We start from the raw sequence: 72,089 nt of genomic DNA, 5'->3' as shown, positions 1-72,089 counted from the left end.
TAACCGCCGGAGGTGTCTTTAGGGACCGTCGCCTGCATAGTCACGCATTTACACTCCATAGGTTTGACGTAATTGTCTGACAAGTATGGAGGACACCCCTTTTAAACACGGCAAAACTTTGCAGTATGTTCTGCTCCGCTTCCGTCCTAATCCTTGCACCGCTACACCCCCACACCCCATTTTTTAAGGCTGCTGCGCTCGATTGTCGCTTTAACCTTCTGACAGCCAACTGTATGTCTTTCAAATAAGCTCCTATTTCATCCTTTACAGAAGCATATTGCGGCTGATTGGGGATGAACACCCCTCCTGTTTGTATAACGCTCTCTGACACAACAGCCGGTGCAACACCATTCTGTAAAGGAGGGTCCTGGGGGATGATAGAAGCGGGGTCCCAGTGCGAACACCCAGGAACGCTCGGTGCTGGGTTCTCACTATCGCAAACTACCCAATCCTGATCAGCCCCAGCGTCCAACTCCATACTGTTATCAGCATATATTGGTGGGGGTGATGAGGTGGTTACATTGGATACGGGGCTGGTTGGATCGTACGCCCCAGGGACGTTGCTCGGGGACCTAATGCATGGCGAGTGTAATTGACTGTCGCTAGAATTGAGGGTCCTATCGGTTAAGGACTTGTTGGGTGCGTGAGCGGTTGAAGGTGCAACAGTTGTGAGCATATCCTTATCATGGGTGTTAGACGGCCCCTCGTGTGCTATGTCTACAGCACCTGTCAGAGTCTTGTGGCAGTCGCTGCCACTGGTATAAGGGTCTTCTAGGGGTTGAATATTTTCACTGATGGAGGCCCTATGTCCTGCAGGAATGATTATAGAAGGCCCTATCCCTGTTTCTACTTGCGGCCAGGGGTCCCCTTGCTGCTTCTTGAGATATTTTCTAGAGAGGCGATTTACTTTAGGGGCTGGTGGTGGCACGGGTACTCCTGCAACAGGTGCCACATCCGCGGGGCCCTTAGAGATTATGGGGGCCGAAGGCTCATTCCACGGCTTGACAAATTTTTTTAATGATAGGTCTTACGGATTTGTTTGTGGTTCAGGGTACCCTTGTTTCTTGTTGAGATCTAAAGGGTTTGCCGGGGCCTCAGGGACAATCTGTTTCTTGTTGAGATCTAAAGGGTCTGCCTGTGACTCTGGGCCAATCTGTTTCTTGTTGAGATCTAAAGGGTCTGCCTGTGACTCTGGGCCAATCTGTTTCTTGTTGAGTTCTAAAGGTGTTGCTTGGGAAACAGGACCCGCCGGTTTCTTGTTGAGTTCTAAAGGTGTTGCTTGGGAAACAGGACCCGCCGGTTTCTTCACCTCGAGGGGAAAAGATGCTGTTTGGGGACCAGTGTTCAACTGTTTCTTCTTCTTAAGGGGGGATTTGCTTGTGCTGAGAATCCCTTTTGAGACCTTGAGAGTGTTCATCCTGTTAACTGGGGTATTGATTTGACATGTCACGGCTACGCCTGTTCGCTGCTGGATGTGATCGTAATAAGAGCATAAAGTGTCTTGGCGTGCACTCCTACTCACACCTTTAGATGCTTGCCCCGTATTCTGGACGGTCTTTGTGATGTCCCTTAAAGGTGCTGTAGTCCTCTTAACCGTACACGTTTCTTCTCCAGACCTCTTGTGTGCCGCTTCTAGAATATAAACATAAAAATATATATTAGAAAAAATAGGGTCCCACAGACACAACACCCCCACACCTAGTTTCTACGCACCCTTTATACACCAGGCACTACATGTCGATGACCCTTTCTGCTTGTGAGTTCTTCCCTTTTTTTTTTTTTGTGAAAAAACACACCTGCTAGAGGCCTTTTCCCCGCTGTTTTCTTTGTCGCCGGGCCCTTTTTAGACGGTGAAGCTTACCTCACTAGAGGCCTTTCTTTTGACCATGAATCTGTAGGCTCTTGCACAGTCCTGCTGCCCTGGCACGACATTGATGGACCTGTAAAGAAAAAAATAATTACCTTTGAAGTATAAACTAGATCTTAGCAATTCCTTCTGAGGCGCCCTCCTACAGTTCCCACGCTGTGGTTTTTTTTGTGGTTTTTTTTTGGGGGGGGGGGGGTGGACTAGTCCCACCATGTCTTAGGCAGTTTAAAGAACCATGGCATTTTTTTATTTTTTTTTATTTATTTTATTTATTTACCGGTAGGAATTGCGTTATCCTGTAAATCGACCGCCGGGTCTTGACCATCCAGGTACAACTCCAGATCCGTCACATGTTGGTATAATACGTCATCATCAACTATAGATTCATACACATATGGGAATACCATTAAATAAAAATAGTTTGAGACACGATTGTGAAAAAATTACAAAGAGCTATACAACTCTAAAATGCACCTACCCTTCATTGTGGTAAGTAGGTCATCGATGTTGAATGATAATACAGGGAGGTCTTGTGTCTGGATTAAATACAAAAAAAATAATAAAAAAAACATATTACACAGTGACACACATCCTTACACAGGACATGCGTAACCACAGGCCCACCACTTGTACAGGTTGTTATCTGCAGACATTTTATTTATTTTTCCCCCTAGAAACACTGATCCTAAACAACATGGTTTTATAAATAAATAACACCTCAATACCAGGGGCAGCAGTCGCTTTAGAGGGGCATGGTTAAATGTTAAAAAAGCCCCGCTCCCTTAAACCACCAACAACCCCTAAAATGAAAGGGTTCATGTGTAACGCAAATGATTCTTTTGTAAAATGCTCTAAAACGCTCCCTGGTAATGTTCACGCTATATAAAATTACATTAAAATAAACAACGGTCCCTGGCTGTGCTCCAAAACATTAGGACATTGTTGGCGCTATATAAGCATGGTGCCTTTGAGATTATGTTTGACCAGCATCTTTTGTTGTTTTATATGCCCCTCTGTAGGTCATTTGCTTCTGTAACAAGTACATTGGTAACATTCACCTCCTGTAACGTAACTGTTCCTATTGTGGAGCGCTCTGACACTGCTGGGGTAAAGTCAGGGTTATATAAAAATGTATAAATACATTTAACAAAAGAAAGCCGCAAGGACGCTTGTAATCCTGTCCCTGCAGCTGAAAATACGTTTTTTTTATATGTTTATTGTGGGACCCCTTGGCTGCCCCAACCCCCAACTACTCCTCCTGGACGGTGTGCACAAGGTGTACACTGGTAATCCGACCTCCCCACTCCTGTTTCTAAAGCCTATAATCACAGCTCTTGTGTAATGTAACTGACCCTTTTGTAAAGCATTCTGATATCTTGGGGTAATGTTCGCGCTATATAAAATTGCCCCCTTTTTAAAATATAAAGAAACCCACAGGGACTCTGCTAAAACGGTCCCTATGGGCTTTAAATAAGTTTTTTAATATTTATTGCTGCCCACTGGTTGCTCCAGCCCCGCAACAAAACGCGGAAACCCTGCAGCCAGGAGCTTCTTCCTCGTGGCTGGTAGGACCCTCCCATTCCGTGATGTCAGGGGTGTCCGCGATTACATCACGGAACGGGAGGGTCCTACCAGCCACGAGGAAGAAGCTCCATGCTTGCCTGACGCCGCCACTGGGACCCTCGTGGACGCCTTTTATTTTAAAAAGGCAGCCACGCTCCGGAGTCGACAGCGGAACACCACGGACTCTGGGGACCTGTATTTTTTATAAATAACCTGGGGCAGCAAGCCCCCCACCGTTATCGCCCAAGCCCCTTGAGGCCACCACGGACTCCGGGGCCCGTATTTTTATAAAATAACGTGGGCACCGAGCCCCCACCATCAGGCCCGAGCCACGGAGCCCCTCGAGGCCACCACGGACTCCGGGGCCCGTATTTTTATAAAATAACGTGGGCACCGAGCCACCACGGACTCTGGGGCCCGTATTTTTATAAAATAACGTGGGCACCGAGCCCCCACCATTACCGCTAGAGCACCGTTGGTGCACAACATGTTCTGGGACTCTTAATTTATAATTACCGGGGCCCCAGCGATTCCGCACCAATACAGAACAAGCCCCAAGACCCTGCACAGGCCCCAAAGAGCAGCGCTCACCCCTGGGACTTGCGCCAAAGACAGATGGCCTGAGCCATCCCTGGGCCTGAAGCAGGAGTTCACAGCCAGCATAAGCATATGGTGAGTACAAAACAGTATTATTTTATTTTTATTTTGCTTTGTAAATTGTTTAATATGTTTTACATGTTCTGTATTCACTTTTAAATGCCCCCCCCTACCCTGCTCTACACTGTATTTAAAGTCATGAGCAGCCCATCAAAAAACTATCATAGCTATTCACATTACATATATGAAGCCTTGCAACTTTTAAAAAATAACATGCCAGCCATATTTCACCTTCACATTATACAACTTAAGCCGCATACCATCACTACATTAAGGTTTGATTAAAGCAGTGTGAATGCATTTCCTACATTGCGCTAGACCCTTTTAAAAGTACAACAGTATTTCATTTAAGGGCATTCCCCTTGCGCATTGCGCCGTTTAAAATGACAACCCCTGCATTACGCATTATTTAAAACAACGTGAACACATTTTCTACACGGCGCTAGACACCCTTTTAAAAGTACAACAGTATTTAATTTAAGGGCATTCCCCCTGCGCATTGCGCCATTTAAAATGACAACCCCTGCATTAAGCATTATTTAAAACAACGTGAACACATTTTCTACACGGCGCTAGACACCCTTTTAAAAGTACAACAGTATTTAATTTAAGGACATTCCCCTTGCGCATTGCGCCGTTTAAAATGACAACCCCTGCATTACGCATTATTTAAAACAACGTGAACACATTTTCTACACGGCGCTAGACACCCTTTTAAAAGTACAACAGTATTTAATTTAAGGGCATTCTGTTGTATCCTTCCTATTACACATTCCCCTTGCGCATTGCGCCATTTCAAATGACAACCCCTGCATTAAGCATTATTTAAAACAACGTGAACACATTTTCTACACGGCGCTAGAAACCCTTTTAAAAGTAAAACAGTATTTAATTTAAGGGCATTCCCCTTGCGCATTGCGCCGTTTAAAATGACAACCCCTGCATTAAGCATTATTTAAAACAACGTGAACACATTTTCTACACGGCGCTAGACACCCTTTTAAAAGTACAACAGTATTTAATTTAAGGGCATTCCCCTTGCGCATTGCGCCGTTTAAAATGACAACCCCTGCATTAAGCATTATTTAAAACAACGTGAACACATTTTCTACACGGCGCTAGACACCCTTTTTTTTTTTAATTTTAAAAGTACAATCCTAATCCCCCCTTAAATACATTTCAACATATTACATTAAATAAATCCTTAAGACATCAACACTGTACAAGTACTCCTATTTTACCTCATTAAGAGTAGAGCATGCCGCATCAATCTGAGAAAATGCCATTCTGTCCTTTAAATCCTTGTGTTAGGCAGGTGCAGCAGCAAAACAAGCCCAGGGCTCTGTTCCAAAAGGGTCTTTTAAATGTCTGTATCTCCTGTACTCTAAAGTCTGCTTTTATACTTGTCCTTGAATGCTAATTAGAAGAGTGTAACACATTATGAATGGCTGGGAGGGCTTACACACAGGTAAAGGGGTCTTGGGCGAATACATTTTCAGACATCTGCAGTGACGGTTTGGGATCCCTGATAGCATTTTGACATCTGCTAATCCTGTTTGAACAGTGGCGTAAGGAGCTAGGCCCCGGAAATGTTTGTAAACCATGCTGTGTGACTGATAAAATTATAGCAGGCCCTGTGTTTTCTCCGCCCTGTGTTATCAGATTATCCTGCTCTGCTCAAGACTGCTGGGGGTAGTTTGCGGTCATCAGTTCTTTAAAGACACATTCCAACAGTCCTAAAACCACATTTAAACTTTAAGGACACACATTCTCCAGGGCAGGAACTGACACACATTCCTCGGGTCCCCAAAACTTTTTTTTTTTAAACTTTAAGGACACACATTCTTCAGGTCCTAAAACTTCATTCAAATTTTAAGGACACACATTCTTCAGGGTAGGAACTGACACACATTCCACAGGTCCTAAAACTTCATTCAATCTTTAAGGACGCACATTCTTCAGGTCCTAAAACTTCATTCAAACTTTAAGGACGCACATTCCACAGGTAACCGGGCTGTCACTTTTAAGGACAGCGAAGTGATGAGCAAAGGTATCCCGGTATACTACTGCTGGTTTTACTAATCCACTTACCTAGCCTAATAAAATACAGATCTGTTCTTTGCAGCAGGCATATTAACCCTCTATTACTTTATGAGGAGTCAAAATTGCCACTGACTAGACAAAACTCTATCTCTTTCTCTCTAGCAAGAACATTAATCACAAGAGTTGTTTTGACATTTTTATTGCTGCCCGAAAGCTGGATGCACCAAGAACTCTGCAGCAGGTGTTTTTAAATTGTAAGAAGCTGCTAAGCACAGCGCCCCTCCTGAGTACTGCCCCTCTCCAGGTCAGCACCAAGTGTGGCTGCACCACTCGCACTGCCCTAAAGCGGGCCCTGCTCACCACTTCCACGCTCAATTGATATTTGCATATTTTCCCCTAAAAGCTAGAAGAACTTTTAAAAATGAAGAAGTAGTGGAAAATTGAAATAAACACATCTAAGGAAGACAAAGTGATTTTCCAGGGTGAACAAAGGTGAGTGCTTCTGTTCTTGTTTTCGAAACTTAGACTCTTACTTGACATTAAACTAAAGTTTGTTGTCTGTACATACAGTTTCTCCTAGGGTGCAAAGTCTTTTCCATTTTTGGGGGGATGCCAGAGCTCAAGAACACAATGTTATAAATGTGCTTAGATTCACAGCAGTGTATTTAGGGACAGAACTATTGCTGGAGAAAGGTTCCTTTCTCCATGGTGAACACTGCAAAGGACCCAAGAACGCAAAGCGCCGGCTAGTGCATATTTGAATGTAGGGGCAAAAATGCTGCAATTTGAATTTTTCAGATGGCATTATGTTTTTAATAACTATATGCAGTGTTATATTAGAATGCTGCCTATCCATGAGGTCATGCAGCCCTTGGGATTCTAACCTTATTTTATAGTTTCATTCTAAAGGGCAAAGTGAGATGTCTACACATAAAGAAGTCTGAACTCTCAGAGAGAAATATAAGGCACAGAGTGGAAGATGAAATTAGAGCTAAGAGCGCATCCATCAGAGCAAGAAAATGAGAGAAGGGAAACGTGGTTGAGAAGTGTAACAATATGTGGGGGAACAAATGAGCCAGAGAAAAAATGAGGTGACAAAAGGAAGAGAGCATAAGGGGGGAAGAATGGGCGAAAGAGGAAAAACAGAACATAAAACAGAAGCGGATCAAAATAATGAGAAGGAGATAAATGGAAAGAAAGAGAGTAAGTGAAGCAGAGAGAGAAAGAGAGACGAAGGGTGAGAGAACTAAGAAGAGAAGATGAAGACTTTGAGAGAGGGAGAAAGTGAGAGAGTAGATATAGCGAGATCAAAAGAGAAGGCATGTTTTGTGATCTGTTGTTCATGAATTTTAATCTCAACTAGGCCAAGTCATAGTTTCATAATTTTGAGGTTGGTAAATTTGTACAGTAATGCCTTCGAGACTGTAAAATACAGAACAGAGAAACACTTTATTATAAGAGGTGCCTTGATGTGAAGAGGGTTATCAGAGAGTTTGCAGACCAAAGGAGAGTGAAATAAGTTTACAGTGTTTGAGAGTAACTGCGAAAATATAAGACAACAAATCTGAGAAACCTTAAAGCACCCCGAGATGGGAATATATAAACAGAGAGGAAAGAGCACAAATGTGTGCATGTGAGACAGAATTAGAGCTATGGAAAATGTATTAATTTGCACTTAGGAAAAAAACACTCTGGCGTATGAAAGAATATAAGATCAAAAGGTGAAAGAAAGCCCCAAAGAGAAAGTATAATAGGAGCCTGAGAAATCCAGAGAGTCACATAAAGAGTGAAAGAGATCCACAAGAGCAAACGAGGCCCCCTTGAGAACAAGGGAGAAAGGCAGCTAAGTCACAAGAGAGAGAGCGTATGAATTTTTTTTTTTGTAAGGATCACTGAAAAATAATACGTTCTATTTCTGTTGATCATCATCAACATATGTTGTGCAGAGAAATTAAAGAAGCCAGAGATGGTAGATTGTGTTGTGTGGACGGGTGTCAGGGGATAGATAAAGAGAGGATGAGCAAGAGAGAAAGGTAATGTTAGACAACCTAGGAGAGAGTGAAAGAAATCCCTTCAAATAGATCGAGAGATGGGGCGAAGAGGGATTAAGTAGTGCCTCAGGGAGCAAGAGAATGGGCCCCAAGGAGACAGAAATGGTGAAAGAAATAAGCCCAGAGGGAGGTGATAAAAATTGTTGAAAGAAAGAGCTCCATAAATGTTGGGTAAAAAGATCCCAAATAGGAAAATGGGCTGAAGAGACCGGGAACCCAAAAAGAGAGTGAAAAGGTAAAAGAGAGAGCCAGTGAAAGACAAAGGGCAAAGGTAGAAGGCTTCTGAAAAACTTTAAGACTTTGCAAAAGAGAGAGAAATAATGCGGAAGGAGAAATCCACTGAAACAATGGGTAAAGGAGACACACAGGAAGAAAATTAGATAAAGGAAACACCGAAGGGAGAGGACAACAGAATTCCCTGTACGTGAGTTGGTTGTCAGTGTTCAGAGCATGTGTGATGTGCTGGATTGCGAGCACAGTGTTTGAAACTCTCTAGTTAAGTGTAAATAGCTCACACTGGTCTGATCATCCACTGCCCTATCCCCCAACAGTGCTTCCTTCTCAGACTGCTTAGCGGGATCGAGGTTCTTTCATTAAGGCTCATGGATGACTTCTGCATATTCCATTATTAAAATCCAACTCTGTGTGAGGGATTAAACTTCCCAAGCTGATAACTCTTAATACCTTGATTATTTGACATTTAAGGCTCACCTTTACCATGACACAAATCAACCTGAATGTACTTTTCTTCAATCTTGGTGCAGTTAAAATATCCATGTTTAATAAAATATCTAAGTATTTGGTGGCATGTCCTATTCTGCTTGATATAACTAGGTCTTGGCTTTTTCCCAAAAACGTTTTAATTAGCTTTATTCTCCTTGTAAATAGTGCTTCTTATTGACGTTCACCACTTTGAATTTTACTTGTGTTGATGGACTATATTAACAATGTTAAAATTTAAATATTTTGCAAACCCATTGATCTTTTATGGTTCAGATCTTTTTGTCAATTTATCCAGGAACAAATACTCTTACCTAAATCACAGGCCGATGAGGTAGAACAGTGGGACATTACAGTGGGAGAACAGAAGAAGGAGGCACAAGGTAGTTGGATAATTTAATGTGTGTGGCAAGGTGCAGTGTCTGTTTTCTCTGTGTCGTCACCCAATACATTGAGCAGCTGTGGTGGTGGGCACCTCGGGAGCCAGGACAAATACCACTGGGGGACTGGCACCATCTGGACTCTCTAGAGACACCAGTGAAGACTCTGGAGTAAACAAATACAATCTTTGAGGCTAGGGGTTCTGGTAGAGTATGAGGAAGAAGAAGGGCAATAAGAGCTCAAGAAGAGAGATCCAGGCAGCAGGTCTGTACGGGATTGATAAACAGCATAGTGGAATGCACTGGAAGCATGAATCAAGGGACACAGTGAGAAAGTACGCAGGAAAGAAATCACAAGGGGCTATAAGGACAAGTCTGCTAGAAAGCTGATAAGGAAGAGAGGGTAGGGTATAAAAGAGGAAAAGAGAAAAGAGAGGTCGGATTGGAGAGGGTGAGGAAATGGACGAAGGAAATAAAAAGCAGATAGCATAAAAAGAGCAGGAAAAGGGAGAGAAATACTACACAGGAGATCGAAAAAGCATAGTGGAATGATTTTGACGGGATGGGAGAGAAAAGGTTGGAGATTAAAGTAACAGAACAGAAAGAAAAAGGCTGGTATGAGAATGAAGAAAAGATAGGATGCTCAGAAATAATAGAAAGGAAGAGACAGAAAGCAAGGAAGTGTGAAAGAAAACGAGCAGTGTATGCACTTTTGGCAAAACTGAACAAATGAGTGGGTCCGATGTATATCATGACAGGAGTCTGCATCAGGAAATCCACCTAAAATAGGGCAAGCTTTCCCGGCATACTGATGGCAGGGACCCTGTAGTGGATAGACCACCACCTATGCTAGACTGCCAGCAAACTAAGCCCAACTCTTAACCCCACCATCCAGGGTTACTTATAACGGCTGTATTGGTAACAGTGGCGTAACAAAAGTCCCGGAGCCCCTGCAGTATGGCGGGTCACTAGCCTGAGAGCTCTTGACTGGCGCGGAGAATAGGGGGGGGCCTCCTCCATGTACTTTGCATGGGGTCCCCTCAAGTTTTGTTATGCCACTGCTACCGAACTAATGCTGCAAATGAGATGAAGACCCGGCTCCCTCCTTCTACGTCGCCAGTTACTCTTTAAAGCGTGGTAGGGATGAGAGGGGAAGGGCTGCTGTGTGCCTTGGCCCACAGCCTTGCCTTTATCTTTGCCGTCTAATCTAAATTTGTGGGATAGTTAGATGTGCGGGCGAGTGAGAGGTTGTGAATTAAGGCACTGCAATGTTGACAGCAGCTGGCTTACAGTTACACCAAATTTTTATATCATAAAATTATTCGCATCGCACCCTTTATGGAATGCTGCGAATACCTAATACAAAGAAAATGCAGGTACTAATTGCCTTACATCGAACTCTGTGGCATTGGTGTGAAGTAGAATGAGAGAGAACATGTTTACTTGTCTAAGTTACTTGAGCCCTTTGGAGCAGCCAATACCCTCTGCAGACTACTTCAAACATGAGCAGAGGTCACTAACACTTAACTATTCTATCAAAGAACACTTTATTACATATGCCAAGCAAAGAAGTTTTAAAGGGACATGTCCAAACGTGTATACTTTCATAATCCATACCCTGGGTTCCTGCTTTGCTCATGGGATGGCCGATCGCTTCCTCACTGAGCCTGCACGCTGGTTGAGGTTGCCGGAGCTGTGCACTTTCAAGAAGCTATTTTTTTTAAAACAAACAACAGTGGCATCTTAAAATGATCCTCAATATTTTCCCATCCCAGTAAAAAACACATGCACATGTTTTTAGTTCCCGCTGAGCCAGCGCATGCGGTGCTCTGCGAGATATTTAGTATTGGGGTTTTCAAAGTGCTGCCACAGACTTTTGGTGGCCTAGCACTTGCGTTCACGCGAGCATGCACACGCGCAGCCGCCATCTGCCTCCCTTCCAGCGCGATCACTTTCACTTTTTCGTGCTGCTGCGTGTTTTTTATTTTTATTTTTTACATTACTACAAGCTTCCCGCGTCATGCAACCAATGCTTGTTTATTTCGCTTCGGACAATACCCCGGCGGCGGTACCCAGCGGTGCCTGTCCGGCCAGCGGCCACAGCTGCAGCCTTGTTTACAGCAGCGGGTGGGCCCCGGGGGCGGGGTGTGCCCTGAGGCAGGGTGGGGCGCTTCCTCTCCCTCCCACTGCGGCCAAGGGGGCCGTGTCTCTCTCGGAGCGCTTTTCCTTCTTGGCTCTAACGTGTTCTGCCTGGGTTTACTGCATTCTTACACATCTCAGGGTATTAATGCTGGCAGCTGAAAGCTACAACTGGTTAAAGTCGGGGTGTCCAACACACGTCTAGCAGGGCCGCATCTGTACCAGGCTTTCGGGATAACCAGGAAGTCCATTATTTCCTTTCACGTTCATTGTATTTAAGTGTGCACATTCTTAAATCCGGCATGGACTTGGCCCACTTGAGCCTAAGTTGGGCATCCCTGAGCTAAGGGCATCAAATGTGTATAGGACCACTTGGCAGCAATGGTTGTTCAGCCTGCTTCTAATTGGTTCAAGTGGAAATCTGTGCCCAAGCAGTTGAAGAGATTTTCCCAAGAACACAAAATGTGTTCAAGTGGGGAAGCCAGGATGTAAACATATTACACAAGTGTTCAGCACGAGTGCAATGCTTGAAAATGAGCAGCACTCCCGGGCTCTCTCTTGCTCGCTCTCTCTCTCTCTCTCTCTCTCCTCTCACTTTCTCTCTCTCTCTTTCTCTCTGTCTCTTCCGCTCTTTTTCTCTCTCTCGCTCTCTCCCTCCCCCTCTCTCGCTCTCTCTCCCCATTTAATAATTCTAATATATTTTTACAAGATGGTCACCTCCTCCGGGGTCACCAGCTCGGTCTAAGGCGTCACAGCGCATCAGAGAAAAGGGCAACAAGTGAATCTTGGTCCTCATTAACCCTGGGTGTAGTTCGCGAAGTAGCACTACGCGAAGCTACGCAAAGTGCACTTCGCACTACGCGAGCTACGCATAGCACTTCGTGAACTGCGTAGTACCCTGTTCGCACTTTGCCAGATGTCGTTTTCAATGATTGCACAGTGCGGACAAGCAACCGGCACTGTGCAATCATTGAAAACGGCATCTTGCACAGTGTGAGCTGTAGTTTTCTGCCGCTCGAGTAGATTTTTACTCGAGCGGCAGCTTTCTCAACGCGGACTGGTAGTTTCTCATCGCGAGCGGTCGCGAGCATACGCGACCACTCGCAATGAGAAACCTGACCTCCTCGCGTTGAGACTCTCGCCGGGAGGTTTATTTTCCACGCTCGCGATCGCCAACTTAATGTTGCTGATCGCGAACGAGGAAAAATCTCGCCGGGATGTCATTTTGCTTGCTCGCGGTCGCCAACTTGACATTGAGGACCGCGAGCAAGCAAAAAATGACCGCTGCACTACGCAACACTACGCTACGCGTCTTCGCACTGTGCTACGTGCAATTCGCGTAGTGCGAAGTAGCGCAAACTACGCGAGCGTAGCGTAGTGCTTTGCCCAGGCTTAGTCCTCATCTGCTTTCAATAAATGCTTAGCTTTGCATCGCAATATCTGCCACTGCTCTTGGATAACTTTGCAGTAAACGGGCTCCAGAGTACTGTTTACAAACTATAAATAAACATCTCGAGCTGCCCCTGCAGCTGCTGTCTGCATCCTTTATTACCTTCCGTTTCCGTGCCTACGTAGTGCACTTTTTTGTGACTTATCCGACAGAAAACACAAATGGAATGTTCTATTTACCCAGGAAAATACAGGTGTGTAGCTGCGGTCTTAGATGTCTTACATTAACAAAAGGTCTACGTTATCTGTGAACTGAATATATTTGCAGACATATCTAAAATCATTGCTTGAGATTTCTACAACGCTCTTATTGTATGTATACATGCATCTTCTTATTGTATGTATAATAAACAAAATCGTGCTGGGATTACGGTTCATTGTATTGTCTTTTTTTAGGTCACAGCCCGTCGCTACTAACAATTTACTTAATCTCCCCATGCAGTGCCGCCCCCCCACCCCATCCAGCCCGTCGCTGCTTGTTTCAACAATGGTGACTATTTAGTTTGCGAAAGGGGGCATATGCTGTCTCCTCCCCTTCTGTGTTCTCCACTCTATGCTGGTATTGCTAGCCTAGTACGTGATTGGACTACAGGAAATAATCACTAGATAAAAGGTACTGTACTCAGCTTTACAATTTATTGGCACGGCCGGCGAGTTTTCGTCTGGTATATGCGGGGCTGGTGATAATTACTTCATGGTTCGCTGACTGCCTGTTCTCCTTCCAACAATTGGCTTCCTATATAGCCACATGCCCCCTGACAGCAGATTTATATTCTTCAAGTGGGGGTGTTTGGCAGCGGAATTCAAAATTTGCGAACATACGTGACAAGAATTTTCAATTCTATTAAGGACACGGAGGCGAGGATTATGCTTCTCATTTCTTTACTGAAGAAATCTCAGCAGCCAATCAGATAACAGTAAAATAAAATAAAAACTATAATACCCATGAACACACACTGGGTATCATATGACAACCATAGAGAATCCCCTATAAAAAGTCCATAAGAGAATACCATATTCTCTTTCTTTGGTAAGCATAACAGTTAATGCGAGGAAACCAGTCCAACATTTGAGAAGAACGTGGAAAGAAAAACAGTCAGAGAACTGAAAACAGCAGTCCTACGGGCTGGTAACAGAAGACTTGATGCGTGCATCTTCAGAAAACTGGAACCTGCAAATATCCATAGGATAGTCCATGGAGAAAGATCAACGAGCATCATTTGGGATCAGAACCTGAAAAGAAATATAGAGTTGTAATACACCATTCCCTCATGGAATAAAATACAGTAAAAAGGGAGGGAAAGAACAAGGAAAATACATACAGTATAAGATATATATATGCAGTTAAGGCAGATAATGTAAACAACCATATGTAATACAGAATTGGGTGGGATAATCCTCACCTCCATGTCCTTAATAGAATTGAAAATTCTTGTCACGTATGTTCGCAAATTTTGAATTCTATGTCAGCACCGGAGGCTCCGATTATGCTTGTTTAAAGCTGCGCCACCACTACAGATGCAATATCCACAATCGGTTTATAATAAAAAAGTCTTAAACACAGAATCAGAAGACCAATCAGCTGCATTCATAATGTCTATAACTAACCCCCATAAGAAAAAGCCTTGGAAGCCATAGCTCCACGAGCTGAATGTGCACCAAATTTTGTATCATCTATTTCTGCCTCACCCATGAGCCATCTCACCCATCGTGATAATGTCGCCAGGGTCACTGGGCAAAAAGGTTTTTGCAGAGCAATCAACAACTGACCCTCATATCCTTTCGAAATTCAGCAGTACTTACCTCATAATCCTTAATACATTGCACCACACAAAGTTTAGGATTATTAGGAAAACTCGGATAAGATATAGAGGCAGTATTACACTTAGTGCGTCTGGAGAGAGCAAAAGTGACACCTTCTAGTGAAAATCTACGACCTGCGAGATCTAGAGCACGGATATCAGAAACGCGTTTACAAGAAACCAAACATAATAACATAGTCAATTTTGCAGAAAGTTGTTTGCGTGACAGATATTTATTGGAGGGCCAAGCCTCCAAGAATCGTAAAACTGTAGATACATCCCATAATTCAAAGTATTTAGGTCAAGGAGGTTTTACCAACCTGATACCCCTGAGGAGCTTGCAGACTAAGGGATGCTTACCAGCAGGGTTGTTATTGACCGTTATATGGCCTGCAGAAATGGCTTATCGAAAGTTAATAACCGTTCTATAGGCAAGACCGGAAGAAGAAATGGATGCAAGAAAATTCACAATCAAAGAGACATCCGCTGTACCTGGATCCACCTCCCGTTGAGCGCACCAACTACACCATTGTTTCCAGGCTGTGGAATAACATTTGTGTGTGTTGGGAGACCAAGCTTCGCTGATAAATCTGGTAGCGTCTCGCGAAAGGCCTGGGATTTTCTAGCGATCCCCAAAACCCGCCAGACAACTTGAAGGAGTTAACCCAATTCTATCAATCGATGCGGGTTGTGGAGAGGGTCCAGCAATAGATTCCAACGGTAGAGAAGAAGGTGCGGCAATGCACAAAACATCTCCAGAAGAACCAGGAACCAAGCCTGAGCCCTCCAAAGAGGAGTGATCAGAATCAATTCTGACTGATAATGCTTTGTGCGTGCCAGGACCCTGGGAATCATCACAAACGGAGGAAAGGCATAACACAGATGTGACAGCCAGTCCTGCAGAAATGCGACCGTGGCCAGAGCTTCCGGATCCGGACGCCAACTGAAAAACATTGGAAGTTGCCTGTTGAGTCGAGAGGCAAAGAGATCGATCTGACATGGACCCCAAAGCCGAATTAGAGACCTTAATACATGAGGATGAAGCCTCCAATCTATAAAATCTCTGAGATGACGAGAATTCCAATTGGCAATCAGATTGTTGCACCCTGGAAGGTACTCTGCAATCACTGTGATTTTCCTCTGAAGGCAAAAGTGCCAGAAATCTTTGGCGATTTCCGCTAAAATCTTGGACTTCGCCCCCCCCCAATTTGTTCACATACCGTACCGCTGACACATTGTCCATGTGGAGAAGGATGCAACAATTTGTCTTGCGTGGTGAAAGACAACAAATCGCAAAGGACCCTGCCAGGAGTTCCAGACAATTGATATGGAGAGACAATTCGCCCGGAGACCACCGGCCCCCTGTAGTTACCTGACCGCACCATGCTCCTCAACCCCACCGACTGGCATCGGACTCTATCAACAATTCTGGGGCCACTCCAAACAGGGCTCGACCATTCCAAGACTCCATGTGCTCTAACCACCACAACATCTCCCACTTCGCCTCCTCCGAAAGAGGAATCTGATCTGAATATTTGAGGCCTTTCTGGAGATGGCGGATATTTTGAGTCGCTGAAGTGCTCAGTAGTAGAGAGAACCTGGGAATATCGCTTGGATCGAGAAAGCTAGCAGGCCGACTATCCGGGCTACAGATCTCAATGATACAATCTGTTTCTGCAAAATCAATCTCAATTCCCTCTTGATAGATCTGATCTTCTGATTGGGCAAAAGGAGCTGACAACTGAGGGAATTGATCAGAAAGCCCAGGAACTCTATCGATTGAGACGGGACGAAAACTGACTTCTGTGGATTCACTAGAAATCCGAGAGACTGTAAAAGATCTATTGACCACTCCAAATGAGTCATTAACAGATGAGGGCAACAAGCCATGATGAGAATGTCGTCCAAATAAATTATTAGGCGAACACCCCAGGCTCTCAGAGACTCCACGACAGGCCTCAGAGGTTTCGTGAAGCACCAAGGTGCAGACGAGAGGCTGAAAGGGAGAACCTTGTACTCGAACCAGACTCCCTGCCATTGGAATTGCAGAAACAGACTATGAGGACCGTAGATGGGAACTGACAGATATGCATCCTTCAAATCTAGACAGACCATCCAGTCCCCTTCCTGAAGAAGGTCTCGAAGAAGATGAATGCCCTCCATCTTGAAGTGCCGATAAACGACCCAGCCATTGAAGTCCTTGAGGTTGAGAACTAGTCTGGACTCACCCCCTTTCTTTTGAACCAGAAAGATGTTGCTGGTGAAGCCCTGAGGATGACGAGTGGTCCGAATTATGGCCCCTTTTTGCAGAAGAGAATCTATTTCAGTGGAAATGACAGCCTGACCCAGAAGGGAAAAAACTAGTGGCGATGGAAGCAGAGTCTGAATGGGGGAACTGAAGAACTCTATCTTGTAACCCTTCACAGTGTCTAACACCCATGCATCGCTCGAGATCAGTTGCCAACTGGGGAGAAAAAATTGGATAATGCCCCCCAACAAAACGTCTGAAACTGTGATCAAGCGCACCCGAAGCTGAGGAATCTTGTTGTCCTCCTTGATTTCCACCATAACGTCCTTTCCTGAACCTGTTGCTTGCTCTATGAGTGGGATAGAAGGAGGATGTGTAGCTATAACCGGTGTCCTGAGAACCTCCAGGATGGGACTGAGAGCCACGCTGGGCACCCTGGTTAAAACCGCGGCCGAACGATCGTCCCCTATATCGTCCGGCCCATCCAAAAACCGGGCGAAAAGCCCATCTAAGGGAGGACTGAGCTTTATCAAGACCACTGAAAGTGGCGACAAATTTGGTCAGTTCTTTAAGAAAAGGTTGACCAAACAGCAAACCCTGAGCCAATGGCCCAGATTCAAACGAAGACAATTCCGCTAACTTCAGGTCCAACTTCAAGAGAATAGATCTCCTGCATTCACAAGACATGGCACAATTGGCATTACCCAATTGACAAATGGCTCTCTGAGCCCACCCAATCAAATCATCTGGGTCAATGGCGGAGGCAGACTCTTTAGCCCGAAAACCCAGGTCCAAAATTTTGGTGAGGGGACCAAGCAAGTCCAACAACTTGTCCTGACAAGAACGCCATGCTCTATCAATCCCCTTATTGGGGTCTTTAGCGTACTTCTTGAGATAAGTCATCATGGAAGGATCTACTTCGGGCGTTTCCGCCAGCTTTTGAGCGAAATCTGGCTGAGGACATTCAGAACGCTGGCGCGTTCTCACATCTTTGTCAAAAGGTTGACGAATATGGGACTGTACATAATCAGCTACCTCTGAGGAAGAGAGCCAGGAAGACGAATTTGAGTGCTAAATTATTGTAGAAACAAAGGTAAGGAGTTGAGGCTGCCTAGGTGCATCAACAAAATGTTCTTTACAAGACTTCTTAGCAGGAGGAGGAGAAGCTTCCTGGTCCGAAGACGTGCCAGAGGAAGTGTCCCCATCGTCTATCTGACGAGAATGTAAAACTGGAACATCTTTGGAAGATTGATCATAGGAATGGTCATTAGAGAGAGCCTTAGCTAACTTAGCAAAGTCAGATTTCTGAGGATTCGCAACCTTTGCAGCACTCAAGGAAGAACGACCAGAAGAAGCAGGCAGCCAGCCCTGTTGTACAGCATACGAACACAGATGACGCTTTAAGGGCTCAATAGTGTTGAACACCCACATCAAGAGCTTCAACCAATTCTTGCTCCATGGGCCCAGAGGCCCCTTCATCATAGTAATAACCTTCCTCATCATAATATTCAGCCATAACAACACAAAAAGTGTCAATATTGGCCACAGCAGGAAGTATAAACACTGTAACCGAGTGTATTGCCAGAAGGCAAAATAAGGGGGAGTGGAAATACCCCAGGCAAGCCAACAACACAGATACAAAGTAACTGTGAACAATACAAATTAAACGTGGAGGGAGGGCTTTCCAAGAAACCACTCTAGACAATGCCTATGCACAATTATCCAGCCCAAACTCGTAATGTGTGAAATTTGGACGTAAAGTTGGGGCTGCGACAGGCCAGTGGGAAAAGAACATAAACAGCGCTGCTCCCACGCTAATTGAAATGTGGAAAGCCGGTAAAAATGCCAGAAATGCAAAGAAAATGGCCACCACGCATGCGCGGTAATGGCCACCTGATCGCACTAGAAATAGAACTACGCAATGTCAATACATGCATCCTCTAGCCCTTCACTCCCGCTCCACAATAAATAAAGAAGCGCGGGCGCGAAGCACCTGAACCGGGGAGGTGCCAAAACGCTCACAGAAAAAGAAAACCAATCGGGGAACCGGAACCCCGAAAACGAAACAAGCGCAATGAGCTGCGAGCGCCACACGGTGAGCAAAGAGGCAAATAACAAACAGAGCAAACAATAATGCAACAGCAAACGCGCCGCAAGTAAAGCATGAAGCAATGTAAGTACAAAGGTAAAGCCCTTAACTGGCTGCGAAGCAGCAAAGAAAGAGGATATGGTATTCTCTTATGGACCTTTTCTAGGGGATTCTCTATGGTTGTCATGTGATACCCAGTGTGTGTTCATGGGTATTGTAGTGTTTATTTTCTTTTACTGTTATCTGATTGGCTGCTGAGATTTCTTCAGTAAAGAAATGAGAAGCATAATCGGAGCCTCCGGTCCTGACATAGAATTGTGTGGCTGGAGCAAATCCCTGGCATTGCTGTCTGGCACTAGGCAGCTGGATATGAAGAGTCGGCTACCTGGAAATTAATCCTTTGATTTCGGTGGCAAGCTCAGCTGTTTCCGTTAGCCTGCCCTTGCTGCACTACTGCTGGTTGTTTATTGAGTTGTTTCGCACCAGGCAGGCAGCAGATGTAGAGGTTTTCACCTCTTTTGAAACATGACACTGGCAGGCACAGCTTGTGGTATTCTGCCTGTCTTCTGATAGGTCCCCATTTCGCTTCCTTGTCAGGACGTGACAGGGAAGTTATTTCGACAAGTTTCCTGTTAATAAGCTAGAATGTGCAAGCCTCGCTTGTTTCAGTGCTGAACACACGTTTTGGGATTTCTACAGATTTCCACTTTAATTGTGAGACGGATACAGCCATCTGTTCATGGTGAAGATTAATTGCACGTCAGAAGGAACATTCCTCTTTCCCCGTGGGTTATTTTAATTGTTTAGGTAAAAGCATTTTCTCTCTGAAGTCCAGCCTGTTAGATGCAATCACAGCTACTGCTATCCAGAGACCAGCATGAAAGGAGCTTCGGAGAGCGAGGGCCCACGTCTGTCCCCAAAGTACTGCTGTCTCCACACCGCACCCGTATATTTCCTGTCTCCAAACTCAGCATCACCCCATGCATCCCAGACCCCCACTCACTGTACTACAAAATCGTCTCCCTCTCTCCAGCTCTGGGCTTTTCTGACGCGAATCATTAGATCGCTCACACTGGTAGTACGCAGACAGCAATGGCAGCCGCTATGACTACAATTCCCAGAACACACTGGGTTGGCTGATGACATCCGAAAGGTGAAGCGCCACACTCCACGTGACTCTGCGAGAATCTCCTTTCTCTACATCTCTCCCGTTGCCCCTCTTTCTGTGTGGCTGACTGTCACACTTGCTCTCTCAGTGTCCCGTACCTGCCTTTCTGTGTCCCCCTAACCGTCTCTTCTCTGACCTGCTCTCCTTTCTCCATCGGTTGATCTTTTTTGTTCCTCTAGGAATGTGGCCATTCTTGTTTTAATAGAAAGGAGTGCTAGGAACACAGCCTGCTCTGTTTTTTAAACTTTTGGAGAGTTAGAAAACCAAGCAGGAGAAGGTACAGAAAAAAAACCAGGAGAAATACTTACTCTATAGGGTGCTCTGGGTCACAGTAGCCGCTCATGTTTATAGTCCGGAGGGAGGACGAGGAGCTGCTGCTTCAAGAAGCCTGAACAAATCCAGCATGGGAAACGGGAAGAGGGAGGGGTGAAAGTACAGCAAGTGCAAGGATTTAAAGGAGCAGGCACTTTTAAAAAACGCCTAATGTAAATAATTATTAAAGAACATTGCACAAACTGCATGTTTGTGAAGTGTTTGCCACTAACTGCATTGAAGCGTGCCCGCACTCACAGATATATTACAAAAATACAATTGAGTGTGCAAAGCAATTACTGCAACTGACAGGAGAAAACAAGTGAAGGGGCAGACAGATAAAATGCAACGAGCAATGGAATACATAGTACTTTCTTCAGCGGAGGGGCACTAATCAATCAAATTAATTTGTACTTGAGCAGTTCGGAGTATCACTGATAATGCCAAATAACGTGAGTGTCTAAGTCGAGACCGGGAGGGGGGGGCATAGGCAGGATGGGCCAGCCCCATAATGAGAGGGCCGCAGAAGGGCCACAGAGGACAGATCCTCATCCACCACACACCCCAGATCACCATGGTGGCTTTGGGCACAGGCCCCGGTGGTACACGGGCCTAAAAGGGGCTATAGACTTCTGCAGAAGGAGCGCAAACATGAAGGACGAGCCCGGTCACCTTCGGAGTTCAAAAAACTGTAGAGTGTGTAGTATGTCAATGTACTGACATACATTTAATCTGTCTTATGTTATTATTAGATGTTAGGTTAGGAATGTTAGTGGTGTCATCTGTGATGTCACCGTATTCTATGTGAGGAGATTTGGAAGTAAACTTGCTCAGTTGCTGTTGATGCCTGCTGCAGCATGGATGGGCTCTCTATGGAATAAACCAAAGGTGAAACAGCCTTCCTGTGTCCTGATGTCATTTAACAGGAATGCTTCACTGGCGTAGTCGGCAGGATGCCCATGTGAGATCAAAAACACTGAAGTCTGGTGAGAAATTTCTTCATTTAAAGAGAACAGGTCTTTTATCTATAAGAGCCCAAATTACATCACTCAAGAATAAGACCTTTCTCCTCAAATATCTGTAAAGTGACAGTGAATACTAAGGAACTTTACCAAAATTTAATTTCAGCAAGATTTGGTTATAAAAATTCATTTTAATAAGGATTGGGAGCTTCGCCGCATATGTATTAAAGATTGGCTAAATACATTTCCGATGCGGGCTCATCCTCTAATTTTGATAGAAGTTCCTCATTCAAGACTTAATTTCTTAATAATATTTCTACTATGAGAATTGTTTAAGAACATTTAAGCACGCTTAGGATTGTCGTGGAGAACATCAGACTCTTGGAATTAGTGCTGTTTTAAAACTAACTTCCTGATTTTCATAAACATCATTTCTATGCTTGCTGATGACTTAATTTGAAGAAGTCGATTATCGGTAACTTTGACAAAACCATGGGGCTTTGGCGTTTCATTGATAACATTCAGTAACATTAGATACTCCTTGTGTTTTTGCGCCTTTGATTGATGACTCAGCGCTTGGAATTTGATTTGCAGCTCGTATAGCGCTTAATATTTGTTTTATGATTGTCAATCACATTGAAAAAGGCATCGAGTTTCTTTGTGAGACTGCATATAATTTTAAAGTTGCTAATGCTTCAAAAGTAAACACCACCGTCTCTTTGTTGTCGTTACCTGGCCTTGAGAATTTAGGAACGAGGAATAGAACTTCCTCATGTGTCGCGTCAAGAAGCTTCTTCTTCCGACAATCACAGTGAACGTCATCTTGCTGCAGTCACGCAGGCATCTCGCGTCATTCCGCAGTATAATTCTACGCGGAGGCCATTTTGAAAGTGACGCTTTCAAGTATCCTAGCAACCTGAAGTGCACTCAGAATCATAATCTACGCTGATACGCACAGCTTTACAACGTGTATCTTAGGACGCTTTCAAGTATCATAGCAACCTGAAGTGTGCTCAGTATCGTGATCGGAAGCTACACGCCGATGCACACAGCTTTTACTTTTTGTTCATCTTGCACTCCGCATCGCAATTTATGCTGATACGCACAGCTTTATAACTTTGAGCTACATTTGGGAGGCACTAAAAATGTATTTGTTTTAGCTCTTGCGCACGACCCAGTGACTTTATAGTATAGTGTGCTAGAAGCTGACATACACGGCTATGAGATTACTGCTCTTAGCAGATATACTTAACAGTAATTTTTCTAAATAGAATATACTTCGCAATAAGCATAATTGTATAATTAGCTTTATATTTAAGCTAGTTTGTATGGTTGTTATAAAAGTAACACATCACACATTCATGCACAATATTTGAATATATAATAGAAATCTAAAAATGCTAAATGTTACTGCAGCCCCATTTTTTTTATCTGAGTCAGGTATTCCTCCTATACAATGGAAGAAGTGGAAAGTTGTATTTGAAAGGTACGCTAGAGTATGTGGCCCTTCACTTAGTGCAGAGAGAAAGTCTTTGTTACTTTTACATTGTCTAGGGTCAGAGGGGCAAGACGTTTTTGACCACCTACCAGACATATCACGTGAAGAAGCGAATGGGCTCAACGACTATGAAATATGCATCAAAAAACTAGATAATCATTACTTACCAAAGGTAAGCACTATTTTAGAAAGGTATACGTTCGCTAAGAGGATGCAAGGTTATGAGGAAACGGTGGAATATTATGTAACTATTTTAAGGAAACTTGCTTCTTTTTGTAAATTCGATGGCTTAACTGATGAACGTATACATGATCAGTTCATGTTTGGATGCAATATGGAGAAAGTCAGGGAAGAATTATGGTCATGTGATGAGCCTACCCTAGATGAGGTTCTCGTTGTAGCCAAAAGGATTGAACATTCGATGAAATGTGTTGCAGTTTTGAAGAAAGATTCCATGAAAGAGTTCAAGAAATTAAGAACAAAGATAAAGTGAGTTATGGATCTAAAGATAGTGGTTACAGAGGAGCTTCATCAAACAAAGAAAAAATAAATAAAAAATGGACCAATAGTAAGTGTTTCAGGTGCGGTAAAATGGGACATTTGGCTAATAATATAAAGTGTCCAGCTTTAGGTTTAACATGTCCTAAATGCAAAAAGAAAGTTCACTTTGCCTCAATGTGTAATAGTAAGGTGATACCTAAGGTTAAAGAAGTTGATGTTAATGATTGTGAATACGATGAATCCAACTCTGAAGATTATGAATGTGGTCAGATGGTTGTGCAGGTGGTAAGTGGAGTAAAGAAGAAGAATTGTCCAAATAATGAAATCTTAGTTGAAGGAGCAACATCTAGAGTTTTATTCGATTCAGGGGCGAAAATTACAATTGTTTCATGTAGGTTTTATATGAATAATTTGTTAAACTTTTGAATACAGATATAAGGCCATTGGCTTATGAGGGAGAGCCCATCAAACTTCATAGGTATTTCACAGGTCTAATCGAGAACAAAAAGAAATTGGTTTCAGGTAAAATTTACGTATCAAAAAGGTGATAGCATCATCAGTTGGATCCATCAAGGTGACTATGGAGTCTTCCTTGACCCCAATGCTGATCCCCCATTCAACTAAGAAGTGACATAAATTCCATTATGAAAAAAGAAAGTGGGGATTTGATTGATGATCTTAAGAAAGAATATCCCAATGATTTCAGTAAAAATCTGGGGTGTCTCAAAGGATAAAAGCATAAAATTATACTTTAAAAAAATGCTATTCCTGTATGTTGCAAAGTAAGGAATGTTCCTCTTTCAATAAGCGAGGATATGCAAAAAGAAATGGAAAAATTAAAAGATTGGGGAATCATAGAAGAGGTTGAAGGAACTGAATGGTTGGCTCTGGTAGTGGCAGCACGCAAACCCAATGGGGATTTGAGACTCTGCATTGACTTGAGACAATTAAACAAATGTGTAGTGATCGGACGAGGTTAGTTCCTCCCTGCAGTCTTAGGAAAGAATTAATAGATCTAGTCCATTCCTCACATGCTGGTCTTACAAAATGTAAGGAACGATTGAGAATGTCATATTTGTGGCCAGGCATGGACATAGAAGTGGAACGTGCAATACATGATTGTATCCCATGCACATTGAGTGACAAGTCCAAGAGCACTCGTGTCCAGCCAACGGTCTTAAGGAGACGTCCTTTAAAGCCTTGGCAAGATATTGCTTTAGACATTCTTGGTCCAATTCATAGTAATGGCTCTCAAACTTTTGTATTGGTTGTAATTGACATGTTCTCACGATGGCCTGAAGTTTTCTTTTTATCAAGCATTGATACAGGTCACATAATTAAATGTTTAATAAACTTGTTTTCTAAAGAAGGAATACCTGAATCCTAATTAACAGATAATGCAGTTCAGCTAGTGTCGGAAGAGATAAAAAACCTTTTAGCATCAAAAGGTATTGTACACAAGACGTCTTCTCTCTATCGTCTCGAGGCCAATGGAATTGTGGAGAGATTTAACAGAGTGATTAAAGAGACAATTGCTTTAGCTAAATCTATGTCTCTGAATTGGAAAGATGAAGTATTAAAGAAAATTGAGGAGTACAGATGGTCTCCTCATTCCACCACTGGTAAGACACCTTTTCTTTTATTCGGAGGCAGAGTTCCAAATACCAATGTTGAACCTAGATGGGTTAATAAGTATGAGTTGAGCAATGGCAAGGAAAGAAAATATGACAATGACATAATTAAAAAAAGAGAAGAATAAAAAGGAAAACAGTGGAAATGTTATTTTGATGCTAAGAAAGCTGTAAGAACAACAAAAGTGTTGGTTGGGTATTTAGTAATGATCAAACGTCCTGGCTTGATGGGTAATTCTGTTGCAAAGTTTATGAAACCTATAAGAGTCATTAAGGTATTTAAGAATGCTATAAAGACACAAGATTATAGAATTTGGAACTTGAATAAAGTAGTGGCTGTAAAAGGAAGAGTAAATGATAGTCATGAGAAAAGTGAAGATGGTATCTATCGAAGAGAAACTGGAAATGATAAAAATCGTTCTTCATCCAGAATTTGTACAAAACCACTTATCTTTCTGATTATGTATAAACGTTAGTAAATTAGTTTTTTGTGTAAAGAAGGGAGGTGTGTAGTATGTCAATGTACTGACCTACATTTATTCTGCCTTATGTTACTATTAGATGTCAAGTTAGGAATGTTAGTGGTGTCATCTGTGATGTCACCGTATTCTATGTGAGGAGATTTGGAAGTAAACTTGTTCAGTTGCTGTTGATGCCTGCTGCTGCATGGATGGGATCTCTATGGAATAAACCTAAGATGAAACAGCCTTCCTGTGTCCTGATGTCATTTAACAGGAATGCTTCAGGGTGGCCTACTCTTCGATGTCCCTTTGCAAAATCCTCAGCGCCCGTGGCACCCACCATCATGCCAACAGGATCTAGGGCTGTTCCCGAGCTCCTCGCTATTTCAAGCAGCTCTGCTCCCTTTAGGGCCCCCACCTCACAGGCGTTGTTTAGGAAGTCGGCAAGGAGCAGGGTCTGGCTGAAGGGAGCCCGGGTGAGTTCTGTGTCCGCCCCCAGCATTCGACGGGCAGCAGAGCTCCGATAGACCAGACCTACCTAGACACCATCTTGATGGCCTCCGGAGTTAAATACTGTTTTCTCTTTTCATGAGGCCTGCCGCTCTGCTAGGGTGTTCCTCCTACACTGCAGACATGACCACCAACGTGCATCATAGCAGGATGATTCTGACTCTCCGGGAGAGCAAGGCGCCCCGCATTGTCCCGGCAGCTTAGAAAGTTAAAGCGGGTTGGCACGGCGCTGAAGCTAAATAAAGCACATCGTGTCCTGGCGAAAATAACGAAAATAGTACACGTACATGCATGGGCATCTGCAGAAATGTTTCCAGGGTGGAGCAAAATGTTAACATCACCATCCTCCGACATGATGTGTGCCAGGTGGGGCACAAGAAACACTGGGGCGCAGGAGGAGTCATGGGGGACATCGAGGTGACGGCTAGAAAAACACTGAAATGTGTGGGGGATTGCAAAAGTGGGAAAACCCCTTCGGAATATAGGAGCAGGGTTGTAGGCTTCCTGTCATGTCTGGGGTTAATTCAACAAATCCCTCCCAGTGACTTGCTTGTACTGTCATGTCTATAGAGATGGTAAATGGAAATTCACTATGTAAAGGGTGGGTATTCTAGTGAAATCCCCAGCTCACACTGTGCATCGGGGGGGCTGCACCGAGATTTGACCATCTCCATTCGCCCTTCTGATTCTAAAACGTGCATTTTATGTTTGTTGTTTGTATGCAAATGTTACTTAAGTCGTCATGCAACACCAGCAGCTGTGAGGTGGCCAGTAACGTGTTGCATGTCGGTCTTGTAGTTTTACTTCTCCCACCCTGAATGAAGGACTACAGGTACCAGGCTTCAAAGAGTGTAGGTGGCTGTGATGGAGCGGGTAGTATAAATTTTCATAAATGTATTAACTGTGTTTGCATGATAATTAATCAATATTACTAGTATACGAAATACATGTGGGATTTGCTATTTGCATGGCTAAATAATTTTTTTATTTAAATATGTACGCATACTAACAGTAGAACATAGAATATTGCATGGTATATGTTGCTTTTGTGACTTTTTCATAATGTTGCACCAGATGACATCAATGAGTGAATATGAACACTTTAAATGTCGCTATCTGCTAGTTAATTACAAGCACATAGAGGGTTTAGTCAGGGGTTAACTTTTTATTCACTATTTCTATGTATTAATTACTTTTTGTGTTTGTTTCGCTTAAGTTGTCCTTTGGGCCTAAAGAAAAGATGGCCGCCAGTGAGGCTCGACGCGATGGCCACCATTCCACGAGGTTTCGGGTGAAGTGCGCCTGCGCCACTGCATGCTCCTGTAACCTCCGCATGAACATAAGACTGACTGTACTCGAGCAAGGCCACAGTAGGATGCCTGCCAAGTATTTTGACAATGGACTATTACAAAATCCGGAACCAGCAAGAACTGTGTGAAACCTCACCGGACGATTTCAACTAACCAATGAAACGAGCCAAACTTCTTTAAAATGTATCATTTTGACTCCACTTTATTATAAAAATGGTGTTAGAATAGAGAGGATTCTCTATCTCTCGTGCTTTACGTTTTGCTGACGGAGACGACGGTGGCGCTACGTGACTGCTGCGTTCCTGAATCTTTGACAGACTGAATGCTGCCCAATTTCTTGATGAACGAAGGACTTCCTAAATATATGGGCACTGATCGATAATTGCACATCTCTGGTCCCTGACCCAGACCTTGGGACTGTAGCGTGCTGCATGACCGACTGATTGACAACTAAATTTGATGACCTAGAGGACGACTGATAGCCAGATTAGGTAAATATGGTGTTCTGTGATTTGCTTAAAGATTTAATAAAATTACTAGATGAAGCTAAATTCTTGCAATAATTAGATAAACTAAATATTGATTAACAAGCAAATGTGGTTTTGTCATTTATTGAGGGAGGGAAGATCAAATTGTAAATGTGGTTTTAGCTGGACTAAATCACTTTACCAATCCAACTAAATTGATCCATCGATTATATGGAAGGAGCATCTAGAAGTTGGAGAATTAAGATTTGTAGGTGCAAGACTTGATGTATAGTTATGTAATATAATAAGTTTATCATATAGGTTATAAGGTATTCCTTTCATGTCAGCGCTCAAACCGCTCATCTCTCCTGTATGTGCAGACCGGTGTAAACGTGATGTTTGAATGTTGGTGTTATGGGCCCCACCAATAAATGATGTGTGAATGTGTTAATGTGATATCGGGTCTGTGACGAAGGGAGGATATTAGGTACGGGTTTTGTCCTAATCCCCGTTACCCAGGTTTCCGCGCTCCAGCAGCTGTCATGGAAGAACTGAAGAGTACTAATAAAAGTGTTTGCGGCGGTTCGAAGCGAGTTTGTGACACTATGTGCTTGTGCAAGGACACAGTACTTACCAAACATACTTACAACACAATCTGAACTTGGGACATTTTTCTCTCGTTCCTTGGAGTCTCAGTCGCTGCGGCACGGGTGTTAGGAGCGGTGTATGACAGAAGGGGTGGAACTTGGAGGGCACAGCAGAGTGTTTAAAATCAGGCGCACAACGCCCATTGCACTCAAAGAGCTTCAGATGCCGACCACCCCCCCGTCGTGTGTGTCAGCCCGGGCTGAGATGGCTTGCCAGGCACACACACACAGCCGCACCCGAGTAGTTCACAGGTCTTTAAAAGACCATTTACTTGTTAATGAGGCTTTGTTGTGTTTTCACCCCTGCATCTCAACTCTGCATATGGCTGAATGAATTAGCCCTCCCTGAAATTTGACTCTAGTTGCGCATGACATGAGGTTTAAAAGAGGGGTGAACGAGGGATTGAAGACGCCGCGTGGTGATGGTCATGGGCGTCTGCAGGGGAGACAAGGAGGGATGCTCCGGGGGGGCAAGTGCCCCTCCTTGCCCCCCCCCCCTTCCCCCACGGACACCCATGCGTACATGTAACAACAAAGTAAAGGGGCCAATAACCATGGCAGGTCACAAATGACGACATGGCTGTACTAAGGAGGGACTAACAAGCCTCATAATGAATCAGAAGACAACATTTACAAAGGACAAACACACAAGCCAATGAAAAATAAGGGCGGGAAGTGGGCGCGGCTTCCCGCCTTACTGAACTACCCCAAACCTAAAAACAGGCTTCAATATGGACATTTTTAGATCAGGGATCTCGTCTGACGAGTGGTTGTTTTTATTCTGTACACAGTTACTATCTGCCCCTTGTTCGTATACTGTACCTCCTGCATGAGTGTCACTGAGAATAATATACATTGTTGTTATGCACCTATGTGCTAAAATGTATTGAAATTACCAACTCGATTGATTGAATTTGGCATCAAATACAGCCCAGTTCTAGTATCTGTTATAATTATTGAATGGTTACCCTTGATTTTGGAAACAGTGGATATACACACAGGCTTCCAAAGGAAAAGAGTTTCAATGGACTAGTGCTTTAGAAATATATAAACCTAGGTCCTATTATGTATACTGGGTAGGTCTTTGTTCGGCATAATATTACACAAAATGTGGCATTTTCAGAATTGTGACTTTAAATTTGACTTTACCATTAAAGAGAATTTGAAATTACAATTCATCAGACAACAAACATGACATTTCTACCTGCTCCCAATCAAACATTATCACTTAGTAAATATAATTATGTAACCCAATGTTTTCCCACGGTAAGGTAGGCCTCACAGTATTGCAAAAGAGGGTGTTTTAGGCTTGGTAAAAGAGTTATTTTGCCAAGCTGAATTGGCAGTTTATAACTGCTAGCAGACTGCAATGGCACCTGAGACATATTTTAAAGGGTTACTTAAGTGGGTGGCACAATGAGTGCTGCAGGCCAACTAGCATCATTTAATTTACAGGCCTTGGGTGTATGGTATACCATTTTACTAGGGACATATAAGTAAATTAAATATGCCAATCAGGTGTAATCCAATTTTACCATGTTTTATGACATAAGCACGCACAGTTTAGCACTGATTAGCCATCTTAAAGAACACAGTCCTGGGGCCAAGAATAGCGATTTAAAAAAAAATAAGAGGGGTGAAGGGGAAAAGTTTGGGGGAAGACCACTTTAAGGGGCCGACAGGTTTAACATCCAAACATTCCCATTTTCAATCTTTGGGAGGAAACCTCCGATATAATTACATGTACTTCTCTTTCGAATCCAGTCCATGTTTGCCGTAGCTTCACTTGTCTGCAAAAAACCTCTGTTAAATTCAAATAAAATCCTTCCATTTTTTGCTCTAAATAGCTTTTTGTCCTGCACAAACCTCCAATGTATTTTCATTTTCTTCTATTCTGTTCTTGATCCCCTCTCCTTCAGAAGTTTCACTTAACTACACATCCCTGTTTTATTTGACTTTCACTTGCCCACACGTCACAGAGCTTGCTTTCCCCACCCAAACTTCTACTGTCATTTCATTAACTGCTATTTTGACCTCTTTTGAATCCAATCCCTGCTCTTTACTCACCCGAACATCGCTGCTTTATTTTAATAGATTGCTTCCCACTCCCTGATTCAAATTGTTTTTTGACATGTATAGCTTCACTGAATTTTCATTAACATATTATTATTCCTTCATGAGCCCTACTCATCCATTCCTTTTCACCCACACATTTCAGTTTCAGTTCAAGAAATTGTTTCTCACTCACTGCTCCCAATTGCTTTTTAGGCAAACAAACTTCAACAGTATTTCCATTGATTTCTCTCTAAGTCCCAGTGCTTACTTATTCGTAACTTTTACTCGCCTGCACATATTGGGCCCTATTGACAAAGATAAACCGAGATGAAAGTCTAACTCTATGACGAGTAGTAAAGTTAGACTTTTGTCTCAGTTTAACTTAAGTTTTGGTCTTAAGTTTAACTGAGACCAGATTTTTGGTCACAGTCAAACTTAAGACCAAAACTTAAGTTAAACTACTCATAAATGCGCTTTGTGAATACCGAAAGTCGTAAAGTTAAACTTTTGTTTCAGTTTACCTTTGTGAAGCGGGCCCTCTGTTTTTATTTAAATACACTGTTTCCCACTCACTAACCCCAAATGTCTTTTCAACAGGCAATCTGCCCCTGGGTTTAGACTGTTATTTCCAAATGCATGAACACTAGACCCGATTTTATTGTCTGGAAAATACAGCTGGTAAATTCACTTTAGGAAAGAGTTGCATGGAGTCCGGATACATTCCTCGTCCTTGCCCAACCATCTTCCAAGACATTGGAGGAGCATGCAATTTTCCATCGGCAGGCAGCATCCTTCCTGATCTTCTCCTAACTTCCCTAACTACCCATCAACCAGGCATAGGAATACTTGCCCAGATTTACCTCCTGCTTAGAGGAGGTGGTAAATTTTTTCATTAAACTCCCCGAATAGGGATTCAAAAATTAGATAGCATAATAAACAAGAATTTTCAATTCTATTGAGGACACGGAGGTGAGGCTTGCGCCTCCCCTTCTTTGCTTTATTTGGAATAGAAGCCATGTGCACAACCATGGATACATAAAGAAGCAGGCAATGGCACCTGAGACATATTTTAAAGGGTTACTTAAGTGGGTGGCACAATGAGTGCTGCAGGCCAACTAGAATCATTTAATTTACAGGCCTTGGGTATATGGTATACCATTTTACTAGGGAAATTTTACACAGTACTACGAAGTTCTTTTTTGGCGCAGCATTTGTAATATTGTCCAGCAGAAAGCGATGGATCATCACATATTTTCATCATTTGGGTTAGAGCAAAGGCAAGGAGACATAGAAAGCAGCTGCTACACAGACTGTGGGTCACATCTGTCAACCATTCGTCGTTTTACAGCCTATATAGTTATTTTAGTTTAGTTGAGGTGAGTTTAGTTTAGTTTAGTTGAGTTTAGTTGAGTTTAGTTGAGTTTGGCTTTATTTAGCGCATGCACTTCAACCGTGGACAGTGGAAAATGAAGTTCTGCAGATAATATCACGGTTCAGAGTCTATTTCAAAATGATTAAAGAGACAATTGCTTTAGCTAAATCTATGTCTCTGAATTGGAAAGATGAAGTATTAAAGAAAATTGAGGAGTACAGATGGTCTCCTCATTCCACCACTGGTAAGACAGCTTTTCTTTTATTCGGAGGCAGAGTTCCAAATACCAATGTTGAACCTAGATGGGTTAATAAGTATGAGTTGAGCAATGGCAAGGAAAGAAAATGTGACAATGACATAATTAAAAAAAGAGAAGAATAAAAAGGAAAACAGTGGAAATGTTATTTTGATGCTAAGAAAGCTGTAAGAACAACAAAAGTGTTGGTTGGGTATTTAGTAATGATCAAACGTCCTGGCTTGATGGGTAATTCTGTTGCAAAGTTTATGAAACCTATAAGAGTCATTAAGGTATTTAAGAATGCTATAAAGACACAAGATTATAGAATTTGGTACTTGAATAAAGTAGTGGCTGTAAAAGGAAGAGTAAATGATAGTCATGAGAAAAGTGAAGATGGTATCTATCGAAGAGAAACTGGAAATGATAAAAATCGTTCTTCATCCAGAATTTGTACAAAACCACTTATCTTTCTGATTATGTATAAACTTTTGTAAATTAGTTTTTTGTGTAAAGAAGGGAGTTGTGTAGTATGTCAATGTACTGACATACATTTATTCTGCCGTATGTTACTATTAGATGTCAAGTTAGGAATGTTAGTGGTGTCATCTGTGATGTCACCGTATTCTATGTGAGGAGATTTGGAAGTAAACTTGTTCAGTTGCTGTTGATGCCTGCTGCTGCATGGATGGGATCTCTATGGAATAAACCTAAGATGAAACAGCCTTCCTGTGTCCTGATGTCATTTAACAGGAATGCTTCAGGGTGGCCTACTCTTCGATGTCCCTTTGCAAAATCCTCAGCGCCCGTGGCACCCACCATCATGCCAACAGGATCTTGGGCTGTTCCCGAGCTCCTCGCTATTTCAAGCAGCTCTGCTCCCTTTAGGGCCCCCACCTCACAGGCGTTGTTTAGGAAGTCGGCAAGGAGCAGGGTCTGGCTGAAGGGAGCCCGGGTGAGTTCTGTGTCCGCCCCCAGCATTCGACGGGCAGCAGAGCTCCGATAGACCAGACCTACCTAGACACCATCTTGATGGCCTCCGGAGTTAAATACTGTTTTCTCTTTTCATGAGGCCTGCCGCTCTGCTAGGGTGTTCCTCCTACACTGCAGACATGACCACCAACGTGCATCGTAGCAGGATTATTCTGACTCTCCGGGAGAGGCAAGGCGCCCCCCATTGTCCCGGCAGCTTAGAAAGTTAAAGCGGGGTGGCACGGCGCTGAACCTAAATAAAGCACATCGTGTCCTGGCGAAAATAACGAAAATAGTACACGTACATGCATGGGCATCCGCAGAAATGTTTCCAGGGTGGAGCAAAATGTTAACAACATCACCATCCTCTGACATGATGTGAGCCAGGTGGGGCACAAGAAACACTGGGGAGCAGGAGGAGTCATGGGGGACATCGAGGTGGTGGCTAGAAAAACACTGAAATGTGTGGGGGATTGCAAAAGTGGGAAAACCCCTTCTGAATATAGGAGCAGGGTTGTAGGCTTCCTGTCATGTCTGGGGTTAATTCAACAAATCCCTCCCAGTGACTTGCTTGTACTGTCATGTCTATAGAGATGGTAAATGGAAATTCACTATGTAAAGGGTGGGTATTGTAGTGAAATCCCCAGCTCACACTGTGCATCGGGGGGGCTGCACCGAGATTTGACCATCTCCATTCGCCCTTCTCATTCTAAAATGTGCATTTTATGTTTGTTGTTTGTATGCAAATGTTACTTAAGTCGTCATGCAACACCAGCAGCTGTGAGGTGGCCAGTAACGCGTTGCATGTCGGTCTTGTAGTTTTACTTCTCCCACCCTGAATGAAGGACTACAGGTACCAGGCTTCAAAGAGTGTAGGTGGCTGTGATGGAGTATAAATGTATTAACTGTGTTTGCATGATATTTAATCAATATTACTAGTGTACGAAATACACGTGGGATTTGCTATTTGCATGGCTAAATATTTTTTTTATTTAAATATGTATGCATACTAACAATAGAACATAGAATATTGCATGGTATATGTTGCTTTTGTGACTTTTTCGTAATGTCGCACCAGATGACATCAATGGGTGAATATGAACACTTTAAATGTCGCTATCTGCTAGTTAATTACAAGCACATAGAGGGTTTAGTAAGGGGTTAACTTTTTATTCATTATTTCTATGTATTAATTACTTTTTGTGTTTGTTTCGCTTAAGTTGTCCTTTGGGCCTAAAGTAAAGATGGCCGCCAGTGTGGTTTGACGCAATGGCCACCATTCCACCAGGTTTCGGGTGAAGTGCGCCTGCGCCACTGCATGCTCCTGTAACCTCCGCATGAACTTAGACTGACTGTACTCGAGCAAGGCCACAGTAGGATGCCTGCCAAGTATTTTGACAATGGACTATTACAAAATCCGGAACCAGCAAGAACGGTGACATGACCTCTTGAACTGTGTGGAACCTCACGGGACGATTTCAACTAAACAATGAAACGAGCCCAACTTCTTTAAAATGTATCATTTTGACTCAACTTTATTATAAAAATGGTGTTAGAATAGAGAGGATTCTCTATCTCTCGTGCTTTCCTTTTTGCTGACGGAGACGACGGTGACGCTACGTGACTGCTGCGTTCCTAAATCTTTGACAGACTGAATGCTGCCCAATTTCTTGATGAACTAAGGACTTCCTAAATATATGGGCACTGATCGATAATTGCACATCTCTGGTCACTGACCCAGACCTTGGGACTGTAGCGTGCTTCATGACCGACTGATTGACGACTAAATTTGATGACCTAGAGGACGACTGATAGCCAGATTAGGTAAATATGGTGTTCTGTGATTTGCTTAAAGATTTAATAAAATTACTAGATGAAGCTAAATTCTTTCAATAATTAGATAAACTAAAAATTGATTAACAAACAAATGTGGTTTTGTCATTTATTGAGGGAGGGAAGATCAAATTGTAAATGTGGTTTTAGCTGGACTAAATCACTTTACCAATCCAACTAAATTGATCCATCGATTATATGGAAGGAGCATCTAGAAGTTGGAGAATTAAGATTTGTAGGTGTAAAGACTTGATGTATAGTTATGTAATATAATAAGTTTATCATATAGGTTATAAGGTATTCCTTTCATGTCAGCGCTCGAACCGCTCATCTCTCCTGTATGTGCAGACCGGTGTAAACCTGATGTGTGAATGTTGGTGTTATGGGCCCCACCAATAAATGATGTGTGAATGTGTTAATGTGATATCGGGTCTGTGACGAAGGGAGGATATTAGGTACGGGTTTTGTCCTAATCCCCGTTACCCAGGTTTCCGCGCTCCAGCAGCTGTCATGGAAGAACTGAAGAGTTCTAATAAAAGTGTTTGCGGTGGTTCGAAGCGAGTTTGTGACACTATGTGCTTGTGCGAGGACACAGTACTTACCAAACATACTAACAACACAATCTGAACTTGGGAAATTTTTCTCTCGTTCCTTGGAGTCTCAGTCGGTGTGGCACGGGTGTTAGGAGCGGTGTATGACAGAAGGGGTGGAACTTGGAGGGCACAGCAGAGTGTTTAAAATCAGGCGCGCAACGCCCATTGCACTCAAAGGGCTTCAGACGCCGACCACCCCCGTCGTGTGTGCCAGCCTGGGCTGAGATGGTTTCCCGGGCACACACACACAGCCGCACCCGAGTAGTTCACAGGTCTTTAAAAGACCATTTACTTGTTAATGAGGCTTTGTTGTGTTTTCACCCCTGCATCTCCACTCTGCATATGGCTGGATGAATTAGCCCTCCCTGAAATTTGACTCTAGTTGCGTATGACATGAGGTTTAAAAGAGGGGTGAACGAGGGATTGAAGACGCCGCGTGGTGATGGTCATGGGCGTCTGCAGGGGGGACAAGGAGGGATGCTCCGGGGGGGGGGGCAAGTGCCCCTCCTTGCCCCCCCTCCTCCGCGGACACCCATGCGTACATGTAACAACAAAGTAAAGGGGCCAATAACCATGGCAGGTCACAAATGACGACATGGCTGTACTAAGGAGGGACTAACAAGCCTCATAATGAATCAGAAGACAACATTTACAAATGACAAACACACAAGCCAATGAAAAATAAGGGCGGGAAGTGGGCGCGGCTTCCCGACTTACTGAACTACCCCAAACCTAAAAGCAGGCTTCAATATGGAAATTTTTACATCAGGAATCTCACCTGACGAGTGGTTGTTTTTATTCTGTACACAGTTACTATCTGCCCCTTGTTCGTATACTGTACCTTCTGCACTAGTGTCACTGAGAATAATATACATTGTTGTTATGCACCTATGTGTTAAAATGTATTGAAATTGCCAACTCGATTGATTGAATTTGGCATCAAATACAGCCCAGTTCTAGTATCTGTTATAATTATTGAATGGTTACATTGATTTTGGAAACAGTGGATATACACACAGGCTTCCAAAGGAAAAGAGTTTCAATGGACTAGTGCTTTAGAAATATATAAACCTAGGTCCTATTATGTATATTGGGTAGGTCTTTGTTCAGTATAATATAACACAAAATGTGGCATTTTCAGAATTGTGACTTTAAATTTGACTTTACCATTAAAGAGAATTTGAAATTACAAGTCATCAGACAACAAACATGACATTTCTACCTGCTCCCAATCAAACATTATCACTTAGTAAATATAATTATGTAACCCAATGTTTTCCCACGGTAAGGTAGGCCTCACAGTTTTACAAAAGAGGGTGTTTTAGGCTTGGTAAAAGAGTTATTTGGCCAAGCTGAATTGGCAGTTTATAACTTCTAGCAGACTGCAATGGCACCTGAGACATGTTTTAAAGGGTTACTTAAGTGGGTGGCACAATGAGTGCTGCAGGCCAACTAGCATCATTTAATTTACAGGCCTTGGGTATATGGTATACCATTTTACTAGGGACATATAAGTAAATTAAATATGCCAATCAGGTGTAATCCAATTTTACCGTGTTTTATGACGTAAGCACGCACAGTTTAGCACTAATTAGCCATCTTAAAGAACACAGTCCTGGGGCCAAGAATAGCGATTTAAAAAAAAAATTAGACGGGTGAAGGGGAAAAGTTTGGGGGAAGACCACTTTAAGGGGCTGACAGGTTTAACATCCAAACATTCCCATTTTCAATCTTTGGGAGGAAACCTCCGATATAATTACATGTACTTCACTTTTGAATCCAGTCCATGTTTGCCGTAGCTTCACTTGTCTGCAAAAAACCTCTATTAAATTCAAATAAAATCCTTCAATTTTTTGCTTTTTGTCCTGCACAAACCTCCAATGTATTTTCATTTTCTTCTATTCTGTTCTTGCTCCCCTCTCCTTCAGAGGTTTCACTTAACTACACATCCCTGTTTTATGTGACTTTCACTTGCCCACACGTCTCAGAGCTTGCTTTCCACTTACTAGTCCCAGTTCTTTTTTTCCCACCCAAACTTCTACTGTCATTTCATTAACTGCTATTTGGACCTCTATTGAATCCAATCCCTGCTCTTTACTCACCCGCACATCGCTGCTTTATTTTAATAGATTGCTTCCCACTCCCTGATTCAAATTGTTTTTTGACATGTATAGCTTCATTGAATTACCATTAACATATTATTTCTTCATGAGGCCTACTCATCCATTCCTTTTAGCCCACACATTTCAGTTTCAGTTCAAGAAATTGTTTCTCACTCACTGCTCGAAATTGCTTTTTAGGCAAACAAACTTCAACAGTATTTCCTTTATTTCTCTCCAAGTCCCAGTGCTTACTTATTCGTAACTTTTACTCGCCTGCACATATTGGGCCCTTTGTACAAAGATAAACCGAGATGAAAGTCTAAGTCTATGACGAGTAGTAAAGTTAGACTTTTGTCTCAGTTTAACTTAAGTTTTGGTCTTAAGTTTAACTGAGACCAGATTTTGGGTCACAGTCAAACTTAAGACCAATACTTAAGTTAAACTGAGACAAAAGTCTAACTTTACTACTCATAAATGCGCTTTGCGAATACCGAAAGTCGTAAAGTTAAACTTTTGTTTCAGTTTAACTTTGTGAAGCGGGCCCTCTGTTTTTATTTAAATACACTGTTTCCCACTCACTTACCCCTAAAGTCTTTTCAACAGGCAATCTGCCCCTGGGTTTAGACTGTTATTTCCAAATGATTTTATTGTCTGGAAAATACAGCTGGTAAATTCACTTTAGGAAAGAGTTGCATGCAGTCCGGATACATTCCTCGTCCTTGCCCAACCATCTTCCAAGACATTGGAGGAGCATGCAATTTTCCATCGGCATGCAGCATCCTTCCTGATCTTCTCCTAACTTGCCTAACTACCCATCAACCAGGCATAGGAATCCTTGCCCAGATTTACTACCTGCTTAGAGGAGGTGGGACATTTTTTCATTAAACTCCCCGAATAGGGAATCAAAAATTAGATGACATATTAAACAAGAATTTTCAATTCTATTGAGGACACGGAGGTGAGGCTTGCGCCTCCCCTTCTTTGCTTTATTTGGAATAGAAGCCATGTGCCACAACCATGGATACATAAGGAAGCAGACAGTCTTTCACTAGAGTACCTAAAATGCATAGAGCAAGAATTACAAGCTCCAAAACCAGTATGAACAGTTCAACAATCACAGCACTGGTAGCCCTATAAACAGTAAAAAAAAACATGGAATCCAACTCTTCTTGCGGTGAACTCATCAATGGACTCACCGTCCTTTTGTTCTGAAACTGAAAGAGATATCAAACTAAGTGACTGTTCATCTATACTGAAATGACATTTGTCATTAAGGAGGGCAAAAACAATTTAACAAATATGTTGGATTATACTCTGTCGTAAATAGTACAAAAAAGTCTTGTTCATGTATGCTATAAAATGTTAACATTTTTGGCAGCGTCTGAGGTTTTAGATTATGTAAAAGATTATCAACAACCATGGAAAAATGACTACTTACAGGCTGGCAACAGAGAGGCAAATGTATATCCTGCAGGACTGCCCTGCTCTAGGGCGATGGAGTCAATGACTCCGTCGCCCCGTCAGAAGTACAGACCAGACTTAGAAATGATTTAGAAATGGCTACCAAGCAGGCGATTAGTCCTTAAAGCTCTGGCAGACACTGCCGTCATGGCGGTTCCTGTCCATGCTGTTTGCCGTTTGAGCGGGGCTTTGTCAACATGACGGAGCCTGGCACCAAACTGCTTTCTTTGTTATTTTGCAAGAGAAAATCTCAAAGTGGAATTTTCTTTTTGAAAATACAAAGAAAATACTCCCCTCACCATGAAAATACTCCACTCGCCAAAAAAGCGTCTGCTGCTACTGCCAGAGGTTCTGTCATTATCCGAAGAACTAACTGACAAGTCAGCCGAGACTCAGAGAGGTCCATATGGCAATGTCACGGATGATGTGGGCTTTGCAGCCGCGATCAAGAATGCATTGCATGGAACGCGGTCTAGTTTTTTGGCTGTGTTTCCCATGTGGCATGTGGCACCTGGCCACACCCACCATATAAAATGCCAGACCTCCTGGTCTCGCTGTCTAACTCAAAAGTATAAACGAGTTGGTGGGGGTTCACACATTTGCTTCCTATTCTTTGGTGTTTTTGTTACTTAACTGAGATACTTACCAACGATTATTCCCTCCATTTCTGTCCTGAAGAACTTGTATTGGGCTGGAAACTTTCGTTTTCTGTATTTCACTAGTCTGACGTATTTTCCCTTATTTTCAGACAACAATCTGTATTCAGCATTTCTAATTTGGGGGCATATCAGCAAAGGCCGGCGATAATTATCGCTCAGCGCTCTTAGCGTGAGGATAATTATCGCCGGCCAACTCTGAATTTTATCGCGGAGCTAGTGTGCTATCAGCAATGCTTATCTCCAAAGCGATAAAATTCAGATAGCAAGCTGCCAATTGTAAGATTATCGCTGGAAATACAGCGATAATCCCACAAGGTTTGGCGATAGCTTGCTGATAGGGATAGACATACTTAGCCATGATATCCACCTTACATAGGATATCATGGCTAAGTCAGAAACATACCAGACATAAAAAAGCAGCGTTAACTGCGGTTAGCGCTGCTTTTCTTTATCGCTAACAGGGTTAACGATATCCTTGATAATAGGAGAAATGTCGCTTAGCGACATTTCTCTTTATTATTTTACTCTGGAACGCCACCTTTGCATCTCATTAGAGATGCAAGGGGAAGCGTAGAGTAAAAGGGTGCTAACATGCGAATTTGCGTGTTAGCATCCTGTTGCTGATAGGGTGTTAGTTTCATCTCTGCTTTTTTGGCTTTTAAGATAAAGCCCTTGTTGATATGCTCCTTGGTCACTTGCCTGGCGGTAGTCCTGGAGTTGGCAGGATTCTCTCTGTCTTTTTGCTGCTCTATGGTGGCCATTAGGGACCAGCAGAAAATAGGAGAACAAAGCACCTGTCAACAGTGAAAAGATGATACAAGTTAGTAAGATGCATGCATAATTACAATTCTCAATGAAGTACAGCCTTTTCATGAAGTCTTGTTGACTGGAAAATCATCCCTTTTTTGGAACTTCTGAAACACCTAGATTGGAACAGAAAAATACTATTTTATAAATAAGTTATTACATTTTTTTCAGTTACTTCAAATTGATCCCATAACCTCTGATGTGGTGTGTTATTGTCTTTATTAAGAAGTCTGAAGCAAGGCAGCACCCCGCTTTCGGTCCTTCATACAAGGTGTATAGGTAATTGGGATTCTTGGGGGGCTTCTACATTTCGTCACCTTGTTTTCTTGAGCTTTAATTTCTAATATTTGTTCCCAGTGTTTTCATAGGACTTATTACATGCACTCGCTTGCATTCCAGAATTAAACAGTAGGAAATAGGGATGTTAATTGGTAAGCAAAAAATACAGAGGTAATAGGATTAATCAACTCATGATTTAAGATGTTGTCCCTTACTAGTCTCCCTTGTATTTGCTAGGTGCATACTGCTTGGATCGAGGAGGCTGGGAGACCTACCAATCAGGCAAGTCAAGGAAGAGTACGGATTGTTTCTTCAGAAATTTAAACAACTCTTTATTTATAACATGGAGCTTGTGTGTTGGAAGAGCGAGGGTGGCAGAGACAGAGTCTACTGAAAAATATAGGAAGGTCGTTTGCCTGGAAGAATTGAAATCTGACTTGGGTTGATTTATTTTAGGTGGATGATGCAAATCACAACCTTCATTCAATAATTCACCGTTTTTTTGAGCCTCTATCCTGTTGGCTCCCAGTAATTAATACAATTAATATATTGAAGTGCAACAAACAAAATTTCTTTGCAGAACAAGGGTTATTTTTATTCCATCATAGTTCACACATTAGTAGATTCCTTACTGCAACCGATAGAGTGAGGGGAGAGGTTGCTCCAAAGGAACGTGCAGGAAGAGAGAGAGTGCTCTAGTGTAGGAAGAGTGAAACAGAAATTGTGATAGGAAGGATTGATTGCAATTGTTCACTGGTTAGACTGATCAACAGTGTCTCAGTCTTTTACAACAGGCCACATTTTTATCATTTAAAATCCAAATCCATTCGACTTTGAAAATACACAGATCAATACTTGTGTGGTACGTTCCAGTAGGGGCTCGTGGACCAGGTTGGGTATAAATGGGCGACGACGTTTTGACTCGTCTTGGGGCTCAAGGGGTACTTGTGGGCCTCGGCCTGTGGGTCTTCCTCAGGACAGGTAAGGGGCAACTTAAGTGCAGATGTGTTGTCTGTGTCACACACACGCAAGAAAAAGCTGGGTTGTGGAATCCTCCCGTCTAATTAGGGCAGGGCGCATCCTCATCCATGAGTGAAGGGTATAGTGCCGGCTTTCAATTCCAGGGCAAAGATTCAGGAGCTTGCTCAATCTAGATACTGGAAGCTTTTAGTATTGTGTGTGGATCGCGGACGCCGGATACCAGATTAAGCAAGCTCCTGAATCTTTGCCCTGGAATTGAAAGCACAAAACAGAGCCCGGTAGGGACCCATTTCGAGGCCCCCTTTAAAAAACTGCCGGTGCTGAGCACCGATGAGACCCACCCGGCCCACTTTAAGGCTTGGGAGATTGTATATAGAAGGGTCCGAAGCGGGGGAAGGGGGAGTGTTGGGGGGTGTTGAGGGTACACTATGCCATGCTGACTTACAACATGGATTCCCACATGCCCGTGGGTGGATTAACCTTTATCTTGGTTTCCTGCTGAAGAAGATTGCTCCCACGCTCTTCTTCAGAACTTCCCCTCAGAGTTTCCCCCTCCCTGTCCATTTGATGTTTACGCCACTCTCTTCCATCTGTATTTTCCGAGATTAACATCTTGTTGCCTGACCTATAACTTGTTATTGACGTTCCCTTCAGAGTGTTCGCACCATGTTGTTGTAGATCACTTTGTTTCTCTTTGAGACCTATGTGTGTTTTCTGTGTTACACATTTGTATTGGTCACGACAAACTTAAGAGAGAATTGAAACATACAAACATCCCTATTTGTAGAAGAGCTGATCAAAAACCAAACCTCTAGGTTTGCCAGTGGTTGTCACTTTTAGGTCTTGCTTAGCGATGCAGCGCATGCGCTGCACGCCTTGGCGAGATCTATTGTCGTCGATTTCTGTTCGGAAGGGAGACAGGAGATGCGCACGCGTACGGACAGGAGATGTGCACTCCGTACACGTGCACATCTCCTGTCCCCGCGTGGGCTGGCGTTTATTGGTGAGCTCTATTGTCGTCGATTTCTGTTCAAAAGGGAGACAGGAGATGTGCATGCGTAAGGACAGGACACGTGCACATCTCCTGTTCCTGCTTAGGTGCTGGCGTTTCAACACAGCACGCGCATGGCACGCTTTCACTTTCCCTCCCTCCCCTCGTCGGCTCCAGATCATCTCGGAAGCTCCCGGAGACCCTGCACGGCGTCAGCAGTAACGCGCGTATGGTGCGCTTTCACTTTCCCTACCTCCCCCTTCGACTCTAGATCATCAAATCAGTCTCCCTATTTACACGGAATCAATGACACCTGGGTCCATCCGAATGTGGATGTTTAAGGAAGTAAGATGAAAATGAGCGTTTGGGTTGATTCTATCATGTTAAGATTTGCTTTGCTTGGAATGGTAAGGGACATCGTTTCACAGACACTTGACCGGTCTTTTGTGCTTCAATGTATGCCAGGAATTGCCTCTGCCAGGATAAACTGCCTTAAGGAGATAGAACATTTTGTAATGCTGGCTGTTAATTTGTATATAAATAGCCATTTAAATATCTGTTAATCCTAATAGAAAAGTGTGGATTTTCTGTTAAACCGTTAAGAGTTCATGCTGTACTTCGCATACATACATCTTCTTTGACTTGGACTCCCCACTGTGGCTGCGAGACTCGGACGAGCTCCAACCAGAACGCGGACAGCCATTGTAGCTGTCGTTTGAATATCGGAACCAGACGCGCCTCTTCAGTCATCCCTTGAAACACGCGTGTCCACAATACATTTTTGACCACGCCCTTGGAAAACAAGGGACAGCACAAGTAGCTGCCGCCTAGATACAACACCTAGACGCGCTCCTGTATTCCCTGATTTTAAAGCGTGTCCCCCATCCGAATGATATTACACCGCGGCTGACTATTCTAGTTGCATCGGATTCCGCTCCTTCAACCAGAAGGAAATCACCCCCTTGAAGTCGCGAATACTTAGAACCGCAAACTCCTTCTATTCCACAAACCCCCCCCCCCTTAGGCATTATAATCAAACCAGGCATTCTTTTGACAAATCCTTTAGTCCTGATGATGATCCCGTTATACTAGGAGCTAGGGATCGAAACGTCACGTCGACTTGTTATAATAGTTCCACATTATATCGATTGTGTAAATGTACCGTGGATACTATTGGCTAGAGCTTACCTGAAGTTGATTCATGTATTGTAAGCCCCCATGATCGCTGCAAAGTTTGTTTGCCTGTTATTAATTTGTAATTTCCTCTTACTTCTTGATCTTTCTTTTCCTCCCTCTGTTGAAAACTCGGTACAGGACTGTGCCCTTGTTTCATCAGTCTTCACTATTCTTACTTACATTCAGGGGGAACTCACATAGGTCTCATTGAAGTCTATATAGAATCGTTTTTCCTAACTAAAATTACGCTAGGGACTATTGTTAACAAAAATGAATAGTCAAGACACCCATCAACTCACCTGAAGCACCCGACATCTGTGGGCATTGGTGCATCCTGTCCTCGGTCACTGGCTAGTGACGCAGACTCTGTCCCCTCTGCTTTCAGGTTCCTTCCATCCTAGATCCAGGCTTGGATCTCTTCAGACACTTCTCCTATTCACGGCAGGAGCAGTTCTTTGCAGGCTTCCATTGAAATCGACGACGCGACCCGACACCAAAAGCCACCTATGCACCCGGCTTCCCTGGGTGAGGTAACTCGAGTACTCCGGTGCTCCCGTGGGTGCTAGCCCTAGAACTTCTTAAGTCCAGATGGGTTTGATCCTGACTTGATTAGAATTGTCCCTAATCTTTAAATTTCCATCCGCGACATTGCCCATGGAAGCTAACGGGAACCCGCGGTTGTGTTCACACACTGCATACAGTCCCCGTGGGTCCCCTGTGTCACTACCTTGGGTGGTTCCTTGGGGTGTCAGCGATTCTACAGGCTCTAGGCCTTGTGTCTACCTCAGTCGTGGTTTTTATACCACTTTTTTGGTATATGGTTTGGTACGCCCCTGGAACCCAAACGTGTATTTGTGCTATTACTGATTACTGCTTACTTGTAAACAAAGTACTTTGATCTCCAGTCTCATAAAGAGACTAGAGGGGTGTGTTTTAATCTAAATACATATATTTTTAATATATACCTGGTGTGGTTGTCCTTTCATTTGGTCATTCAGGAGATTATAGACTGGTAAAACAAGCTGCTTTACATTCCTTCAAGACTTAGCCTGAAGGCTGCTCTCCATAGCTACCACTAGGATAGCTTTCAATAAAGGTTGTCTTTAACCTATCAACATAAGGGGTTGTTTGGACTGATATAAGGTGCCCACTAGAACTAGTGGACAGCATATATCAGGCAACCTTCTCACACTAGTAGCATAGCTAAATAGTGTATTAGTGATCGTTCACTAGATATCTACAGTATACAAATCCTGCCAGGGCCCCAGGGCTCTGCACTTTGTAGGAATATTCCAAAACTTATGACCATGCTCCTTGAACGGCCTTCCGTCTGGCACTGCATCACAATGCACCGAAGCCTCAGCCAAGACAGCATTGCTGAGTGTTGTGAGGGATCCTCTCATCAAGGGAGCACCCAATCCAGCACCGTAAGCAGTGCGCACTATCACCTGTATGGATCGAGAGGATAGCAACCTGTCAAGGAGTCTCCAAGTAGCGCGCAGTCAAGGATTTCCCACTTGGGCCTGCCGGTATTCGCAGGGTAGGGGTGCAATGAGTAATGGTGGGGCAAGTTTGCCAGGAAAAAGGAAGACGATTCTTCATTCCCCCGGAGGCCGAGCGTACAGCAGTAGAACTCACCTTGGGGAGGGGGGCAGGGACCCAGACACAGCCCCCTTCCCTCACCTCCTGCATGGGGACAATCTGAAGGACGCGGGCAGGGCCTCAAGGTGGCCGCACAGTGTGCTCGCCCAAGCAAAGGACTCCCACTAGTATTCCGATGAGATGTAGGCAGACGGTTAAAATAGCACCGATGTGGCGTGGGGCTCTGTGGCCAATGGAAGGTACCGCTGATCGCTTCTGGGTCTACAGGCCTCGGCTGTTATGCTGGATTGGTGTAGCGGAGAGCAGTGCGACATCACAGCCAGAACTCTGTCCTCTGTGCGGCTGTCAGCATCTGAACCAATATCTCGGGATCGAGGTATCGGATTTTCATCTTTGTTGAGTTTGGTGATGCCCAATGGGCAGGAACCCCAGATCTGATAGTCTAACGGGCAAATCAGATAATTCTAAGTGGATGTTTGGGAATTATGCTGGGTGGCGATAGGAGCGCTACTCTCGAGCGGCCATCTTGGATGTTGGCTAGCCACACCCCCCTGCAGTATGATTTCTGTCTTACAATTTGACTTTTCAAAGTCACAGAGAGAAAGGTGTGAAGCTCAATTCTTTCAAATCGAATGATGATTTATGTACAATGATCAAAAACCTATTGATGCAGATTTGATGGTCTTTGGAGGTGGGTCCCAACTAGATCTCTTGTGCTTGTGGGAGTGTCTCTGTGTAGACTTCCCCTACATGCCCACAGTGGGGTATATACCACATCTTAGGCGATATTATACAAGGGCCCCGGGTACACAACGGGCGTTTGCACCCACTTTTCATGCCCCTGGGGCACTTATTACAGGAGGGGCCTCAGACGCATGTGCGGCTCCTTCTGTAATATAACTGCTGGTGCACATAAAGGGCTGGCGCTATCTTCAGAGGGTGTTCCCTCATATGTATGGTGATCTGTCCCATGCAAATGAGGGTATCCCTTTGCCTCTATGCCTGCGCAGTATTACAGATGTTGGTGCAGAGGCACAGAATCTCTGAGGAGCCACACTGACAGTGCACCACATAAAAGGTGGTGTACTGTCAGTGTGCCCCCTGATGACAGCCCTTTGCAGGGGGAAAAGGGGTCATATGGATCACCCAGATATCCCCTTACAGGCTGGTGCAGTCACCCACTGCACCCACCTGCAAGGGGATCTCTAATCCCCTTTAAAAGTGCAGGTGGGTTGCCGTCTATACTGTAAAAAAAAGGAGCGGCTTCAAAGCAGCGGCTCAGGTTTTCACATGAATGCGCTGCCCCTGCAAGTGCGCAGCTGCCCTGGGGGCAGCGCATTCATCATTATGCAGTGCATTTTCCTTCATGTGCACTCGGCCAGGTGCAGATTTGAAAAGGTGTGCCCGGCCCAATCAAGGAAAATGCACCCTATGTGTAATACGGCCCCTGCGGCCGTACTACACAAGTGCTCCGGGCAGAACAGGCGTTTGAGCCCGCTTTGCATGCCCACGGGGCACTTTGGTATTACAGAAGGTGCTGCAGACGCTTGTTCATCCCCTTCTGTAGTACTGAAAGTGCTGGTGCACATACAGCACTAGCGCTTCCTCAAGAGGACATTCCCTCATTGAGGAAATGAGGGAATCATTTTCCCTCTGCACCTGTGCCATATTACAGACGTGGGTGCAGACGCAAAGAACCCCAGGCCAAGGGCCTCAGACTGTCAGCTGTATGCAGTGGTATACACCTGGATAAACACACAGAAAGAAAGCACAGTCTTACTAGGAGTACTATTCTTCATAGTAGTAGAAGGGAGACAAGCTAGAGGTGGTACTAGGTGTAGCTAGTGCTAGCAGCAATAGAAATATGTTAACTACATTACTTATACTTGTACCAGTCCCAGAAATCCTACTTGTAGATGGATCGATGGCAGCACTAGTGTTTCTAGTTATAACAGTACTAGTAGCAGTATCACTAGTAAAGGTAATAAGGATACATTCATCAGAACGTATGCAACCACTATAGTAGTCATGTTACTAATAACAACAGTACGATTGGTTGTTGGAGTAAAAGTTGTATTACTTCTACCGAATGTTCTGCTAAAATAATAGTAGTGAAAAGTCACAGATGACCATAGCCATAGTAGAAATAACAGGTATACCATTAAATGTGAAACTAGTACTGGTGGTATAAAGATAGGGGAAGTAGATGATTTATTCAAATGGATATCAATGTACAAAAGCAATATAATAAGATGGGCAAAAAGAGCTAGTAAACATGCAAAACTTGAAAACAAACAACGCTTTATTGGTTTTAAATATAACATTTTAAAAATAAATTTCAAGAGGTGGATATTTACATTCATGTAGAGAGTAATGTGCCCGAGGATCAGACGTGCAACGCCCATTGGGCTCAAAGGGCTTCAGCCCCCTCCCCCCGGTCGTCGGTGTCAGCCCGGCTGAGACAGCTTCCCGGGCACACACACAGCCACACCTGAGTACTTCACAGGTTTTTAAAAGACCGATTACTTGCTAACGAGGCTTTGTTGTTTTTTCACCCCTTCTTAGAGCCCCCTGTCGGGGGGGCCTACTAAAGATTTCGGGGGGGAGGCTAATTCTTCCAGTGATAGTCAGAGTGGAGATGCTGACTATCACTGGAAGAATTAGCCTCCCCCCCGAAATTTTTAGTAGCCCCCCCCCCCCCCCGAAATGGGGCTCTAGTTACCTCCAGCATCCCTGAGAGGAAAGAACTGTCAAGTGACGTTTAACTGTGATCTCTCCTGTCCTGCAGGTCACTGCAGCAGGCGAGATTATAGACTTTAGACTATAATGCACGGGAGGGTAATGACACTCCTGTAACTGGATCACGGGGTGGAAATCCTGAGGCTAGGTCAATGTTTAGGAATATGTATTTATTAGTTCACTTATTAACCGTTCCGTTGTTTAAATTGCTATTACTAATTGGCCTTATGAGGTTTACTTTTCAATAGCTTTACTTTTAATTCATTTTGATTTATGCCCCGTGCCCCAATGCCAATGAGAGGATGCCTCCTTGAGGTTGTCTCAGTACTACATGTGTTCTGAGGGGAGGTCTACCACAACAAGCATTGGCATAGCCAATAGGTCTCGTCTTTGGGACCTTATAAGTGTTTAGCCATGCAACAGTTGATGTTATTGCACCAAGTATATTGTGCTGGATAACTAAACACTTATAAGGTCCCAAAGGCGAGACCTACTTTGAATGTATCTATGAGAAAATCGAGAGCAGCTTATTGTAAGAAAGGCAACTTAGTTACATTTCTTAGCAGCAGAAACAGAGTTAGGGTGATTTATTGCTTAAAGCATGTCAAAGGTGACACATCCCATCAGGACAGTCAGCTATAAAAACCTGAAAGATGTATCCGACTAAATCAGATTTGTGTAATGCTACATGCAGGTCTTCGCGCTCTGTTCGTTTAGTTGAAAATCAGATGACGAAATGCTGAGCCGCCTTGCCTGTTTAGCGTTTAACCTAGCGGTAAGTCAAAGAGCAGCATTTTAACTAGACTGCTAGTATCTGCTAAACAGTTTGAGTTTTGCTGCTTGCCAGTGACCCTGATGAATTTAATCATCACCACAAGTGAACACATTCAGAGTGCAAGAATATTAATCACAGCCACTCTTGATGTGTCAAAGTAAGGATACTTGTTGTAGGAGGGTAGGGGACCCCGCAGACACGGGCCGTGGTGCCAGTGGTTATATAAGTGGGCAGTGAGAGCCACAGTTAGCAGTGGTTTCCTACGAAAGAAAATGATGCAGGCGTATTTTTTTTAACAAACTCAATACTTATCGGATCTCTTATACGGTCAGGGCTGCATTCCACCATGTGATTAGCGTTACAGTCATCAGTGGCAGCTGGTGATCTTTGAAAGTGTCGGGAAATGAATAAACTAGGTCCACTCGCGCCCTAAGCAGCAGTGCAGACAATCAAGGTCCACCCTGCAAGTGTGAATAGGCGGATTGTTAATAAGCTAAATACAATGGGGAACAACCTTTACAACGCAACTTTTACAACGCACTACACTTACAACGCATTTTTTACAACGCAACATCCACTACAACGCATTCCATTACATCGCAGGACACTACAACGCATTTTTAAAAGCTACCTTTACAACGCATTCCATTACATCGCATACTACCTTTACAACGCATACCATTATAACGCATAATATTACACTACACTATCCAACACTTACCCTACTGTTGCACCCCCTGGAGTTAGAATAGTAATTTTTACCCCTATACTATCCAACACTTACCCTACTGTTGCACCCCCTGGAGTTAGAATAGTAATTTTTACCCCTATACTATCCAACACTTACCGTACTGTTGCACACCCTGGAGTTAGAATAGTAATTTTTACCCCTATACTATCCAACACTTACCCTACTGTTGCACCCCCTGGAGTTAGAATAGTAATTTTTACCCCTATACTATCCAACACTTACCCTACTGTTGCACCCCCTGTAGTTAGAATAGTAATTTTTACCCCTATACTATCCAACACTTACCTTACTGTTGCACCCCCTGGAGTTAGAATAGTAATTTTTACCCCTATACTATCCAACACTTACCCTACTGTTGCACCCCCTGGAGTTAGAATAGTAATTTTTACCCCTATACTATCCAACACTTTCCCTACTGTTGCACCCCCTGGAGTTAGAATAGTAATTTTTACCCCTATACTATCCAACACTTTCCCTACTGTTGCACCCCCTGGAGTTAGAATAGTAATTTTTACCCCTATACTATCCAACAATTACCCTACTGTTGCACCCCTTGGAGTTAGAATAGTCATTTTTAACCCTATGCTATCTAATACTTACCTTAAATGCAATTTAATATTATGCGTTGTAATGGTATGCGTTGTAAAGGTAGTATGCGATGTAATGGAATGCGTTGTAAAGGTAGTTTTTAAAAATGCGTTGTAGTGTCATGCGATGTAATGGAATGCGTTGTAGTGGATGTTGCGTTGTAAAAAATGCGTTGTAAGTGCATGCGTTGTAAAAGTGTGCGTTGTAACGACATACATCCAAATACAATATCAGCTTCTTGCTCGATGGGTGCGAAGGCGGTCAGTGTAAAACATCCTTTGCAGTTGGCAGTCTTCAATTGACTTCAAGGTTGAGATTTGAGAGTGACATTATGCCATCAATTTGAGGCTTTGCTTTAACCTCTGTATTTTGCGTATGATCACGCTTTACATGCACCTTTACGGAGTAAGAAACCTAATGTAAGTAGGGTCTTCAGAGAGAGGGGCCGTGCAATGATAGTAATTTGTTTACTCCTGCACTTCATAGATATTGGTTTTATTCTTGGTTTTTTTTTTAACTCAACTGTGTTTTAATTCACCTTATTATTAAGTTGCATGGCTTCCAGAAATAAAGAAATGCAAGGAATATCCTAAGACAAATCAGCTTGGAGTTCTAACCACAAAAAAACATTATAGCGTAACAATGCCATCTGCTGCTGTGAAGAAGGATTGCAACGAGATCACGTTTTGTTCTCCTGGTACAATCTAGGCGCAATTCCACTCGGGGCAGGGTGGCAACGCATCGCTAGTGCAACATCTACATGAAATGGCAGAGCCGCAGAGGACGTTAATGCTGAAGTGATGAAATAATCTAGTTTTTACAAACCGTGGGGCTTAAGCAGTTGCAGTGGAGCTCCTTTCAAAATAAATGGAGTGTACCCGCGCCTTCTGTTTTTCGGTGAACAAATGAATCAGTAAAGCCCCCTTAAGTCAACAAGTATTCTTAGAGGAAATCACGTAGGCACTTACTGCAGCACCAACGCCGATTACAAATAAACACATGCATTACGTGAAGTTTGTGAGATAGAATATCAGTCTGCATTCCGGGAAAAGTTACGAGGGAAAAGAAGTGTACAATACCTCAAAACTGCAGAGCTGCTTTGCAGTCAGAGCTTTGTGGGATGAATGAACTCGGGGTCTCTCTATGGGGCGTGGCTTTAAACACCTAAGCTAAAAAGCATTGACCGTGCGTGCGAGCGAGCGGCCGTGAGACGCGATATGTGGGGGGGAGGGAGAGAAGCAAAAGAAAACAAGCCCGGAAGTTGTGTGCGAGCGCACGCGCAAAAAAAACACGGGAGTGGTGCACGCGAAAGAAGCCAGGGCACTAGAAAGCTGGTGGCTGCACGCATACACACATGCGTGAACGCAAGCGCTAGGCCGTGTGGCAGCACTTTTAAAAGCCCTAACTAAATGTCTTGCCAGCAGCGCATGCTCTTGCTCAGGCGAGACCTAACAAAGGGACGCACAAGCATCTGCAGCCCCTTCTGTAATAACAAAGTACCCCAGAGGTGCAAAAAATGTAGACACGAGCCCATTGCACCGCGTGTCACTTGATAATACAGCCCGTGGGTTCAAGAATGTCTCGCATTTTTCTTTTTTTCTTAATTGCCCTCCCTCCCCCAGCTCCCCCCAAGTGTGGGCTGCTTTCTTACCTCCCAGCCCTTTCCGTCCTTCCGGATGCAGAACGACCCTCAAACCTGGGCCAGTTTAATGAATTATGCTCCCATGATTTACCCTCTCATTCCCTTATGATTTCCACGTCATTGCTATGCACCTGTTAGCGGTCACTAAAGACTGGGTCATACCATTGTTGCTACATTTTCTCTTCCTAGGCAGTGGCATTAGGCCGAGGAGACATATCTAAACAGGAGCATAAGTCGTCTCCATGGACCTTCTCATCAGGCACCTCTTCCAGCAATACCGAGCAGTTCTCGTGAGCCTAATAAGCTGTGTTTAGTGTCTTTAGGCTTAATAAACATGTACATTTAATTTGACAAAGTTTGAAATCAGTTGTGGAAATGCTACTATTTGCCAGTGCCTTTGCCTCCAAAAGGGGAGCACTTCATCAATGTTACAGCTGTAATAGAAGAGCTGGTGCGGTGCATTTGGATTCCCAGATATCGGATCATATCATATGTTGCTACCACCGAAGGGGAGGGCAAGGAGAGGATGTAACATTTATGTTTGTGCCAGGTCTTGTCTGGGACACACACGAAGATGTTGTCCCATTCACTTTCAGAACAGACGCGGTCCAGACTCTTCAAAGAGATTTAGTGATAGTTTCAGCCCCTATGGACGTCCTGCAGGTGCAATAAAAGGCCTTCTGCACACAACGACGAAGTATGCACAGTGCCTGGCATAAAAGTACGCCTGAGCTCACCGTAAGATCACACCAAACTCATAATGGCCTGGGTCAAAAATCAGCGTGAAATATGAGAGCAATCCATAACTCTGAAATAAATCTAATTTAAAACAATCTAATATTCCTTGGCACTTCTGGGATACATTCGAGGTTACTTCGGGAGGTAAGCGAACCGCCGGAGTACTAGTACTGGGACGAATAGTGGTGTGTGGAATAGTAGAAACATTTCAAGGGGAAGAGGCGGGATCGAGAGGAGGTTTTACACTCAGCGCGGGTCCTACATGGCAGCCAGGGGTTTGGGAGGTCCTTGAATGTGAAATGCTATTCCACAATTTAGCATGTACAATAAAGAGGTACACGATGGGCGCCCATGTATGGAACTTGGCTGTCTGAAGATTCTGGAGACATTTATAAACCATCTCATACTCGATCACGTGATCGAAACTCGTCAATTTCATAGGGTGATTATGCATGCCCGCCCTTTGTATGAGCCATGCATGTGTTCCTGTGTGTGCGTGTGCACGTCAAGCTGCAGCAGCCAATAAGCGGCGGGTACATTTGCATAGAGAGGACGACCACGCGCACAGTCATTGATTTAAATAAGGGCTGGGGGAGTCGACTCCCAGAAGTTTCTACTTCAGAAATTAGACCTCTTCTGAACACGGCACCATGTCCTGGGCACTGCTGCTGCTCGTGCTGATCTATTGCGAATGTAATGCACATGTCCTAACGTGTTTAGTAAATGGATGACTTCAAATATGATTGTCCTCCCAGAGACGTGCTTCTTTGCTCTTAGTTGCTGTTTTTTTTTTTCAGGTTCTTTTTCCCAGTTCGTGGTGACTCAGGAGGACTCGGTGACCGTAACTCCAGGAGGGACAGCCAAGTTCTCCTGCAGCCGCAGTGGCGGGTCCGTGATTGGTGGTAATTACCCCTCCTGGTACCAGCAGAGGCCGGGTGACGCTCCTGTGTTGATTGTCTACAGCGACGGCAGTAACCACAACAACAGACCCGCCGGGACCCCTGCCCGGTTCTCTGGGTCCATATCTGGGAGCTCTGCCTATTTAACTATCGCTGCAGCAGAGGCCGGGGATGACGCCGTGTATCACTGTGCGCTTTATGCTGGCAGTGGCATCCGCACAGTAACAAGATGGAAAGGAGAACTGAGACCAAAACCTTTCGCCTTCCACTCACTCCAGCCCGTCTCTGTGCGCCCTCGTGTGTCCGAGCACGCCGGTGCAAGGACGCACGCAGTGCTGCGGATTGTCACTTAAGACCGCTCTGTGACCGTGCACACCGGTACAAGGACGGACTCAATGCTACAGATTGTCACGTAAGGACCTGTGTATCCGTGCACACCTGTGCAAGGACGCACTCAATGCTAGGATTGTCACTTACTTAAGACCCCTGTGTGCCAGTGCTCGCCGGTGCAAGGAGAGAACGGGTTGGAGCCCAAGACTGGCATGTGGCATATGTCATGGCATATGCCACAGCGTGTCACATTTTGTGAATATGTTGCTTGAGGTATAATGGTGTTATAAACCCCCCAGAAAGGTTAGTTGATTATTTTAAAGATATCTCTTCCATCTTGGTTTAATTAACAAAAATCCTCATTCCACTAAATAAGGGATTTCCTTTATAGCAAACCTTTCCCCCCTTCCACATGCCACAGCATGCCATCAATGCCTGACATGCACTATGAATAATGAGGCCTTAATTTTCCCAGACGCTACTAGGGGGTGATTTACAAAGGCACAGCTTTCATTTGTGGACTTTAGGAAACAAATATAAAAAAAAAAAAAAACGATTTTCCCCATCTGGGGTTTGAACCCTGGTCAAAAAGCACTCATGAGCCCTGTCAACTGCCACCGTACCATCTGTTTTGTTGGAGTTTTGGTCAGCCAGAGGCCTTTTTGTCATATAAAAACTGTGCTGGTCCTACTTCTGTTTTCATAGTGTTTGGATTTTACATGCCAGAAATCCACTCTTGATTTCCATGCTTTATATACAAATAGCCCTTCCTTTCTTTGAGTCTGACACTTGCCCCATGCATTTCTTATTCTTAAATAATCATTCCCAAATCCTCATACCACTAAATAAGGGATTTCCTTTATAGCAAACCTGTCCCCCCTTCCACATGCCACAGCATGCCATCAATGCCTGACATGCACTATGACTAAGGAGGCCATAATTCTCCCAGACACTGCTAGGGGGTGATTTACAAAGGCACAGCTTTCATTTGTGGAATTTAGAAAACAAATATAAAAAAAAGCACTCATGAGCCCTGTGAACTGCCACTGTACCATTTTTTTTTATATTTGTTTTCTAAATTCCACAAATGAAAGCTGTGCCTTCGTAAATCACCCCCTAGCAGTGTCTGGGAGAATTATGGCCTCCTTAGTCATATGTATTTTTCCAATATTCTAACACACTAATACTACTGCAAATAATCACTGTGATATCCTCCCATTTCTCATATCTGAGATCCTGGATCTAAAATTAAAAAAGTATGGCTGTTGCATGAAACAAAAACACATTTGTCATAAAATGTCTGTTATACAATCTCACACATTACCCAGATTCAAAATAAATGAAAGGAAAATGCTATTTGCAATATTCTGTTTAAGAATTATTCAAGGTCATCAGGGCAAGCCTCTGCAGAACAGAGCTGGCTCTACCAAGGCGGGGGTTACTCCACCCTTAAAAACTGATAATCACGAGTTCACTAATCCGCTCTGAAGATGATTCTTGGATACACAGGGGGGGAATGTACACAGAAGTCCACCATGTGTGCATTCAGAGTTACTAATATATGTTAGTGATTCTGAAAGCACACGTGGTGTTTTTAGGCCTGCTCAGGGCTTTAAGTAGGATGAAAAAACTGGGGGGGGGGGGTCTTTCAAAGGGGCGTGCCTGATGTAAATAAGGTCCTGGTTAAAAATCTGTGCTTAGCATATTGTGCCGCCCAACCGTTATTGTGCTACCTCTGTCATTGCATCTAGATATATAATACAACAAGTAACATTATACCTACAACAAGCCAGGACTATTGGCTTTGTCAATGGTTGTTAGTTGCATAAGATAAATAAGCAACAACTACGGCTTTGCTGAATATAATATCGAAAATTCCTCAGTTCTGAAGTGATCAGACTGTGAAAAAACTATAAAAAGTCCTCTGAAGTTACACCAAAGGCTTTCAGCAGTTGCACTGCTTCAGAGTTGAGGCTTTTTTTACCCTGAGGGTGAGGGCAAAAATGAAGAGCCTGATAGGGACCTGTCTCAGCACCGGCTTTTAAAAATTTAGGTATGATATTTGATTTAAAAAAAAAAAAAAAAACAAGTAAGAAAGAGCTGTACTGCTCATGCACTTTCAACTTCTGACAGGCACCTGAAAGTTTGTACCTTACCTCAGCCCTTACGTGCCTTAGCCGGCATCATTTGAAAGTCAAAATCAAATCCCAAAGCTCAGCACACAATATAGTGTATGTCTCACACTCTTCCAAGGATCACTGAAGCCAGCCGTCGCTAATTCTGGAAATTGTGTTTTTCAGGCGCGGTGGAAACAGTTCTGAAATCCATGCCTTCCGATCCTTGCACTCGCACCACAGACTTGACATTCTGAAAACACCTAAATAAATTACTCCTCTGAATTTCTTTCTAAATAAATGTATTTGCGTTATCTTGCTATTAAGGATCACTGCCTTTCTATCCCCTTGATGAATCCGCTCCTCTGCCTGCCCCCGTCCTTATTTACATTTACTGAGTTTGTTGATGCGTTTTTTTTGTTCTCTTTTCTTTTGATACCTATCTGTTCTTTTTCACCATGCAAGTCCAAAAGCACGACGTGTGCTTTAAACGTTGTTTTTTTGTGCTTGCTGCATTTATTTTCTTAATAAAGCACGGCTGCGATCTGATTGTGGGCATTTAAGAAAGCATTCTTGTTAATTGCAGCACCATCATGCGCTGCAATTAACATAAATATTTTCACAATGGTCCACATTCAGGATGCATCCGTGCTCCATTAAGAAAAGACATGCATCCAGTTCAAAAGAACGATGTGTAAAACACACGTAGTGCTTTTGGACTTGCTTTTCTTCTCTTAAAGGAGCGAGGCTGCGGGCTGATTGTGAGCCATTGTGAAAATATTTATGTTAATTGCAGCGCATGATGGTGATGCATTTAACAAATATTTTCACAAAAGCCCACAAATAGCCCCCAGCTGCGCTTCATTAAGAAGGAAACGCAGTGAGGGCAAGAGCCGCCATAGCCAGGAAATTACCACTTTTCGCGCCGCTCGCACTTTAAATGCGGCGGCGCGAATTCTCTCCCGGGATCTACTGTGGGTGCGCGCTCCAAACACTGCACTGCGCGCTCGTAGGAACGGACGTGAGCGCCCGCGCAGGCGCGCACCTTCCTGGGAACACAGCTTAAGACCCCTCTGTGACCGTGCACGCCGGTGCAAGGACGCATGCAATGCTGCGGATTGTCACTTAAGACCCCTCTGTGACCGTGCACACCGGTGCAAGGACGCATGCAATGCTGCGGATTGTCACTTAAGACCATTGCTCTGTTTCTCACGGGGTTAAGTATATGCAACTCGTTTCTGGTGATTTCTCATCTCTGACTGAGATGTGGAACTGAAAGATGGGTGGTTGGGGGCCCTGTCTATTTGCGGTATATGTTCAGTAGCCGCACACTTCTAAATGACTCAATGGGGCATATTTACAAGGGCCATATCTCCGCTTGTTTGGCTTTTAAAGCCAAAAAAGCAGAGATAAAAATATCGCCCTATTTACAAGAGGGTGATAACATGCATTAGCGCATGTTAGCACCCTTTTACCCGGCGCCTCCCTTTGCATCTCTAATGAGATGCAAAGTGGGATTCACTGGGCAGTACAACTTTGTAAATATCGCTGATGTACACTTCGCGATATTTACAAGGCTGCCCACGCATTTTAGCAGACGTTAGTTTTTGGAGAAAACAGCTGTTTTTGCCAAAAACTAACGTCTTCTAAAATGCAGACTTAGCTATACTTACCATTGGGGTGGATTATGCTGATACAACCACAGGGTCGTATCGGCAAGGTTATCGCCGTTTTCCATGAAACATCGCTGGAAAACCAGCAATGTTCCTTGGAAAACATCGCTATCGCTTGGAAATTATCGCCATTGCGCTATGCGTTATTAATACAATGCTAGCATGGCGATAATTTCCTGAGATAACAAGTGATAACATTTATCTCGCTAAGAGCGGCCAGCGATAATTATCGCTGTCGCTTGTTAATATGCCCCAATGTCCGCCCATAAATATTATTAAACGACCTCAGGGATTTAACCTGGGACTTGAAATAACATTTAGCATAAATAGAAGTTAAAGTGTGACTCTGTGGAGACAGGGATGTAATCTTTTACTGGGACCTGTTTATAATTCACCTGTGTATGAGAGAAACACGCCCCTGCCCAATAAGATAGTTTCTCTGGACTGGCGGTAAAACAAAGGAAGGAGGGAGTCTCACGGAGCAGAGAACAGTAAGACATGGAGGCCTGACAAATACTCACGCATAGATTTCAATGTGTGGTCTTGTGCCTCCGTCTTGTGCACACTCATGTCTTTTCCATAGACATAAAAGAAACCATCTGTCACCAATGGTATCCACTGACGTTGAGTCACCAAAATATCAGGTGTAATAGAAGCAACATCACACATCATTTGACCTCTATGACATCACAGAAACTGACATTGTATGACCCGTGACCCTGAATCCCAGGAAGTGATGCCATAAGGTTTAGCGCCTCATGACACTACAGTAATTGATGTGACGTAAGCCTGGTGTACACATCAATGAGAAAATGTATTACAAAAGCACAAGATGTTTCACAAAAAGAGATTAAAAAACAAGAGTGATTTGGTCCATGGTATCATTTTGTACAATTTTGCATGAACCATATATAACCATATGTGTGTTCATTGCACTTCTGAATGTATTCATTTGATGGAACTAAAATTGTAATCTCCCCATGGGAGCTGCATACAATTACGCATTGCCAATCACAACACTGTTTACCTTCTGTTTCTGACACTGCTGTTGGCTCCTCTGAGACCATGGGGTGTAATGTACAAGTCGGGGGTCACAATTGGAACCCCTGGTAACCCCTAAAGTGCTTGAGGATAGTTACCATTTTCATAGATATATGAGCATGCGCCGTTTCCCCCAACCCTACTATACAAGGGTCATTTTCACTTGCACTTTTTATTTTCTCTTTTTTCTTTAGATGGAATACATTTTTAGATGTGAATAATTCTATCCTCTGCACCCCCTTACAAATGAAAAGTCAAGGGAACTTTCCATCGTTTACTAACCCTTTTAACCCAACTTTCACTTGTGGCACATTTGAAGAGTAGTTGGTGTGGAAAAGTACTTTCAAATCTTATGAACCCCTGCAAACCGCAAATGTAGGGGGGGATTTAATATATTTACATTGCCCGTTTTCAAAGGAAAGTACGTTTTTGTCTGCCAAATTGAAATAAAAATGGCAGACAAATATCTGTTTTAAATGAAGCGCTTCTGTTAGACCTGGCATCTTTGGCGTGGTTTCCCTGACTTTTTGCCTCTACCTCCTGTATTTTTGATGCTGTGGTGGATTTCGTTTTTGCTGGCTTAGATGCTTTGGGTACTTTGCCACTGATGATCAGTGTCAAAGTGGAGGTGCTCCCTGTGTAATTACAATTGGTTCTCCCTGGTTGGCATATTTGATTTACTGGTAAGTCCCCAGTAAAGTGACCTTAGTGTGCCAGGGCCTGTAAATCAGATGCTACTAGTGGGCCTGCAGCACTGATTGTGCCACCCACAGGACTAGCCCTGAAAAGGTATCTTAGACCTGCCACTGCAGTGTTTGTGCACAGTTTTAAAATGCCATGTCTACCTAGCAAGTGCACCCACTTGCTTGGCCCTAATCTTCCCTCTTCCTACATGTAAGGCACCCCTATGAGAGGCCCAAGGTACCCCCATGGGCAGGGTGTAGTGTATGGAAAAGGCAGGACATGTATTGGTGTGTGTGACATGTCCTGATTGTGAAATACTGTGAATTTTGTTTTTCACAATCGAAAGCCTATTTGTCAAATTAGATAGAATGAGAGATACTTTGTACCATCTTACGAGTATAAATTCCTATTGGGTCAAGACAGAGAAATAAAATGTAGGCTCTCTGAACTCAGAATTTAATAACACGTTTTTTAGTAAATATCTTTTTTAGATTATGTGTTTTAAAATGCCACTTTTGAAATTAGGCCTTTCCATGTCTATCTATGTTGTGTGCCTCTGCCTGTTTGTGGATTGACTGTCTGGTTTTGGAGTGACAGGGTCTGAGCAAATAAAATAAAATAAATAAATAAATAAGTGCATTCACTGTAGACAGCCACCGGGGAGGTGTGCCTGGCCCTTCCTGGATGACTCAGAGCTGGCTGCATTCACAGTAGTGGGAGGAGTTTTCCTTGCGCCTGAATAGGGCCTGTCTCCCTTGCACAATGCTTTTTCCACCCACTGTGGTCAAACTGCACCAGTGAGGACAGAACTGGTGTGGACTTGCCTCTGAGACCTTTGCACAAAGAGAACAAAGAAAAAATGGATATAAGTAGTAGACCTTAAACCTCATAACTTTAGATCACTTCTGGACTCAAAAGGAACCTTTGGCAAGGAGAAAAGCTGAAAAGCTGTGAGGAGGAGTACTGCCCCTTTGGTGTGTGTTGTGTCGGGTTGGCCTGCAGTTGCTGCTTCTGCCAAGGAAAGGACAAGGACTGGAACCTCATTGAAGAAGAATCTCCAAGGGCCGGTGTGTGCTGGCCTCCTGTTCTGAAGTCTAAGTGACACAAAGACTTCTCCCCCAGCTCCCCTGAACTCTATTTCTGATTGTTTTGACCTGCCAGGAGGTGTCTATTCCAGTTTTGGGCCCCTGGAGGTTATTCCTGTTGTTGGGAGCTGGAAGCAACTTGAAAGAAACAAGAAAACCTGTCTCTGATGCCTTCAGCGACGTCGCTTTGATGCCGCGACCTGCACCGGCAGGGACACCGCTCATGAAGTGAATGACGCACTGCCAGGCCTGTGCCGCAGCTCTGACACCCTTTGACGCCTGCTGATGCCTGAGTTTGTGTGTGTGTGCGCGTATGTGTGTGCATGGTGGCAGAGATACGGAGACCAGAGAAAGAAGCACTTGAAGCTGCAGCAGCCAATAAGCAGTGGATACATTTGCATAGAGAGAACGCTACGCACATAGTCAATGATTTTAAGAAGGACTGGGGAAGGCGTTCCACAGAAGTTTCTGCTTCAGAATCTGGATGTCTGCTGAGCGCATCACTGTGTCCTGGGCACTGCTCCTCTTCACGCTGATCTATTGCAAATGTAATGCATATGTACTAACGTGTTTAATAAATGAATGACTTAAAATATGATTGTCTTCCCGTAAGATGTGCTTCTTTCCTCTTAGTGGCTGTTTTCCTTTTTTTCAGGTTCTTTCTCCCAATTTATGGTGACTCAGGAGGCCTCACTGACTGCGCCTCCAGGAGGCACATCCAAGCTCTCCTGCAGCCGCTGTGGTGGGTTGGTGGCTGGTGGTAATAACCTGTCTTTGTACCAGCAGAGGCCAGGTGATGCCCCTGTGTTGATTGTCTACAGCAGCAACACCAGTAACCACAACACCAGACCTTCTGGGACTCCTGCCAGGTTCCCTGGGTCTATATCTGGAAATGCTGTCTATTTACCTATAACTGCAGCAGAAGGGGGGCGGAGCTAGCCGGCGGCTATGGCGGACGTGTGAGCGCGGAGCTCCCGCTCTAGGCCCCTGTCTATCCGAACATAGGATCCTGAATAGCAGCATTGCTCTGTGCACTGGTGTGGGGGGTCCCCTCTGGCACTGGCTGGTGTCACCCCGGGGGGCCGGCGGCGGCGATCGAGCCCGGGTGTACCGATACCGGCGTACGAGGAGTGAAGAGGTGGACTGGGCCGCGATCCCCGGACTGGCCTGTGGCTCTACCCGACGTGCGTCAGCCGATGTGCGGCTGCCAAGCAGGGGGCGGACCCGACCATCGTAGTCCAACGGCCGGGTCCCCGGGAACCGGCAGAGAGGCGCGGCGCACCGGACGCACGAACGGAGGGTCAGCTGCGGTGGCGCCCCCCCCCTCCCCCTGGATTGCTGGCTGAGTGGGCTGCGAGGCGGGAACTGCAGCCCACGCTGCGTCGGACTTCAAGCACCCCAGAGGCGCGGGCCTGGAGGCCCCCCCGAGGCACCTCGGAACTGGGAGATGAGCTGGTGAGGCTCGCCCCCCCTCGCTCCCCCCCCCCCGCTGGAAGTACGGGGGGGCGGCGCAAGCGGTGGGGAGCCCGTGAAACGGGAGGCAGACGGGGCACACATCGGAGCTGCGCAGGGGTGCCAAGGAGAGACAGGCACCTGTGGATCGCTTGGAGATTGGCGCGCTCGCCACCCTGCTCCCCACTCGCGCTGAGGGCGCTGATCCGAGCCCGCGGGGGCGGCAGAGGGACCGCTGTTCATCCTGGCCCGGGTCTGCGTCCAGCAGCGGCGGCTACCCGATACCTGATCTGTGGAAAGCCCGGTGAGTGACGGTGGTGGCCCGGAGTACTAGTCCTCGCAGCTGGCGCTGAGGCCTGGCCGTGTGTGGTGGAGGGGCCGCTGGTGTTGTCGTGCGGAGGGGTGCGGTTCGCTGCCGTGGTCCTCTGAGGTGCGGCCATCGTTGCTGGCGGTATTCAGCTGCGGCCCTGGGGGCGCCCACCCAGTCCTGGACAGTAACGCCACATTTGGAGTAGCGAGGCATAACCGACTGGGGCAAGGCGTGCCCCATTCGCACTCGGCCCTGAGGAGGCGACCGGACACTGGAAGTGGCGAGTGCGGATCTTAGACCCCGGAGTGCGGGACTGTGACGCGGGGAGGTCGGCGCCCCGGACATCGAGTGGTGGCGGCGGTGGCCTGCAGGGCTGGGCCTTTGCGTCGCAGAAGCGGCCACGAGCCAGCTGCTGACCTCAGACGCAGCCATGGGCAAAAGTGATAAATTACAGTCCAAACTGTCTTTTGACCCCCGCAAGCCGAAGGGGCCAGTCGAGGCTTCGCCGGCGCGACCCCCGGACGGGGCGACTGCGGAGAGCTCCATGTGCGCAGACATCAAAGCAACACTGGCGGCAATGGAAAAGGGGCTGCAGGGCAGTCTAACCACGATAGACACTAAGCTTGATGCGCTCACATACCGCATGGACCGCATGTCGGAACGAGTGGATAAGAACGCTGAAAGGCTGGACGCGACCGAGCAGAGGATAATGCAGGTCGAGGAGACGCAGACAGCGTGGGACTCGGACCGCCGGCAATTCAGTAAACTTCTGCAGGTCATTCAGGATAAGTCCGAAGATTTGGAGGCCCGTTCGAGGAGATCGAACGTCCGTATCACCGGCGTGGCGGAATCGACGCACACAGGTCGAATGGAACTCTTCGTGGAAAAACTGCTGCGGGCCCTGCTTGGAGAGGAGGTGTTCTCCCCAATGTTCGTGGTTGAGAGAGCCCACCGCTCGCTGGGCCCTCGACCCAAGCCCGGGGCGCCAGCCAGACCTATAATAGCAAAACTGCTAAATTATAGAGACAGAGACACTGCCCTGCGTGTGGCGCGGGAAAAGGGGAAGCTGCAATATGAAGGGATGGATATCTCCATCTATCCCGACTTTACGGCGAAGGTACAGGAGGAACGCAGGCAGTTTGCACCCTACAAAAAACAGCTCCGCGACTTGGGCCTGGACTATGCAATGCTATACCCGGCGCGGCTCCGTATCAATAGGCAGGGGCAGTCGCACTTCTTCACAGACCCGAGGGAGCTGCAGCGATCCCTGAAAGAGTGGTCGAGGGAGCAGCGGCGTGGAATGCAGGACGACGCGACTGCCCGGGCGGAGGTCTCCGACCTGGGGGACCAGGACTAGAACACTGGCGGTGACTGCTTGATACGCATTGTCTCCTGGTGAGGGGACGCTGCCCTGTTGCAGAGGCTGCCGCTCCACTGGCGGCTCTGCGGCAGCTGGAACTTTGTTGGCGTGTAGGAGACGACGAACGCCCTGGAGGACTCTGAGGCTGCGGCTTGGTGAGGACATTCTGTTGTGTTGGGGGAGCCCCGGGTGTCGCTGCCCTAGAATTGGTGGGGGGGCGAGAGACTGGTCCTCTTCCATGGTTCTGATTAGGGGCGGGCTAGCCCGGTGGTCCTAAACATTGCGAGACTTTGGTGGGTATAGCGCCTGGAGCGCACCGCATGGGCTGAGCTGTGAGATAAATGGGCTACGGCCGGGTTGACTGCCCGGGGGAGGTTGGGGGGTGCTGTGCAGACTCGGATGGACTGGGGAGCTCGCCGCTGATGTGCGGGCGGGGGTACCCCCCCACCGCACCTACTGGAGGGGAGGCGATATTCGCTCGAGCTGCACTTAGATTGGGGGTTTAGAGGTGGGGGCATGGCCACATGGTGGACTCTTGAGAGTTTCGAGTAGCTGCTCAACGGAGGCCCCTGCCCCAGTGCTGATAGCTCTCTTGGCCCCCACGGGGGCTGGTTCAGGGATGGTTTTGTATGGTTGTTGTTGTGGGGTAGGGTGGGGGGAGGGACGAGGGATCTGTCTGGCCAGGTTGGGGACGGTCGGCTGTGGATGGGGGGCTGGGAAGTTAGGGGGATGTTCTGCTTTGGGCATTTGTGATAAGCACTGTCTTTTGCGCGGCAAGCCATTTGATTTACTGGTGTGTGGCTGTTTCAGACTGTCTGAACTAGAGGGGTGGGCGGGGACTCCCTGCTGTCCTAAATGCAGAGGTGATATTAGCATGCTTAACCGGGATGACTGGAACGGATGAACGGATGGGTGACTCTGGCGGGGAAGCTCTTAGAGCGCTGACGTGGAATGTCCGAGGGCTGAATGACTATCGCAAACTTAGAAAAGTCTTAAACTACCTCCACCGACATCACATTGACCTGGCACTGCTCCAGGAGACTCATCTCCCACTTACAAGTAGGTTGTTAGCGGCGAAGGGCCTGGTGGGTTCCAGCGAGGCAGCAGGCTTTACATCGCACTCCAGGGGGGTAATTACCTGGGTGAACCCACGATCGAGACTGCGGTTGACGTCGCTGCTCTCCGACCCGGACGGGCGCTACTTAATAGCGCGGTGCGTGGGTAAGGGCCACGACTTGATTGTGGTCAATGTATACGGCCCTAACTATGATTCCCCTGACTTCTTCGACGCACTGGCGGCACAATGCAGGCTGCACGTGCCCACTGGCATGGTATGGGGAGGCGACTTTAACTTCACATTCAATCCGGAGTTGGACCGCTCCTCGGGGCCAGCCCGTCGCCCAGCGACCGCCGCTCTACACATGCAGGCGGAACTGATCAGGCTCGACATGCTCGACGTCTGGCGGCATCGTCACTCGGGTAAAGGGGGCTACACGCATTACTCGGCATTTCACGATGTGCACACCAGAATAGATTACTGGTTGGTGTCCCGGTCACTGCTCGCGTGCGTTGCGGACTGCGAGGTGTTGCCGCTCACGTTGTCGGACCACTCTCCTCTCCTGCTGGCCCTGACCACTCCGCATCGGCGAGTACCGCCGTTCACGTGGCGGCTGCCGCCGTATTCGCTGTTGGACGACGTGTTCCGTGGGGAACTGGCGGACGAAATAGACACGTTCTTTGAGGTCAACGCAGGCACAGTCCAGAGTTTCCAAATAGTGTGGGACTCGTTTAAGGCCTATATTCGTGGTGTAGCGATGACTAAGCATTCGGGGGTGCTTAAATCCATCCGGCGGCGGCTCGGGGCCCTGGAGACGCAGATAGCTCAACTGGAGGTGAGTCAGGGGGCCTCGGTGGACCCTGAGGTGGCCGCGAGGCTGCAGCACCTGGTCGCTGAGTTCAATAGTGAAGCGGACCGAGAGGTACAACACATGGGGAAGTATGCCACAGCCCGCACGTACGGGGAGGGTGAGCGCCCGGGATCCTTACTAGCGGGAATACTGCGCAATTCTAGGCGACCCCTGGTCATTGATGAGCTTGTCACTGCTTCGGGCAATGTGATCACCGAGGAGGAGGGGGTCATAGAAGAATTTAGGGCCTATTACGCTGGATTGTACAAATCGCAGTCCTCGCGCATGGAGGAGGAGATAGATGACTACCTCAGTTACCTCAAAATGCCGTTTTTGTCCAACTCGCGGCGAGAATTCTTGGCGCTGCCCATACAAAAAGACGAGATCTTGGAGGCTTTGGGAAGTATGCGGGCGGGCACTGCCCCGGGAGCAGACGGGCTGACGGTGGCCTTTTATAAGGCCTTCCAGGACCAGCTCCTCCCGCACCTTATGGCCCTTTTTGACGACATTTGCCTCGAAGGTAGTATGCCCGACACGATGCGAGAGGCTCTGCTTGTTACAATTCTAAAACCCGGGAAGCCTCCCAACCAGTGCGGATCCTATAGGCCACTCTCACTGATCAATGTCGATGCCAAAATATATGCGAAGGTGCTGGCCACGCGCTTGGCGCTACTGGTGCCGGAGCTCGTGGCGCCGGAGCAGACGGGCTTTGTCCCATCCAGGAATCTCACGTACAATATCCGCACGGTCCTTGGCGTCATGCAACATGTGCGCCCAGAGAGTAAGGCCATAGCGCTCTTCCTTGATATGGAGAAAGCGTTTGACTCAGTGGAGTGGCCGTTTATGGTGCGGGTGCTGAGGAAGCTTGGGCTGGGAGAGCCTTTCCTGCAGATGATTGGGGCATTGTATTTCAGACCCACTGCCCGGCTTCACCTTGGAGATCGTGTCACGGAGCCCTTTGCAATCACTAGAGGGACCAGGCAGGGTTGCCCTCTCTCCCCACTTCTTTACGCGCTGGTGGCGGAGCCCTTAGCGTGCGCAATAAGGGAATACCACAGATTTGAGGGCATTAATTTTCCCTCTTATAAGATTGGTATTTCTACCTATGCGGACGACACGCTACTGTACATCAGAGACCCGGAGGAGAATCTCGCCTCTATCCTGCGGGAGGTGGTCCGGTTAGGGGCGCTGTCGGGCCTCAAAGTCAACTGGAACAAATCGCTGGCATTTCCGCTGACCCCGGCAACATTGCCGTTCTCTATGGAATACCCTCTGCAGTGGACAACAGACTCCATCCGCTACCTGGGCATTCGCCTGCACAGGGACCCGGAGGTCTTGCTGAGGGAAAATTATGGAGTGGCTTATTCCAAACTCGTGGATGAGGTGGAAGAGTGGAGCAGGCTGCCCCTCTCGCTGATGGGCAGGATAGCCATTATGAAAATGATCATCCTACCGCGATTTCTGTTCCTCTTTACCAACATTCCTATAGTGCTGCCCAGGTCTTTCTTTGCACAGCTGACTCAGACCCTAATCCGGCTGGCTTGGGGTGGTAGACAACCGAGAGTCCAGTGGAAAGTGCTAACGTTGCCATACGAGATGGGGGGACTTGGAGCTCCGGACCTGGAGAGTTATTACAGGGTGGCGCAGGCGTCCCATCTGCATTCGTGGATACACGCTGACCCAGATGTTCCACATGTGCTACTGGAGCGCTTGTTCGCGGATCCGGTACCACTCCCGGCAACGATCTTTCTGCCCGTGGATCGGAGGGCGGGACTGTTGGACTCGCTCGGATCTACTAAGCACGCGTGGCACATGCTTATGAAACGGCAGGAATGTGCCCTCTTATACTCCCCGCTGATGCGGGTGGAGTGGGCAGTTTGGCTCCCTCCTCTGCGAGAAGCGGGGGTGACGCGGGCGCTGGGTGCTTTGGGTATAGTGAGGATGGCTGACTTGTTCCAAGACAGCGTGGCTAAGACGCTGGAGAGTGTTGTATCAGCACAGCCGGGGTGCACATTACTCCAGCGCTTTCAATTCCACAGGGTTCGGGGCGCACTGCTGTCTCTTCTGGGGCCGACTGCGGCGGAGCCGCCCGAGATCCCGGAGCTTACCTATGTCATTAAAACTGCGGCCCCGTCCAAGCTGGTCTCGATACTCAAAAAGATCGGGGATCAACACAGGGAGCCCCAGTGCTCTACTGCGCGGCGAGCCTGGCAAACGGACCTCGAAATGGACATTTCGGATGAGATGTGGAGATACTGCTGCTCCAGCACTAAAAAGATCTCTTTGAACGGTCGGCACCGATTAATACACTTTAAGTTCTTACAGCGGGTCTACTACACCCCTGAAAGACTACATAGATATGGGTTGCGCCCCACGGCGGAATGCGAGCGTTGCCATGCCCTTGTGGCTGACTTCCTACACATGGCCTGGCTTTGCCCAGGAGTGGCCCGGTTCTGGACGGCGGTCTTCCGTGAGTTGAGCCAGATCTTGGAAAAAGAGATCCCTCCTGACCCAGCTCTAGCGCTTTTGGGCTACTCCAAGCCGCTTCCGCGGGCGCTGCGGCGACTGACAGATGTGGCGTTGCTGATTGCGAGACGAGTCGTGGCGGCCTGCTGGATGAGGGGGCCTCTTCCCACTAAGAAAAGATGGGCCAGGGATATGCTGTACTGTAGCACACAGGCGGAAACGTATAGCGAACTGTTGCCCCCTAGGAGTCGCCCTAAGAACTTCTGGGCGCTGTACAGCACTTACATGGCAGCGGGAGACTCTGAGGAGACTGGCCGAGGGGAGACGCAGCATGAACCCCCGGAGGTGTGTGGTGGGGTAGTGGAGGGTGCGCCACCGGATTAGAGTTCGATAGAGGTGAGATAGGCTATGATGATAGTGTGATGTTTGAGAGAGCGACTGGTTGGCGGGAGGAGGGACGGGGTGTCCCCTGTATGTGGCGTGTGCTGCCTTGCGGCGTGCTTGCGAAGCGGGAGCTGGAACCGCAGGATTGGCCAGGTCTGGAGGCATGGGGTGTGATGTCTGGCCGGAGTTCGGCGCCCGGGTTAGAGACAGTGTGCATGAGTACACATGAAACGGGTGAAGACAGTGGCACGATGGCGGACGGGGTGGGGGGTTGGGTGTTGAGATATGGTGTACGAAACTTCAGGTGCTTGAGCAGACTGCCTGCAGGCTGGATGAGTGGGCTGGTTAAACCACGGCGTAGGCTGGGGGGGCATAAGTTCCATAAGCGCTGGAAGTGCTTCAGCCTGAACTGGATTATGTAGAACTGCAATGCCGCCGGTCCTCCGGGATGTCGGCTAAATGGCTGTGTGAGAGCTGCAGGACCGTAACAGACGTGCTTTCAGAAGTAACCCATTGCATAAGGAGCACACGGCAGTCTGCTATGTCTATTTGCTATATCTCAATAAAGGTTTTTGAAAAACTAAAAAAAAAAAAAAAAAAAAAAACTGCAGCAGAAGCCGGGGATGACTCTCTGTATCACTGTGCGCTTTATGCTGGTAGCGGCATCTGCACAGTGACAAGATCAAAAGGAGAACTGAGACTAACACCTGTCCCCTTCCACTCACTCCAGCCCTCCTGTGTCTCCGTGCACACTGGTGCAAGGACACACTCAATGCTACTGATTTTTACTTAAGACCAGGGCTTTAAGTGGGATGAAAAACTGGACGGTCTCTCAAAGGGGCGTGGCCAGTGTAATTAAGGGCGTGGCTTAAAGCACGTAAGTGATAAATCTATGCTTAGCCTAGTTTGCCGCCCAACTGGTATTTTGCTGCTTCTGTCATTGCATCCAGATATATACTACAAGAAGTAACACTACACCTACAGCAAGCCAAAATTGTTGGCTTTGTCAGTGGTTGTTAGTTGCCTAAGCAACAACTATGGCTTTTGTTGAATATAACATTCACATTTCATAAAGCTTTATTTCGACATTTGTCATAAAAGCACAAGATAATACACAAACATAACAAACTATATGTATATAAATAGTACAGTACACACTAGCACAATTTAAAAAAGGATTACATTCTATAAAGCTCTACTATGAGTTAAAAAAGTCATAAAAAACATATAAAACATTTGTGTGTGAATTTCCCTTGTTATGTAAAAAGAAACATCACGTATCAGTACATAGGTATGGTGACAATTATTTAGATTTAGAAAATAGCAATAGAATTTAAAGTGCGTGTGCGGATGGCCCAAAACCAACTTAAAAATTTAGCAACAGCAATAGCTATATGAGGACTACAATCGGAGCCTAAAACTCTTAAGGCTGAAATGCAGCTCCGCGTACCAAAGGACAAACAGATTGGTCTCAACCAATTACGTCGCGGTACCGCATATAGCGGACAACTAAAAAATACATGTGGAATGGTTTCATCCTCTATCAAGCAATTATGGCACTTGCCATTAGTAGTAGAAGCCCATTTACGTGTGAAATATTTAATAGGAAGGGAACCAATCCTAAATTGGAAATACAACTTCCTATCAAATGGCTTCTCAATAAGGTCCCAATACTTCTCACACACAGGCCAGGACTTGAAATCCAAAAACCGGCCTGATAAGCTAGTGGCAGGAATAGATTGAAAAGATGATGAGAAAACCAATTCCCAATATTTTTGCTTTAGAACCATCTTGGTTGGAAAAACTGAAGTCTCCGGGCTGTCCCAGAGGTGCACCATATCAAGCTTGGCAAGTATAGTTCTAATTTCTTTGAGCCATCCTATTTTATGAAAGCGATCTAAAACAATCACATCTTTAAGGCCCTGGGCAAAGTGTGAAAGCTCCGGTGTAGACCATAAACGCCTCCAGTATAAAAGTGGGCGTAACTTTGCTATATCCTCTATGTTTTTCCTGCCCAAATCTAGGCGGAGAGGAACCATCGGAGTACTTTGTGGGACCCCTATGAGGCAACGTAAAATTTTGTTCTCTGCCAGAACTATACATCTTAAGTCATTGAATCCCCACAGCTCTGCTCCATATAGAGCTGAGCTCACCGCCTTAATATTATAGATTTCAAGGGCCGGAGTGACAGGTTTTGTAAGAGAGATTTTATGCTTCTTTGTCAAGGCACCTATATGCTGGTGAAATTTTAAAGTTGTGAGGTTCAAATGACTTTTCCAGCCCATGTCCTTTTGTAGTGATATGCCTAAGTACGTAAACGCATCCACCTTTTCAAGGGGGACATTATTTAGCAAAATCCTTCCCTTGAAAGACTTGTGCTGGTTGATTGACAAGAACTTCGTTTTAGAAGTGTTAATTTCAAGCCCTCTTTCTGTACAGAAGTCACTAAATGCATTCACAGCCCTCTGTAGACCACTCGGGGTTCTGGAGACGATCAGCGTATCGTCCGCGAACATGAGAACCGGGACACGAAATCCCGCCAGGATAGGGGCGTCAGATGGTATCAGGGAGAGGTACTCAACCACCCCGTTTATGTACAAAGAAAACAGGGTGGGAGCCAACACACAACCCTGCCGAACACCACGCTCGACAGGGAAGGAGTCGGTGACCTCCCCCTATGACCCCCACCTAATCCTGGCAAAATTGTCCTCATGTAGGCGCACAAGTAGGGTTAACAGTTCCAGCTCCATCCCCATTTCCCCCAACACCCCCCACAGTTTCCCGCGGGGGACTAAGTCGAAAGCCGACTTGAGGTCTACGAAGGCGACATATAGTGACCCCTTACCCAAGACCACGGTTCTCCAGTAGATGGTAATAAATCGGAAAACCTGGTCGATGGTGCTAGTACAGGTACGAAACCCAGCCTGAAACGGAGACAAGATATTTGCTTCTTCAGCCCACACTTGTACTTTATTTAGCACTAATCGGCCCACTACTTTCTGTATAGAGTCAATAAGACTAATGGGCCTATAATTGCTAGGAAGAGATTTGTCTCCTTTCTTGAAAACGGGGATAATTTTGTCTCCCTTCCAAGATGGTGGGACTGGGGACCCGTTGGCCAAAGCGTTAGCTAAAAATGCTATATACTGGCACCAAGTTGGTCTATCGCTTAAAAACACATCAGCAGGAATACCGTCCATGCAGGGGGCCTTCCCACCTAACACACAATCAAGTGCTATGTCTACATCCTTTGGGGAAAACACCATACCTTGATAAAATTTAAAAGAGGTCATAAATGGGACATCATCTAAGGGGCCACTTGCATACTGAGGTATAAAGAAATCAAGCCACTGTGTTTGCGCTACATTATTTTGGGGCGGTTCCGGACACCCTCCCCGGTCCCAATTAACAATATTCAAAATAATTTGGAGTCTTTGGCTGCGCAAGCGCTTCTAAGTTCCTGCCACTTTTCATAGTCCCATTCTCTTCTTGCCACCCTTTGCACTCGCCTGTAGTTTTCCCTAGCATCTCTCACCCCAAAGTGACCTTTAGATTTGA

The sequence above is a fragment of the Triturus cristatus genome, chromosome 11 (genome assembly GCF_964204655.1).
Source record: "Triturus cristatus chromosome 11, aTriCri1.1, whole genome shotgun sequence".
Taxonomy (NCBI): Eukaryota; Metazoa; Chordata; class Amphibia; order Caudata; family Salamandridae; genus Triturus; species Triturus cristatus.
This window is presented reverse-complemented; position numbering follows the sequence as displayed.